Raw genomic sequence first — 72,089 nt, 5'->3', positions numbered from 1 at the left:
TTCTAGGCAAATGGATGGAACTGGAAACTATTATCCTGAGTGAGGTAACCCAGTCACAAGAGAACACACATGGTATACACTCACTGAGAAGTGAATAATAGCCCCAGAAAGCTCTGAATACCCAAGAAACAATTCACAGATCTTATGAAACTCAAAAAGAAGGAAGGCCAGAATGTGGATGCCTCAGTCCTGCTTAGAAGAGATAACTAAACACTTATGATGGGAAATACAAAGTCAAATAGAGGATCAGGGATTGAAGAAAAGACCATTCAGAGGCTGCCTCACTTGAAATCCACCTCATACAGCCGCCAAACTCAAGCACTATTGTTGATGCCAAGGAGTGCTTCCTGGCAGGAACCAGGTAGAGATGCCTCCTCAGTGGCTTTGCCAGAGTCATACAGATACAGCTGAGCATACTTGCTGTATGCATTAGAGTGAACATGGGAACCCAAATGAAATTGCCAAAGGAAGAACTGAAGGAGCTGGAAGGGTTTGCAACCTCATGGGAAGAACAACATTATCAACCAACCAAACTGTCTATAACTCCCATGGACTAAAACACAAACCACTGAACACACATGGAGAGACCCAAAACTCCAGTTGCATATGTAGCAGAAGATGGCGGTGTCTGGCATAAATGTGAGAAGAGTTCTTTAGTCCAGTGAGGGCGAATTTTCCCAGTATAAGGGAATGCCAAAGGACTGAGGTTGTGAGTGTGATTGGAATTGGGTATACCTTTGTGGAGAGAAGTGGAGGGAGTAGGGGGTTTGTTGCAGGGTCTGGGAAGGTGATAACATTTGAAATGTAAATACAGAGAGTATTTAGTAAAAGAAAAGAAAAAACAAAAATTTTATAACATAAAAAGAAGATGCCCTTCAAGGTATAAGAAACATACAAAGAAACTATTAAACTTGACCAAAAAACTTTTCCTTTACACATAATAACCAAACCATTAAATTTACAGAGCAAAGTAAGATTATAAAAATCTGCAAGAGAAAAAAAATCAAGTAACAAATAAAGAAAACCTGTGTTAATAACACCTTATTTCTCATTGGAGACTCTAAACCCTGAAAGGCCCGCTCAGATGTTCTGTTTCACAGACTCTAAGACAACAAAGGAGGTAACCTAGACTATGAAACTCAGAAGAATATTTAATCATGATAGATGGAGGAAATAAAACTTTACATGATAAAACCCAATTAAAGTAATATCTGTCTTCAAATCTAGCCCTACAGAAGATAGGTCAAGAAATTTAAAAACTAAAACACAGGGAATAAATGATCCCTGAGCAAAAAAAAAAAAAAAAAAAAAAAAAAAAAAAAAAAATTCAAGAGAGGAAACACATACACAGATGCACACACACACAACATTGCTCATTGATAATATTTCAACATCAATAGTCTCAATTCGATAGTGAAAAGATCGATACTAACAGAATGAATGTAAAAACAGCGTCAAACATTTTTCATCCAAGGAACAGATCTTAATGCCAAGGATACAAATCACCACAGAATAAAGTGATTGAAAAACATATTGCAGGCAAATAGACCTAAAAACCAAGCTACAGTAGCCATTGTAATAACTGACAGGCTTCAAAGCAATACTAATCAAGGGTCAGGGAAGGTTATTACATACACATCCAAAAAAAATTCACCAAGATGACATTTCAATTATTAATACCTATGAACCAAACACTGTGGTGCTCAAGCTTTAAAAAAAAAAAAACAAACAAAAACAAACAAAAAAAAAACCCAAACAATTAGTACAAGTAAATTACATATTGACCCTCCCACACTGTAACTGGGAAACTTCAGAACTACAATCTCACCAAAAGTCAGGTCATCCAGACAAAAACAAAACAGAGAATGTTTTAGCTAATTGACATTATAATTCAAATGAATATAACACGTTTACAGAACATTTCATCCAAACATAAAATTATCTACCTGCTTTTCGGTAGTTAACAGAACCTACTCCAATATTGATTACACACTGAGACACAAAGCAAGTCTCAACAGATACAACAAAATTGAAATAATGTTCTGCCTTCTATCTGATTACTTTGCATTAAAGCTAACAGCAGAAAGCTTGCATTTCATAGAAACTGAACAACTTTCTACTGAATGGAGAAAAAATTCTCAGGACTGAAATTTAAAAAAAAAAAAAATAAGACTTTCTAGAACTGGATCAATATGATATACAACATACCCAAACTTGTGGGACAAAATAAAGGTGGTTCTGCATAAGCAAGCCCATAGTATTAACTGCCTACATAAAATAGAAAGAAAGGAAGGAAGAAAGGAAAGAGGGAGAGAGGGAGGCAGAAAGGGAGGGAGGGCAGAGGGAGGGAGGGAAGGAAGAAAAGAAAGAGTCATTTACTGCTCACTTAACAAGGTAAATAAAAGAATTGGTACAGAAAGAAGAAATTTCACCCCTAAATGAGTAAGTAGCAAAAAATAATGAAACTAGGGCTAAATAAATAAAATAGAACAACAACAACAACAACAACAACAACAACAACAACAAAACAGATTTGATAAGAGACCAGCTCCAGAGCTAAGGCTGTGTGCTTTCTTCTCCATCCTGTGAGGTTTGCCCTCTGATTACCTAGCACCTGGTCTTTTTTTTTTTCTTTATGTCTTCTGCCCTCACACTGCATAAATGCTCAAAACCACGGTGTAGGATGCATCACCACATGTATTCAGTCATGTTCCGTAGATCTTTACCATGTTGTGATCATTTATTAGAATTTAAATGAACAACATCCCGTCTTTTTGACATTTTTGTATAACACTAGAGTTACAAAAATCCTGTTTTCTTTCCTGTGAACAATATTTTGGAAAATTTTAATCCAACTATATTGTAGAATATCTAAAATCTTATATATTGGTGCTCCCAAAAACTGTATTATTAGAAAGTATTCAGTTGAAACTGGATAATAATATATATGGGGCTTGCCCTTGCATTGGATTATTGGAAACAGGATCAGCAAGTCAGTTTCTCTCTCTCTCTCTCTCTCTCTGTCTCTCTCTGTCTCTGTCTCTCTCTCTGTCTCTCTCTCTGTCTCTCTCTCTCTCTCTCTCTCTCTCTCTCTCTCTGTGTGTGTGTGTGTGTGTGTGTGTGTGTGTGTGTGTGTGATGCAGTAATTTGACCATGTGTATCTTTGACATTCATATTGTAATGGTCCTCATTATATTCTCTCCTCATGTAAGCTTGAACAAAGAGAATATAATGGATCTAAATATCATGTCTGTTGTCTTTTAATAAAATAATCAGAGTGGAGGTGTCTTCTTCCTGGGGAGCAGAGACTTAGTGAGCAAATATTCAGATCCGTGTGTCAGGGTCACCTTTGCTGGAGATACACAGATAAAATGTTTGGCTAATAGTCATTAGTTACAGATTTGTTCATTACACTTGCACCAATCCTCTCATTTTTATTTAATTACATAGTAAATTCCTGTTAGCAATCATAGAATACTTCCAGCTGCTCAGAGATGCCATGACAATTAGAGTCACATTTACCTGACAGTTCTTCATATTCTCTTAGTCTGGTATAGCAGATCAGTTAACACAGAAAAAAAAATATCTCTATCCATCTCTCCCTCTCTCTAGTCATCCATCCATCTCTCCATCTCTCCAACTATCCATTCATTTCTCCATCTATTTTTTGACCCTCTGTACCACTATCTTGTCCCCTCCAGTATGAATGGGAGATAGAACCTGTAGAGACCAGCTCCAGTAAATAGACACAGCCTCCAGTCAAGAGATGGGGACACACACCCATCTCAAAGTTTTTAACCCAGAAATGTTACTGTCCAAAGGAAGAATGGGGACAAAAAAATAGAGCAAAGACTGAAGAAAGGGCCATCCAGGAACTGCCCCACCAGGGATCCAACTTGTCTGTAGACACCAAACCTGACACTGCTGCTGTTTCGAAGAGGTACTTGCTGACAGGGACCTGGTATGGCTACTCCTTGGGAGGTTCATCCAGCAACTGACCAATGCAGATGTGGATGCTTGGAGCCAACCATCAGACTGACCTCAGAGACCCTTGTGGAGGAGCTGGAGGAAGAACTAGAGGAGCTGAGCAGGATTGCAACCCCACAGGAAGAACATCAGCTGGCCAGATCACACAGTGCTACCTGGGACTAGACCATCAACCAAGGAGTGAACAGGGGGTTATCCATGGCTCCAGATATGTAAGTAGCAAAGAATGGCCTAGTCTGACATCAGTGTGAGGGGAAGCCCTTGGTCCTGTGAAGGTTTGATGCCCCAGAGTAAAGGGGATGCTGAAGGGGTAGGGCAAGAGAGCATGTGTGTGTGTGTGTGTGTGTGTGTGTGTGTGTGTGTGTGTGTGTGTGTGTGGTGAGGGTTGTTGGGGAGCAGGCTTACGGAGGCAAAGGGAAGAGAGGACAGATGTGGGATCGGGGGCTTGTAAAGGGTAAACCTGGAAGTGGGATATCATTTGAGATGCAAACAAATGGAATGATTAATTTAAAAAACAAAAACCAACAACAACAAAACACAGAGTCAAGTAGGTATGCTCTTTCTTAGATTACAGTATGCAATTACCCATTTAGGCTGAAAAAGATAGCTTTTTTTTCCATCAAAAATTTTGGAACTTCTATTCTTAGACGTTTTCAAACATGGGGTTTTATTTATAGTTATTTTATTGTAATGCAATATCCTTTTCTTTTCCCTTTTAACACCCTGCATAAAACTAATGAAGATAATTTTAATGTCACTTATTATTCCCAAACTGAAGATGTATCACATAATATTGCATTGTAACAATACTTTTTAAATATTTTCCCCTTCTTACTTATCTCTTAAATTTCCAAATGTGGTTCTTCATATCTTTCAGATATTTTTTAAATGTAGGGAAATTTTATTCCAGAAACATGGATGCTCTGGCAAGAGATAGCATCCAAATGTATGATCTATCCCAAATGCAAGCATGTCCTAGTTTATAGTCTTATCTGGCTGAAATACAGACATGCCCTTAGTACATATCTTTAGTCCCAAACAATTAAGGTAAAGTTATGTTGTAGAAGGAATCTGTCAAGCTTGAAGGTGCTGTCTAATTGAGGGGCAGACAAAATAATAAATCAGAGAAAGATTAGACAGAATGAATCACAGATAGAATATGCATAACTCTCAAGAGAACAGAGAGGGGAAAAGGCTATGGAAGTACAGTATGGGGAGAGAGGAGGGCAAGCAATTTTACTAGAACAGTTTTACAGAGACGGGTTGAAGAGAGAACAAGCTAGACACAGGTGAAGGCCAACTAGTCAAAGGTGAGAAGGAGCCAGGAGATTAGAATGGATTGCCAGACTTAGTTTAAGGCCAAGCAGACCAATGCAGTCAGAAGCCCAGGGAAGTCAGTTTGAATCAGTCAGATTGGAGAGGAGTCTTGAACTGGGACAGCTGAGTTGAAACAGCCAGTCAGAAATCATCAAAAACAAAGCAAAACAACAAAAACAACAACAAAAAAAGAAAGAAAGAAAGAAAGAAGGGAGAGCGTGTTTTGCAGTAAACTTCCTAGACAACAATTCCATCTGGATAATAAGAGATCTTTTACATTCAGGAAATAAAGACATGGAACAGCTATTTTATTTAGAAAGTAACAGATTCCAGAAAATAACATATTTTTTTACCCTTTTAGGGCAAATGATTTGCTTCTATTCACTTTTATAGTTATGTGTCTCAACAGGACCACGAACACAAATACACAAATTAAATTCTGGAAGTAAATGACACTGTAATATCCAATTCACCCCTCAACTTGTAGACCCAATTGTGGTTGAAATAATGATCAGTCTGCATTGTGCTTTTTTTGAAACACAATTGCTGAACTGAACAGTAACCACAGTCATGGCTCAGCATTCCTTGTGTTAAATTATAGTTGCTGTCTCTTTTACATGTTCTATCTAGTTTGTGAGATGTACAGAGAGCCTTAAAACCTCTCATGAGGAACAAAGAACAAATATAAACCAACTGCAGAAACTGTATGTGTGTGTGTGTGTGTGTGTGTGTGTGTGTGTGTGTGGTTTGTATCAACATAATGCATCGATATCAAAGCTTTATCAGTTTTTATTTGTTGTATGTATGCTCATTAGACATCTTAGTCTATTCTTATATAAAAAGAACACTTACATATATATAAATTATAAAAATGGAAAAAATATATATGTAATAAGCCAATAAATTACATACATGTATATAACTGTCTTATGCTATTATAGTACATGACAAGTCCCAAGACCTGCAATATGAGCTAGAATCAAAAACATTCTTCAGTCAGATACGTCTTCTACTTAGAAGGACCATCATTAAAGAGACCAAAGAGAATTCATCCAGCAACTGATAGAAGCAGATTATAGTCCTAAAGCCAAACATTAGGGGGCCAGGAACATGTCAGAACATGGTCCACAAAATTAACTGAACTGGACTCATGGGGGTTCTCTCAGAGAACAGGATCCTGTAGAGATATGACCTATGTCCACTGCATATATGTTATGGCTAAGTATCTTGGTGTTCTTTGGAACTCTAAAGAGTAGGAGGTGGGCTGTCTCTGACTGTTTTTGTGCCCTTGTGGAACCCTTTTATTCCTACTGGGCTGCCTCATTCTGCTTGAATTAGAGTACGTGCCTGGTCTTATTGTGGCTTGTCATGTCATATATGGTCAACGTCTCTGGCAGGCCTATTCTTTTGTGAAAAATAGAAGAGGGGAGTGGGTCTTTAGGAGAGGTTAGGTGAAGGAGAAAGACTGGGAGAGGCGAGTGAGGGAAAACTGCAGTCAAGGTGTAATATATAAGAGAATATTATATATATATGTATATATATATTATTTGTCCCGTATTTGTCACCTTGCAGAAAGCTCAAGTCCAAGTGAATCAAGAACCTGAACATAAAATTAGATACATTCAATCTTATAGTAAATGGGAAGGAGCCTTAAACTCATTGGCACAGGATGAAATTTCCCAAACAGAACTCCAACGATTCATGCTTGAAGATCAAGAATTGCTAAATGGGATCTCATGAAACTAGAAAGCTTCTGTAAGGAAACAGACATAATCAATAAGACAAACTGTCATCCTACAGACTGGGGAAAATATCTTTACCAACACCACATCAGATGAGTGCTAATATCCAAAATATAAAGAACTCAAGAAGCTAACCACAAAATACAAACAACCTAATAAAAAATGGGGTATAGAACTAAACAGAGAATTCAAAACAGAGGAATCTCGAATGGCTGAGAAGCACTTACAAAAGTGTGCAGTTCTTGCTGGGTGGGGGATAACAACTGAACTGCAAAAAGGGAAGATTAAAGATAATTTTAAAAAGAAAGAAAATACAAAGTAAAATAAAAAATAAATAAATAGTTAAATAACCAAGAGTTAATCTTTTTTTTTTTCAGACATGGGCCTTAACTTTGTTACCTTAGCCAAACCTTTCATAACTTCATAGCTGAGGAAGGTGTGAATTGAGGGATAAAAACCCTGTGAGTGCAAATCAGCATCAGCTGGCAGTGGTGGGGAACACCTGGAGTTCCAGAAAGTGAGCATAAAGACAGAAAGGTCTCTTAGCAAAGGTCATCCTCAGCTGTATCCCTAAGCTACGCAGTGACTCAATACCAGCTCGAGATATGCAGGATCCTGAAAAAAGAATTTCCTGGGATTTGCAGATTTTTGATTTCCAATGTTTCCTTCTATGTGGTAGCATACAACAATAAGTACATTTCAGACAACCAAAACTTAAAAGTCCTTTGAAAAATCCTTAAACATGTCTTCCTTTCCATTATTTCCCTCTAAATCATAATGGGAAAACAGCAGTAAACTAAGCCACTTTTCTGATAAACATTGGTGGAGTAGATAATAGTCCGAGGACTGTCTGTACAACTATGCCTTTCATAGAATGCAGTAATGATGTTTACTATAGAATATTCTAAAAAGTATTTCATTACTATCTCTAAAAAATAATGGTAAAATATTTTCTAAAGAGTATAGGTGAACACCCCAAATAATACCAACGACCCTGAATGCCTACTGACATAGAACCTATACGACCAGAATAGAAAATATCATAGCAATTTTAAAATTCACACTGGAAAATTCATGAGAAATACATTTTATTTTAAAATTTAAAACTAAACAAACGGGGTTGGAAAACTGGCTTAGCCATTAAGAGCACTGGTTGTTCTTCCGGAGGACCTGGGTTCAATTCCCAGCACCCACATGACAGCGGATAACTGCCTGAAACACCAATACCAAGCTCTGACACGCTCACACAGACATACGTTCAGGCAAAACACCAATACACATAAAGTCAAAATAAATAAAATTTAAAAACACTCAACAGATAGGAGATAATATAGTGAAAAAGGGTACTTTAAACTTTAAACTTAATTTACTATTTTTCATATCCAAACTTACTCAATAGAAGCCAGGGCTAGAAAGATGATATAGATTGTCTGTCTTCTCAGGGAGAAGGAAGCTGCATGAAGCATTTCTAACATTCAAATTTACGCCATTCTTCTATAAGGAATCAAAGTGTGCTCAGTGGAAGTGGCAGCTTTTCTACCTGCTGTATCCGAGCACAGGGTCACTTTTTTATGCCTGGCAAATGCTGACTTCTGGGCTGACAGAATCAGGTGTGTTTGGAAAAGAGGTCTAAAATCACAGACAGAATATTCACACCATCCAGAAGTGAGGAGAACTACAATGAATGAATGAATCTCACCATTGCTGTTCTCAGATGTGTCACAATTTGGGGCAGGTCATCCTCACAAGACCTTCATTTCTGACAAAAACACCCATGTGGCAAGAGCATCCTGATACAGTGCTAGTAAACTACCCTACTCTTTAGCTGTCTGCACTGCTTTAAAAGAAGAGTTTTATAAGCAAATTTTGGAAGTGATGTTGATGTTTTAAGAGTGCTCTTATACTGGTGAAACTTTCTCTGAGAATGAAGCCCCAGTTCAACTCCACTTTAGAGTGACTTGGAACGAATCCATATGTCTTGCTATTTATACACTGTTGTAGAAAAGAATTGAGACAGACTTTTGAAGACATAAATTTGACAAGTTCATTAAGCTATTACAAAGCCTAAGATTTGACATATATTGACTTAAATTTATAAAATTATTCTCCTATTCCATGTACTGTTTGGAGTCTATAGGAGGATTTGTCCAGTTGGAATATGAAGCTTTCAATTCTCTATAACAAGGTCAAAATAAGACTAGTAATAGTGGGATGTTATATTTTGAAGAAAACAAATTTGTATTTCTCTGTATTCTTGAGTGTACTGTTTCATACAAAATTTTATTTGACGCATTACATCAGTTGCAACTATTTAAGACAGAAAAATATACAAATTCTTTAAACTTATAGGAAATCAGTATTTTTTATGTTTATGGATCAACTGAGGAATGTATAGTTGTGCCACAGGTAAATGTGAGCCAACATAATGTTGTTTTCTTAAAATATGTTCACTCTTTTTATGAATTCGTCATCTGAAATGAGAAGAGACTAAGTTGACTCCTTCTGGCATGGGTCCTGTCTGAGGGGAGAGGCAAGCCCTCAGATATTATTCATAAATTTCCAGGGCTGATCTGAGGGCATGACAAAAATGGTGGATAGAAAACTGGAGAAATGGGACACTTGAACAGATATAATAGGGACAACTAACAGAGCAACCCTAAGACTGAAACATAAAGAAAACATCATCTTCAGCCTTACCTTTGTCACAGTTAAAGAAATTCGCCTATTCTCTGTCTGTTATGAATTGCCAAATGTATGTCTGTAGATATGCCTGAGGTTTTTTCTATTTTGATGCTAATTCACTTCCCCAAGAAGGGCTGCCTACTCACTGTATTCATGAGGTGACTTTGTCTGAACCTTCCCATTTTAATTAGTAAAATAGAGGTGAGAGCCAGTGAATGGGAGGAAAGGGAGGTGGGGAGAGAGGGTCAGAGATCATAGGACAGAGGAGGACAGAGGTGGAAGTTCCAAGATGGACCTCAAGAAAAATGAATTAGATCCAAGAGGGCTTTATTGGTGTTAAGTAGCTATAGACATTTAAGGATTTTATAGATCTAATGTCTCATAAAGAACGGCAGTTTGTATCTTTGACTATTTGATGTAATCTATTGTGTAGAGAGTTAGAGGATTGAAAGTTTGATGTATAAACTTTTATGAAAAGCTATTGGGCTTTAGAGTTGTGTTTGTATTGGGATTTGGAGTAAAGAAACACCCATCGACAAAGGCAGTAGGGCAGGGGGAGTAAACCGCCAAGGAAGGGAATTGTGTGGGCAGAGTGAGATCATGGAGGCGGCTCAGACCAAGTGACAAAGATGTGTGCTGCTCTATACTAGAAACAGGCCCACAGAGTGAAATTATGGGACCAATAAAGAGATAATTAAAAAAAAATATTTATTGCAACATATGTCTCCAAAAGAAAACCCAAATGTTCTTATTGTCACAGAAACAAAATGGCAACAATAAAATTGGTATCACAGGTATTTCAAGCTTTGCAAAATGCATGTATATTTGTCAAACTCAAGCCATCAATCCACACCAAAAATCTCGTTCATCCTCATAGGACAAAACTGCCTGCTACCATCACTCCCGAACCCTCACATCTATGGGCATGCAACGGCAGTAGAGTGGTTTTTGATCTGTCATTGCTTTGCTGGTGAAATGAATCAATTCAATCCACACCACAACATATTAAAGGCAGGTTTATTGCGGAGCTGCTCTTAAGTAAATTCACTGGCCCTAAGGATTGAGGCCAGGGCAGTTGACATGGTGAGGGTATAGGGATGAGAATACATGCAAAGAGAAAGAAAAAAGGAGGATGAGAGATGAAAATGTCCTGATTATATAATAGAAAAGAACCTCTGGTAGAGGGGCAGCCCATCCCCTAGGCTAGAATGTTCAAGGTTGTGGACAGAGTATGCCAGGACAGGGTATGAACAAGTTGTGTGTGTGTGTGTGTGTGTGTGTGTGTGTGTGTGAGAGAGAGAGAGAAAGAGAGAGAGAGAGAGAGAGAGAGAGAGAGATTGTATAAGAGAGAGAGAGAGGCAGGGAGGGAGCAAGAGAGGGAAGGAAGGAAGGAGAGAGGGAGGGAGGGAGGGAAGGAGAGCAAATGCGTACATGGGAAGGAATCATTTCTCTTCATCTACCATGTAGTTCTTGCATTGTGACAAAAAGTAACTATAACATGGAAACACACAAGTTCAGGTGCAGTACTTGGGAAACTGATGCCAGAGTGCTTAAAGATATCTGTCACTCTGTACTATAAAGAGAAACTACAAATAAAAATAAATCCATCAATAAAACAACAGATAAATTCAGCTAAGCATTCAAAGAAATGCCTAAAGCTCTCTAGTCTCTCTGTGCTCACCTTCCAGTCCTGTCAAGCTGTTGTAGCTGATATACAGAGCCCATCCTGGAGTATTAGCTCTTTGCTTTACTGTTTTTCCAGTCAAAGTATTTTAATGACTGTTGTTACAATATCATCATTTTAAAACTCCACTACTAAAATGTCATCTCTCTCATAAGGACATTCACATTTTTGAATCTTTTAATTTAGTAGAAGTCCATTTTTCCTTGTAACCCCAATTTAAGTCTCCTTTCATCGTGAGGGTGGCTGAACCGGGAGACCAAGTGAAGGGGGTTTAGGAAAACATTACAAAGTTGAGGAACTTCTTTCTCAAAGATTTACTGACATTTAAATTTCATTTGATTTTCCTTCAAAGTCACTTGATCACTCTTCAGTTTGATAAGTGCTTATCCTGAGTCAAGTATCAGACTGTAACCTGAGAATAATATCTACACCATAAACTTTAGTACATAATAGAAAAGAAGAATTGGATCATATTTATGATAGATAATAATTTCTAAAAAGAAGACTATGGCATATAAGATGACATTTTTATAAGTTCTTAAATATATAGTTTATTCAAGACGTAGGTGGTTGAGGTCAGATAATGATACTTCCCAATGTTATCTTAGCCATCACAAAGGTACCTGTTAGACAGCCACCAAAAGCAACCAAACAAATACCATAAAACTATAGAAACTATACAAATAGCTTTCTGGGATAGTTAAATCTTTGTTGCCAACTTCACTGCACTTATTTTAGAATCACAGAAAAGCTATGCCTCTGAGTATATCTACGAGGGCATTTCCAGAACAGTGTAACTGAAGTGGAAAGATCAATCTTAAATGTGGGAATCACTGTCATGGAGAAGGAGCCTGCAGCTCCACAAAGTCTGGAGGTTCCTCAGAAAACTGGACATAGCACTACCTGAGGACCCAGCCATACCACTTTTGGGCATATACCCAAAAGAAGCTCCAACATTTAACAAGGACACATGCTCGACAAAGTTCCTAGCAGCCTTGTGAAGGCTATAGAAGCTGGAAAGAACCCATATCTCCATCAACAGAGGAATGGATACAGAAAATGTGGTACCTTTACACAATGGAGTACTACTCAGCTATTAAGAACAATGACTTCATTAAATTCTTAGGCAAATGGATGGAATTAGAAGCTACTATTCTGAATGAGGTAACCCAGTAACAAAAGAATAACCATGGTATGCACTCACTGATAAGCAGATACTGACACAAAAATCTTGGAATATGCAATATACAATTCACAGACCTTATGAAGCTCAAAAAGAAGGAAGGCCAGATATGGATGCCTCAGTCCTTCTTAGAAAAGAGAACAAAATACTCAAGGGAGGAAATACAAGAACAAATAGAAGATCAGGAACTGAAGAAAAGATCATCCAAAGACTACCTCACCTGGGAATCCACCCCATATGCCACTACCAAACCCAAGCACTATTGCTGATGCCAAAAACTGCTTACTGGCAGGAGCCTGATATGAATGCCTCCTCAGAATCTCTGCCAGATCCTTACTGATAAAGAGGATGGTTGCAGCTAACCACTGGACTAAACACAGGGATCCCAATGGAGAAGCTAGAGAAAGAAGTGAAGGAACTGAAAGGGTTTGCAACCCCATGGGAAGAACAATATCAATTAACCAAACCCTCCAGAACTCCCAGGGACTAAAACACCAACCAATAAGCACACATGGAGAGACCCATGACTCCAGTTGCATATGCAGCAGAGAATAGCATTGTCTACCATCAGTGGGAGGACAGACCTTTGATCCAGTGAAGGCTCCTTTTCCTAGTGAAGGAGAATGCAGCATTGCTGAAGTGGGAGGGTGTGGTTAGGAGTAGAAGCCTTTTCATGGAAGCAAGGGGAGAGAGAGGTGATGGGAGTGGGGGAGGAATAACATTTGAAATATAATTACAGTGAATACCTAATAAAAATGATAAAAAGAAGATAGCAAAGCACTGGAATTCTTCTCACTCTCCCTCCCTCTATGCCCTTCTCTCTCTCTCCGTCTCTCTCCCCCTCTCTCTCTCTCTCTCTCTCTCTCTCTCTCTCTCTCTCTCTCTCTCTCTCTCTCTCTCTCTCTCCTTTCCCTCTCTCTTTCCCCTGCCGACTCTACCCTTCTTTTCTTAAGTCAATTGTTTGAGATGTTTTATGACATCAAAGAGAAAAGTTATTAATGGAGAAAATTGCTATCAAGGATTTTTGGTGTTCTGTGATAAACCTAACACCCTAGCTCGTAGGACTTTGAAGCCAGGATAGCTGAAGAATTTAAGAGCAGTTTGATGGAGAACACCAAGAATGGTCTAGGCAGAATTCAGTGAGGCTTTCTGTGGGTTCTTTGGGAGGCTAGAACTCAAATGGAAATGTAGACATTGGAAATCTGGCTCATAAGGTATCAGCTTGGAACCAGGAGTCACAGGCCACGCATGTTACACACAATTTAAAAATTTGCCTGAAGTTTGTGTCCTGAGGACTTGGGTGAAACTGAATACAGCAGTTTTGACAGACCTGCAGAGAAGAGAATGTAGTCTAATCTTTGGCTAGGTTGTTGCTCACTGCTCTTATTTAGATCTAAAATGAGGAAGAAACATATGTACTGGTTGTGTGATTTTCCAAGTCTAGGAATGTGAATACATTTGAAATTGTGGACATGGTAGAAAAAGGCAAAGCACATGCAATCATTGAAGACATCATTAAAAACTAAATGATGGCGACATGCAGGGACAAACGTGAAAGTTCTCTGAGGACAAGGCATACTCTACACACAGAAGGCTCCAACTTCAGAAAATACAATATTTTTATAGAGGATATTAAAACAAAAGGATGTCTCTTTCCAAATAGTCACACTGGGAAAAGTTTTCACCCACAGGGTAAGTCTCAAGTCCCTACAAAGGCCACAAAAATTGTATTTTAAGGTGACTATGGGGCAGAATGTTTTATTTTTCTTACAAATGCTGTCACAGCAATAAAAAAAAAAAAAAAAAAAAAAAAAAAAAAAAAAAAAAAAAAAACCCAGGACCGAGCCTTCAGCATGTGTTGTTTGCTCCTAAGTTTCATGCAAGTGAGAATTTCACATTTCATGCTACAGTTACCCACAGTGAATCATACGAAATTAAAAATAAACTTCTATTGCAATCTGACCATTTGCACAGATGTTTTAAGTGACTGGAATATGCAGCTATAGTTCTTACCATAGGAAAGTCTCATGATAGTGTATACATACCATAAATCATTTGCTTTCTAAATCAATGTTGGAGCAGAATATTGTACTGCACATAGTACTTAAGTGAGTAATTAGAGCTCAAAATGCTTGTCTAGGTTAAAGTTTAATAGGTTTTCAAAAAAAATCTCTTGAAAATCTACATAAAATGGTCATTTCAAAAACAACTAAAACATGCAAAAACTTAAAAGTGGAATTACTGTAGAAATTATTAAGTCTTAACTCTATGGAACTGGAATATGGCAAGCATTTTTTAAAAATATTGATCAACTAGCTGACCTTGAGTGAAACAATTAATGTCTCTGTGCTATCAGCCAGTCATCTTCAAGAATGGCTACTTATGTTTTTTATTAAACAGCAGTCATTGTATATTATGTCCTGGGAAAGGTAAATGTTCTGGCAAATTTAACAAATATTAACACAGTTTTGAAGTGTTGATAGTTTTATTAAAAAAAGATAAGACAAAAATATAATTGCTAGAAGTGGTGACATTCATTCAAATGTGCATTAAAAAGCCTTTCCCTTTGACAAATTATTACAAATCAAAGAGCATTACAAATAATAACATGCAATGAATTCTTTCATGCAAAGTCTCCACATGGATACAAGCTATTTATAAATGGCCCTGGCACAGCAGCTGACATGGAGACAGCGCTAGTGTGCCTGACTTTCAACGTGCTTCTATGACAACCTTCTCCAAGCATCATAGATTGTACCTTACCCCCAACAAAGATCCTTTAGTAAAACAATAAAGACTTTTCATTAATTCATTACTCCATTAATGCTACACAAATGCCCTGCAACCTGGTGATTAGGAAGTTTATGGCAATGGCTTTGAAACAGTCATTGTGCACAGATACTGCAGTGTACAAAAAAATATTTTCTATGGGATAAGGGAGTAACAGATCTACAGAAAAGTACAGTGTTTTCTTTCAGGGGGAAAAAACTTTCTTTGAGGCTTCTGATTTGCTTGTCTAGAATCGTTGCTGTTCTTTTCAGCATCAGCATATGTTTAATGAGGAATGAGGCAAGGAGACTGCCTGAAAATCAACACATCTTAAGGATTTTAAAAGCCAAAGATAGACACACACACACACACACACACAAACACACACACACACACACACACACACACACACACACACGGTGGGGGGGAGAGAACGATTAGAGACTGATGAATATACAGTTCTCGGTATTTCTGTCATACACTGCAACTCTGCGCCTTGCACCTGGTGAGATGCTTCTGTGAGTTGAGTAAAGGCACTCGCTAATCGCTGATAATGTTGATGCCCTGAGTTGAACCCAAAAGCCCAGATGATGCACAGAAAGAACTCACTTCTGATAGCGTGCTGTCACACTTGCACTTACACACACCTATGAACAAATAAATATAAAACCAAATTAGAAAATGAGAGTGGAGGCAATAGCTTCATAACATAATTTATAGTATATGACATTGGTATATTATGTAAGAAAAGGGGATGACTGCTCTAAGTGTTACCTTAGACTAGTAAAATCATGGAAGCACTTTCAATTACTACAGTCTTGGTAGTCAAGCAAAGAAATTTTTGGGTTTTGTTTGTTCGTTTGTTTGTTTGTTTGTTTGTTTTATCTTAGCCATTCTGACTGGAGTGAGGTGGAATCTTAGGAATGTTTTGATTTGAATTTCTCTGATGACTAGGGATGTTGAGCATTTCATTAAGTTTTTGTCAGCCATTCCATATTCCTCACTTGAGAATTCTTTTTTAGCTCTGTACCCCATTTTTATTAGGATTATTTGATTCTCTAGAGTCTAACTTCTTGAGTTCTTTCTATATATTGAATACTAGCCCTCTATCAGATGTGGGTTTGGTAAAACATTTTTCCCTATCTGTTGGTTGCTGTTTTGTCTTTTTGACAGTGTCCTTTGTCTTACAGAAGCTTTGCGATTTCATGAGGTCTCATTTGTTGATTCTTAATCATAGAGCATACGCCATTGGTCTTTTGTTCAGGAAAATTTCCCCTGTACCTATATATTCTAAGATCTCCAATTTCTGTTCTATTAGTTTCAGTGTACCTGGTTTTATGTGGAGGTCTTTGATCCACTTTGACTTGTACTTTGTACAAAGAGTTAAGAATGAATCAATTTGCATTCTTCTGCATGCTGACTGCCAGTTGAACCAGCACCATTTGTTGAAGAGGCTGTCCTTTTTCCATTGAATGTTTTTAACTCCTTTGTCAAAGATCAAGAGAACATAAGAGTGTGGGTTCATTTCTGGGTCTTCAATTCTGTTCTATTCATCTACCTTCTTGGCTCTTAACCAAAACTATGCAGTTTTTACCATGATTGATCTGTAATACAGCTTGAGGTCAGGAATGGAATGGTGATTCCTCTGGATTTTTTTTTTTTTTTTTTTTTTTTTTTTTTTTTTGGTTAGGAATAGTTTTTGCTATCCTGTTTTTATTATTCCTAATTATTTTTGAAATTGTTCTTTCTAATTCTATGAAGAATTGAGTTGGAATTTTGATTGGGATTGCATTGAATCTGTAGATTGTTTTAGGGAAGATGGCCATTTTTCAATGCTGATCCTTCCAATTCATGAGCACAGGAGATCATTCAATTTTCTGAGATCTTCAATTTCCTTCTTCAGGGATTTGAAGTTCTTGTCATACAGGTCCTTCATTTGATTTGTTAGTGTCAGACCAAGTTATTTTATATGCTTTGTGACAATTGTGAAGGGTGTCGAGTCTCTAATTTCTATCTCAGCCTGTTTAACCTTAGAATAGAGCAAGGCAACTAATTTCTTTGAGTTATTTTTATATCCAGCCACACTTCTAAAGTTGTTTATCAGCTCTAGGAGTTCTCTGGTGAAATTTTTGGGGTTATTTAAGCATACTATCATATCATCTGAAATAGTAACATTTTTACTTCTTCCTTTCCAATTTCTCTTTCTTTGACTTCTTTTCTGTCCAATTGCTCTGGTTAGTATTTCTAATAGTATATTGAATAAGTAGGGGGAGAGCTAGCATCTTTGTCTATTCCCTGATTTTAGCTTGATTGTTTCAAGTTTCACCATTTAGTTTGATGTTGGCTACTGGTTTGCTGTAGGTTGCTTTTACTTTTTTTAACTATGGGCCTTGAATTCCTGATCTTTCCTAGACATTTAAAATGAAGGAGTGTTGAATTTAGTCAAATGCTTTTTCAGTAACTAATGAGATGATCATGTGGTTTATTTCTTTGAATTTCTTTATATAGTGGATTACCATGATGGATTTTAACACACTGAACCATCCCAGCCTCCCTGGAATGAAGCTTACTTCATCATGGTGACTGATAGGTTTGAGGTATTCTTAGATTCAGTTTACAAGAATTTTATTGAGTATTTTTGCATCGATGTTCATGACTGAAATTGGTCTGAAGTTCTCTTTCTTTGTAGGGTCTTTGATGGTTTAGGAATGAGTGTAATTTTGTCTTCACAGAATGAGTTTGGTAGTGTTGCCTCTGCTTCTATTTTGTGGAATAGTTTGGGGAATCTTGGTATTAGGTCTTTTATGAAGGTCTGATAGATTTCTGCACTAAACCTATCTGGTCCTGTGCTTTTTGGATTGAGAGGCTTTTTGATGATTTCTTCTATTTCTTTAGGGGTTGTGGGACTGTTCCCATGGTTTATCTGATCCTGATTTAACTTTGGTACCTGGGATTTGTCTATATAAGTGTACATTTGCTCTAGATTTTCCAGTTTTGTTGAATATACACTTGTGTAGTAGGATCTGATGACTATTTTTTAACGTCCTCAGTTTCTGTTGTTCTGTCTCCTCTCTCATTTTTGATTCTGTTATTTTGAATACTCTCTCTGTGACCTCTCATTAGTCTAAAGGTTTATCAATCTTGTTGATATTTTCAACGAACCAACTCTTGGTGTTGTGGATTGTTTGTATATATTTTTGTTTGTTTCTATTTGGTTGATTTTAGATTTGAGTTTGATTATTTCCTGACTTCTACTCTTCTTGGGTGTATCTGCTTCTTTTTGTTCTAGAGCTTTTAGGAGTGCTGTCAAGCTGTTAGTGTATGCTCTCTCCAGTTTCTTTTTGGAGGTGCTTAGCATTATATGTTTTCCTCTTTGCACTGCTTTCATTGTAACCCATAAGTTTGGGTATGCTTTACCTTCATTATTGTTTAATTCTAAAAACTCTTTATTTTCTTTGTATATTTCTTTCTTGACCAAGCTATGGTCGAATAGAGCATTGTTCAATTCCATGTATATATAGGTTTTTTTGTTGTTATTAAATTCAGCCTTAGTCCATGATGATCTGATAAGATGAATTGGATTATTTTGATGTTATTTTATCTGTGGAGGCCTGTTTTGTGACTGACTATATGGTCAGTTTTGCAGAAGGTGCTATGAGGTGCCAAGACAGAGGGATATTCTTTTGTTATAGGATAAAATATTCTATAGATGCCTATTAAATATGCTTGATTCATAACTTCTGTTAGTTTTACTGTGTCTCTGTTCTGTTTCTGCTTCTATGATATGCCCATTGATGAGAGTGTGGTGTTGGAGTCTCCCATTATTATTTTGACTGCTACAATACATGCTTTGAGCTTTAGTAGGGTTTCTTTTATGAGTGTGGGTGCCTTCGCATTTGGAGCATAGATGTTCAGGATTGAGAGTTAATCTTGATAGATTTTTCCTTTAATGAGTAAAAAGTGTCCTTCTTTAACTTTTTTGATGACTTTTGGTTGAAAATCTATGTTATTTGATATTAGGATGGCTATACCTGCTTGTTTCTTGCAAACATTTTCTTGAAAAGTTTTTTCCCTACCTTTCACTCTGAGGTAGTGCCTGTCTCTGTTGCTGAGGTAAGTTTCCTGTATGCTGCAAAATTCCAGGGCCTGTTTTAATATTTATTCTGATAGTCTGTCTTTTTATTGGGGAATTGAGTCCATTGATGTAAAAGATATTAAAGAATAATGATTGTTGTTTCTTGTTATTTTTGTTATTAAAGGTAGAATTATGTTTGTGTGCCTTTCTTCTTTAGGGTTTGTTTTAAGAGGATATTTTTCTTGCTTTTCTAAGGTGTGGTTTCCCTCCTTTTGTTGAAGTTTTCCATCTATTATCTTTTGTAGGGCAGGATTTTTTGACAGGTATTGTGTAATTTGGTCTTGTCCTGGAATATATTGGTTTTTTCATCTATAGTAACTAAGAGTTTTGCTGAATATAGTAACCTGGGCCAGCATTTGTGTTCTCTTAGTGTCTTACGATGTCCTTCCGGGATCTTCTAGCATTCATAGTTTCTGTTGAAAAGTCTTAAAAAATTGTGATCAGTCTGCCTTTTTATGTTACTTCTTTTTCTCTTACCATTCTTAGTATACTTTCTTTCTTTTGAACATTTGGTGTTTTAACTATTATGTGTCAGGAAGAATTGCTTTTCTGGTCCTATTTATTTGGAGTTCTGTAAGCTTCTTGTATGTTCATGGTTATCTATTTCTTTAGGTTATGGAAGTTTCCTTCTATAATTTTCTTAAAGATATTTACTGGGCCTTTTATTTGGGATTCTTTTGCTCTCTTCACATATTATCCTTAGCTTTGGTCTCTTCATTATTTCCAGGATTTCATGGATGTTTTGGGTTGGGTGCTTTTTAATTTTTACATATTCTCTGACTGTTGTGTCAATGTTTTCTATAGTATCTTCTGTCTCTGAGATTCTCTCTTCCATCTTTTGTATTCTGTTGGAGATCCTTGTGTTGATAACTCTTGATCTCTTTCCTTGGTTTTCTATCTCCAGGGTTGTCCTGCTTTGTGTTTTCTTTATTGTTTCCATTTTAATTTTTAGATCCTGGCTGGTTTTGTTCAATTCCTTCATCTGCTTGTGTTTTCCTGTGTTTCTCTACAGGCTTGTACTTGTTTATCTTTGTTCTTTTGTATCTCTTTAAGGGAGTTATACATGTGCATCTGGAGGCTCTCTACCATCATCATGAGGCACAATTTTAAGTCCAAATCTTTTCTTTCTGCTGTGTGGGGATATACATTATTTGCTGTCATGGGAGAGCTGCTTTCTATTGTTGCCAGATTGTGTTGGTTTCTATTGCTTAGATTCTCGTGCTTGCCCCTTGCTCTCTTCTTACCTTTGATGTTAGTTTATCTTGTCTCTGAATGGAGCTTGCTTCTCCTGTGTGTCTGTGGCCCTGGGCTCTAGAAGGAGATAAGTCCTGGGTGTGCACCTCTCTATGGGCAGGCTGTGAGTTCTGATGGCGATGTGCCAGCTCTAGCTCTGAGTGCAGATGGAGGCCTGAAAGGTCCAGACCCAAGTGGTACCGTGATAGCTGCGCCGTGAGAGTTTTTGAGGTCTCTCCCCAGATACTCAGTGAAGAGAGAGTGTGGGCTCAGGAGGGAGAGGACTCCTGTGTCTCCTTGGGATGCTCAGCTCTCTGCTGGCAGGCAGTACATCCTGATGGCTGTATGTTGGCTCTGCCTGTGGCTCTGGACCAGGTTTTGAAGAAATTAAAGATATTTCTCTGTGATGAATGTTTACAACTTTCTGACATGGCTGCCTCCCTTTTTCCCTTAATTATGTTTTAGTATTTCACAGATACTGTGTGTCCTTATACCTCTCTGTAGATCCCATGTGCAATTCTAATATGTAAATTTTTCTTTAACTGGCTAAGTAGTCAAAAGCATGTTTTTACAGTTATGAACACACGGCTATCCACCCGGAGCTGTCAGTGTCCCATGGCACACATGGCACCCGTCATTCCATTGCTGCCATTTCGGATTATGTATCACTTCATTCAAGCAAGGAATTGTCATGTGCCCAAGATAGCTTCAATGTTCTACGGTTAGATTTCCAACCTATTAAAGAGCTTAATAAACATTAACTATATTTTTTCATTCAAATTACAACTATAAAACACTAGAAAGAATTGATGGTAACGTATACGATGTTTATATATAAAGATACTACATGCCAAATGACAGGTGAGTTGTACACATATGCCAATTACACAGAATTGACACTTAATAATTTTCCTAGTAATTGCACTTCAAGATTTTACATAGTTTTGTCTATGAAATGGCCACTGTACTGAGGTTTCCAAAAGACTTTGAAAACCTATTAAATTTTAACCTAGATATACATTTTGAGCACTTCTTGCACACTCTAATATAGTATGTTCAGTACAAAGCTGTATTTTAAAATTGACTGACATGGAAAACAATAAAAACTTGAACAGTGACAACAGGGGCAACCTTTACCGGCAGAATACACTGGATTGAAGAGAAAATGTCAGCCAATGAAGGTTAAGATAGAGGAAATAGATGTATAAGTCAGAGAAAATGTTACATCTATGAAGCTCCTGACATAAAATATCTAGAAAACCCAGGACACCCTGAAAAGAAAAACTGAAGGATAAAAGTTATAGATGATGGAGAGAAATCTTACCTCAAAATCTCAGAAAATATTTTTAACAATAATAGAAGAAAAAATTTCTAACCTAAAGAAGGAAATGCCTAAAACAATATAATAAACACACAGAATCCTAAATAGATTGGACCAAAAGATATAGTGTCTTTACCATACAATAACCAAGCACTAAATATAGAGAACAAAGAAAGGATATTAAAAGCTGCAAGATAAAAATCAAGTAAGATATAAAAATAGATGTAATAAGATTAAACTAGACTTCTCAATGTAGACTCTCAAAATGAGAAGGGCCTGGACAGACGTGCTGTAAACTCTAAGAGACCACAGTTGGCAACCCAGACTATGATACCCAGCAAAACTTTCAATTACACTACATAAATTATAAAATAAAATATTCCATGATAAAGTCAAATTTAAACAATATGTATCTACAAATTCAACTGTACAAAGGAGCTAGAAGGAAAAGGTACAAAACAAAAAATAACCTGACCAGCAAAATCAAAAGAAGGAAACACACACACACCACCACCACCACCACCACCAAGAACAACCAAAAATTAACAGTAATAATTTATCATTGGTTACTAATTTCAGTTCCCCAATAAAAAGATGCCTACCAACAGAATAGATGAGAAAAAAGTCCCATCGTTTTGCTGTCTCCAAGACACCTCAACATCAAAGATCGAAATTACCACAGGGTAAATGGATGAAACACATATTTCAAGAAAATAGACATGAGAAACAAGCTGGTGTGGTCTATTTCCATATCTGAAAAAGTGACTTGAAGCAAAAACTAAAATAAGAGATAGAGAAGGACACCACATGCTCATCAAAAGAAAAATCTACCGAGGTGACGTTTTAGTTCTCAGCATCTATGCCCAACATATAAGGGCACTCAAGTTTGTAAAAGAAACAGTACTAAAATTAAATCAGACATTGAGCCTAATACACTGTTAGTGGGAGACTTCAATATGTCACACTTACCAAGGACTGGTCATCCAGACTAACACTAAACAGATAAATACTGGAGCTAACAAATGTTACAAACCAAATGGACCTAACAGATTTTAACAAAATATTTTACCCAGCCATAAAAGAATATACCTTCTATTCTACACCTCATGAAACTTTGTCAAAAATTAGCCACAGGCTCAGATAAAATGTCTCAACAGATAAAAGAATATTGAAATAACTCCCTGAATTCTATCAGACTAGCATAGACTAAAGTTGGATATCAACAAAACAGAAACAACAGAAAACTTAGAAACTCATGGAAACTGAACACCCCCTACTGAATAAAAACTGGGTCAAGATAGAAATAAAGAGAGGAAATTAAAGACTTTTTAGAACTCTATGAAGACACATCATACACATATTGATGGAGCTGGTTCTCAAAGAAAATTGTACACATATGTGGAAGTGATGCTCAAAGAAAAATTAATAGCACAAACTGCCTACTTTTAAAAATAGGTATTTCATGTTAGCAACTTAACAGAACACCTAAAAATTGTAAAACAAAAAGAAGTAATAATATCTAAGAGAAATAAGAGTGTAATAAGATTCATGTTCATCACCCTTCACAAAATTCAGGATCAAATGTTTCAAAACCTCAACATAAAACCAGACACAATGGCCTGATAGATGAGAAAGCAAGGAATAGCCTTGAAGGCCAAGACCAAGGAGACAACTTTGTGAACAGAATGCTTATAACTCAGCCTCTATGATCAACTATTAATGAAACCACATGAAACTGAAAACCTTCTGTAAGGCTAAGGGCACCATCAGTTGGATAAAGTGACAGCCTACAGTATAGAAAAATATATTTTTTACCAACTCCAAATCAGATAGAGAACTAATATCCAAAGATATGTAAAAAAATCTCAAGGTCTCAAAAAGCAAAATACTGCAATTTCAAAACTGGAGTACAGATCTACTCAGAATTCATAATAAAAAACTCAAATGGTTAAGAAACACTAAAGGAAATGTTCAGCATCTTTACCCATCAGAAAATTCAAGTAAAAATTACTTTAAGATTTCATACTCTACCTGTCCAGATGGGTATGATCAGTAACATAAGTGGCAGCTTATGTTGTCAAGAATGTGAATCAAAGGGAACACTTCTCCATCAGTGTCTGGGTGCAACCTTGTACATCCACTATAGAAATCAACATGGTTGTTCCTCAGAAAAAATGGAAATTGTTCACCTCAAGACCAAGATATATTACTCTTGAGCATATATCCAAAGGACACTCTATCCTACTGCAAGGATGCCTATTCAGCCATGTTTACTGTGACTTTATTTATAATAGCCATAAACTAAAATACCATAGATAACTCTCCAAAGAAGAATGGACAAAAGAAATTGCTACATTGATACAATAAAGTGTTGCTTAGCTGTTAAAACATTACATCATGAAGTTTGCAGGTGAATTAATTCCTAAAAATCATTCTGAGTAAGATAATATAAACACAGAAAGATAAATATACTATGTATTCATTTATAAGGAGATATTAGCCATTAATTAAATGATAACTAACTATAATTTGTAGGCCCAGAAGTTAGCTAAAGAGGAGCGTTCTAGGGGGTACTGAGAGGATCTCTCTAGAAGAAGAAAAAAACAGATTTTACAGGTATACTGTGGAGAGTGAGAAAGTAAGTGTGGAAATTAGGTAGGGGAGAGATGGGATTGAGGAAGAGACTGCGGGGAAGAACAGCTGAAACTGAGGAACGGTGTTAGGGGATTGTCTGGAAGCACAGGGCAATGGAATCTTTCTAGAATCTATAAAAGTATTTCTAATGAAGACTCATAGTAATGAGGGATATAATTTCTCAACTGGTTATATCTTGTGGCTAGGCAAAACTTCAAGAGGTTAAATTAGGTTGCATGCAATTGAACAGTTGGCCAAAGCGATCTGATGAAAATCCCCAAGCAATCCAGGCTGGTGCTAAGACAAATGGTTGCTATTCACAAACTGAGAACACAATATAAATATAATTGAATATGGTGAAGTGAAACTGGCGCCTACATGGAGCCTTCAACTCTAAGTTCTAGTCTCCTTGCTGTGAGAAGATACTCTGCAGGCTGTCAAATAAGAAGCACGGACACCAACCCAACCGCTAAAACTTTTACCTCCAATCTGACATGCCTCCAAAATATTATGCTAGGGCAATGGTGTCACAGAACTCGTGGGCGTAGCTAATCTATGTTTGATTGGACTCCACAATAGAGAACTAACACTCCATGCTGCTTTGGTAACATAGAAACAAAGATTAGATAGCCTAGAGACTTGGGGTAAATACCAAACACTACTCGTTTAAATCAATTAAATGATTCCTAATGGTCATCTGCTATACACATAGATCAATGCCTTTTCCAGTAATCATGAGAAAGTCTTTCTCCTCTTGCAGAAGATGGAAACAGATGTGGCGACACACAGCCAGACATCTGTGACAAGTCTGTTTGAAGGTCTTTGTCAATTCTTTCTCTCTGAACTCATGGATTTTCAGAAAAGAGGCAGTAGCTTTACATTCTCATAAATCTAAAGGAAATAGAGGTCACCAAGAAAATAAGTCCCTCTGAATCAACTGAGAAAAGTGCATATAGGTTCAGAGATGGAAGTTACAAACCCAGATCCTGTAGGAGCCTGAACTAGGTCCCCTGTGTATGTATCAAAGCTATTAGCTCAGTATTTTTATGGGACTCTTGACTGTAACTACAAGTGAGTCTCTGATCTTGTACCTTTTTGGTTGCCATGTCTAACTCTTTACGTGATAGTTTTTGCGCATCATATCATATTTTATTTTCTCCTGTTTGATTGTTGTTTTTTAAAAGCCTGTATATTTTAAATGAGAGACAGAAAGGAAGGAATCTGGAGGGGAGTGAAAATGGAAAAACTAGAAGAAGAGGAGAGTAACTATAATTAGGATATAGTGTATAAAAATAATTCTTTTTGCAAATAAAATATTATATATATATATAATTTATTATGTTTAATAACATTGGAGTGTTGCAATTTTATGCCTATTTACACCGGTCCCTTCTTTCAGGTGATCAATTACTCCCCACTGCAAACATCGTGAAAGAGACCACTATTGCACCCTATTCAAAGATTCTACATATTCTTTGAACATTCCCATGCAGTTTACTCTTTCTCTTTTAGTTTAAAGCTTAATATTGCAAGACAAGTGGCTTTGTAAAACTAGCACATCGAAGTTTCTTCCCCGTCAGTAACTTTCCAGTCATATCCACTCAGTTGCTAAGTTCCTCTTTTTAAAGATAATATAATCAGAAGTTCAAGTTTAACAGCTTAGTCAGAAAATCAAGTTGTGTGCCTTCCACGTCCTGCATCATCCTAAGCAAAGAGAATTCTGAGATCAGAGTCCTGCTTGAAGCATTTTGACGCTGCATTAGAGAGAATAACATTCAACATGCTTCTGGGAACTTTACAGAGATACTCGGATGGTAATGACTCACTTTTTTTTCCCTTCTGTGCAGTGAGCAGATCTCATTTTTAGGATACACCAAGGATGTACAAATGTGTACTAAATCATTGTAACAGATCCAAAAAGAAACTTTTCTCTTTTTTTACAGTTTCAGAGGCTTATTTTTTTATTGGATATTCATTGTATTTACATTTCAAATGTTACCCCCTTCCTAATCACAGTTGTTGGGGATGGTATTCGGTGTAGTTTACACCACACAGATACTACAGATCACCAGGCTATTAATTACATCTGTTCCTAGTCTTCTGAGTGGAAAATTGCTTATATATATATCCCTTTGAAGACACAACCCTGTATGATTAACAATGATGGTTGCTTTAGTGCTTTTGTGTAAACACAAGGCTTCCTATGCCTTCTACACTTAAGTAACTAGAGTCTCACTGTAAGAGGATCACTAGGAGAGACGCCTTACATATTTGTGGTCTGGCCTGTGTTCCTTTCATCTCTTTGCTCTCATTATCCCAGACATCAGCAAGCAACCCCATCCTCCTTCAGCTGTAGCTAGAATTGCTCCTGCTACCCGTGCCTCCCCCTTTATGACAGATTGCATCTTCAAGTGATGAACTGAAATATAAACTTCATTTCTTAAATCAGTGTTTGACTCCAGCCATAAAATTATATGTGTTGCTATAAATGTAATTTTGATACCATTATTAGCCATGATGATCTGTGTTTTCTGATAATCCTAGGCAACCCTGTGTAAAGATCACTCAACACTGAGAGGGTCATGACCCACAGGTTGAGAACTACTGTCTTAAAGAAAACTATAATCATTTTTATGAATCAAATAACATTAAGTATTATGGTATGGTTATATCATGATATATTATCATTTTCATATTGATGAGTAAACATAGTAAAGCTCTGAAGTTAGGAAAATGATCTCTTTGTAATATCCTATAAAGCCCTTTAACATCAGCAACCTATAGTTATATATGTTCTGTACGCAGAAAAGATAGTCATTTGAAGAAAGTGGGGAGGGGTTGAAATGTACCTTCACTATTATGTCATAATCTGAGTTCTTCAAAAACGTGTATATTTTTAGGATAGTCTTTGTGTTTCAAAGGTTAACACCTTCAAATCCTAAGTTTTAGTTATCTAAGCTTTTTCACCACTGGGGAAACCTCAAATATAATTGTCCTAGAATGAGTTAGAATAATGACGATGGACCTCAGAGGCCTTGAGAACTGATACCAGTGGAGAAGGAAAGTGAGCAAAAGATTGGTCCGTGGGTATTAATCACAATTAAGAGAAGCAAGAGAATACGATACACTAGCGTTACAGGTAAGAACAATGAACCAACTATTACATCTCAAAAAGCTGAAAGGATTTTGACTATTTTCACTATGAGAAAAATGAAATATCTGGGGAGATACGTGTATTTATCCACACTAAATAACACAATGTATACATTTATTAAAGCGACAGTTCACCATTGCTGTGTGTCTGTTATCCTACATTGAGGTATGCTGCTGAGGCGGTTTTGAGAATTTAAGTATAAGTCAGAAGGCAAGGCTCCTTTAAAGTTATGTAAAATTTTCCTCATATTAAAAGTCTATTTTAAACTGAATAGATGTTTATTTAATATAGAGGCTTGTAAATATTTTTTTTATTTATGAACAAATTAGCACCTGTATGTGTATTGGTCACAGTATATAGTTAAACCGTGTGCAGAAAGAGTAACAATTAGCTGGTAATTTTGAATAAAACTCATAAAAGTATATTTTTGAATGAATAATAAAAGAAAATTGAGTTATCCACATTCCTGTGTCCTTTTTACATATCTTGTAATTTGACATAACTTAAAAAGGTTAAAATAAAGAAATGCAAACCACATAGTATGTTTAGCGAACGGATTTTAAGTGGGTGATTATGTCTGTGTCTTTTAACACAGAAGATCTTTGTTATTTTCTTAGTCTCATATCTTAACTTTCTCACTACTTCTCCCATGGAGTTGGGCACTTCTGCTTTTCTTTCCCCATTAGTCATCTCAAAGAAAAATTCATGTTACCAGTACTGCCCAAAGTATTAAGTAATTTTCTTGGTTTTATGAAGATAAAATTGAAAAACATATTGTACATATTTAAAATGCTGTATGTGGTATTTTTATATACAAAGTAATATGCTCACCCTCCTGACATTGTGACACAACATTGTCATCAGCAAACACACAAGAATTAAACAACCGAGTAACAAAAAAAAAAAAATTACACACACACATCACATTTATAATTTTATGTTAGGCCACATTCATAGCTAGTGTTTATTGTATATATTCCTGGGCTCCAGAATGCACACGCTTGTCAAGACTCAGCTAAGAGCTTATCAGTTACAAAACAACTGACATACAATCTCCCATATTTAACTTTGTGCATTTATGTAGGTTATCAGAAAATATGAGATCTACTATTTTATAACGTTCCATATTATTGTGTAATATGATTATCAGCAGTCCCCATGGAATTCATTACATCTTCACACCACCTTCATCCTCCCTCGGCTTGTATTTTTTTGGTCAAGATTTCAGTCTCACCAAGGCCCTCATAGATAATAATTTACTCCCTCCATGATTCTGACTTAAAATAACACATTAAGAGCAATAGGTCAATTTTTCTATGTGGGTACCACAGGACAAGTGCAGAGGTCAGAAGACAACTTTTGAGAGTTTGTTCTGTGCTTCCTCTATGTGAGGTCCAGAGATTGAATTCAGGCAACCATACTTGGCTGCAGGTCCCTTTATCTCTTCTGCCATGTTGCAGATGTTTTTTGACTTTTAAACTGATCTTAAATGAATAACTGTATGAACTTCCATACCCAGCTTACCTCAGTTAGTATACAGTCTTCTAGATCAGTGGCTCCCAACCTGTGGCTTGTGACCCATTTAGGGGTTGAATGACCCATTTAGGGCTTGTGACCCATTTAGGGGTTGAATGACCCTTTCATAGGGGTTGACTAAGACCATTGGGAAACACAGCTACTTACATTACAATTTGTTGCAGTAAATATTAAAAAAAATAAAACAGGTTTATCTCTTTCCAGACCCTAAGGTCTAACTCCTCAAGCCCGGTTTATTTCAGAGCCGTGCTCCTCTGGCACCAGGTCTGAGCTGCCTCCAAGGCTCAATTCATCAGCGAAACTCTCTTCCTTTGGCAGTTTTCTACCGCCTGTTCTCCATCTCTGTCCCAGGGTACTTCTGTACCCCAAAATCCCACACAAACACAGCTCTACATCCCGATAGCTTTTCGTACAGGTTAATATATTCAACTCTCAATCCACAAATCCTCTACACAACAATATTGCATCAAATAGACAAAGATACAAACTGCCCTTTTATATGAGATACTAGGCCTGTAAAATTCTTAATGTCAATAGCTTTTTAACACTAATAAATCCCACCTGGGTCCAGCTGGTCCTTAGGAAGCTCCATATAGCCTCAGCGTCTCACCTCCTTTCCTCCGACATCTCCTCCTCTGATCTCTTAGACCTCCTAATTCCCTTGCCCAGCCTAGTCAACGGCTTTCCTTTATTTTACTAATTAAAATGGGAAGGTTCAGTTGAAGTCAGCTGACTAGCCAGTCCTTCTTGGGGAAGTGGAATTAACATTAAAATACAAACAGCTTCAGGACAGTCTACAACAATTGGTAACAGCAGCTGAAAATACTCTCACAAAGTAACAATAAAAATAATTTTATGGCTGGGATTGACCACAACATGAAGAACTGAATTAAAGCACACAGTATTAAAAAGGTTGGGAGCCATATGGTAGAGATCTTATTATTTACATAGTAATAACATACCATATGCCTGACACACAACTACTGCATATATTCGTATGTATCAACATTTTTACTGATTATCACTAAATTGGCATTAAAGTTTTTTTACATATCATTTATATAGCTATTTTTAATAATCCAATAATGAATAGAAATGTAGGTAGATTTAGAAAATAATTGCTTTACCTTTAGAAAAATTACCCCAAAGAAGATTATCATTTTTTAAAATGACTGGAGGGCACTACATATTGCTTCCCAAATGACTGTGTCCTTTCTACTGACAATGTTCAATGGCACTTTTGCCTCCCAGTTGACATTTTGTTTGTTTGTTTGTTTGTTTTTGAGGCAAGTTTCTCTGTGTAACCTTGGCTGTCCTGGAACTCACTCTGTTGACCAGGCTGGACTCAAACCTATATTCCACCTGCCTCATCTCTGGAGTGCTGGGATAAAAGATGTGGACCTCCACCTTCAAGCCAACATTTCTTGTTCATTTAGTTAAAGTCCTTCCTGAGTGTTGGGAGGTGAAAGCTCCAGTTTTTATTTACATATTCAATATTTAAAAAAAAAAAAAACTACCAGCTGTTCACTGTTATACTTCCTTTGGAAAATAAGCTACTTGTAACTTTTGCGCACTTCAATAATTAGGTTGTTCCTAGCTGTTAACTTATTTAGATGCTTTTTTTTGAATATCAATCATGCAATTACTACATGGTTTGCAAATAATTTTTGCAATTCCCTCCCACCACTCCCCCCCTTTCTTAGTGGAAGCTTTCTAATTGTGCTTCAATTCCATTTTTTTTTTCCTGATGACTGTGTCTTGGACAGTTACTTTTCAGCTTGAGTCTTGGAAATGATTTTTAAAAGCATAGGCTTCTCATAACTTTGAAGAGGTCTCATGGAGATTGACAGCATCACCTTTGGCAGATAGATTCTGACTATGGTGTGATTTCTGTTGGTCACACTTTCAGGTGCCTTTGAGTTTCTGAAAGTGTCCCATAGTGTCATGTCTCTGCAGCTCCCCAATTCTTACCAATGAAAAGAAACATGGAACAATTGCTGCTGTTGCTACCCTTACTTTAATTGCTACAATTAAATCCTTGCAGAAAAAAATTATTTTACAAACCAATTGAAAATAAGTGGACAAGTCTAAAGAACTCTCTTTTAATGACGGAAACAAGCATTAGATTTGTTGTTAAAATTGTACATCACTATGAATCTAATAATACTCTCCCTTCTGTTCTGAGTTGGGAAAAAAGTAAATTATGAAATGTCACCAGTTTGTTTCCTCATTATATAGTACTTGAATGACCACAAAAACATGTTGATTTATATCCAATGTACTCAATGAATTTTTCAAAAGCATCTACTCATTCTTGTGGTTGGGCTAAGCATGACAATAAAATGCCACACATTTTGTTAAAAAGTCGGAAAGGAATACAATTGTATGTTATAGTACTGATAGGAAAATATAAAAGGATAAATTGTGGTATTATGTACCTATTGTGAAGGGAACACACACATCAGGTATAATGTCAAATGTTTTCTTCTGTTCAAAATAGAAGCTGTGGGGAATGCTAATGGAGTCGATTGTACTCTTAACAAGGGTATACTATCAGCAGAAGTAGTATAATGCAGATCACAAAAAAAAAATGTTAGCAAAGGAAGAATGTATGAGTGTGTGTTCTTTATAGCTTCGATCTCTTTTCATAAAGCCAGCACGTTCTACATTTCTTAGGAGCTACATAAAATAAACTAAGACACCTGCAGACAAGGGATGACACAGGCAAGAAAAAAGGTGAGAAAAATAAACATTAATAAACCCTCAAAAGCATTTGTCCCTTAGCTCTCATTTTCATACTCATCATGAGGAGCCCTTCACCAGAACCACAGTCTTGATGAAGCAAGCTATTAGTGACTGCACAGAGAGATAGACATAGTGTGCTCTGAAGTGTCAGCCAGGCTGGCTGCTCTCCACCAGAGCTAGATTGGGTGGTGATTTCCTATTTTGTTGCTTACTGAAAAAAAAAAAAAATGCAGACTGCCAAAGTCATCCCATGTTCTAACATTGAAGCAGGAGGAAGAAACACAGAGAATGCTCAAAAGCAATTGTCAGACTGTTCAAACTTGTGATAATGCTCAAAACATATTGACAGTGTTTTCCCTTCCTTTGCATTTTTATTAGGATTTGTTCTCAGTTTCTCTGTTTCACAATCTTAGCATTTCTGATGGCCTTTGAAGCAACTGAACATATTTGATATGTAACTATATAGAAGAAGCTATCTACCTGAGTGAGGTAACCCAGTCAGAAAAGAACACTCATGGTACACACTCACTGATAAGCAAATACTAGCCCAAAAAGCTTGGAATACCCAAGAAACAATTCACAGACCCTATGAAGCTCAAAGAGAAGGAAGACCAGAATGTGAATGCCTCAGTCCTTCTTAGAAAGAAGAACAAAATACTCACAGGAGGAAATACAGGGATAAATATAGGACCAGGAATTGAAGAAAAGATTACTTAGAGACTGCCTCATCTGGGGAATCCATCCCTTTTGTAGCCACCAAACCCAAGCACTATTGATGATGTCAAGAATTGCTTACTGACAGGAGCCAGATATAGATGCCCCCCACAGAGGCCCTTCCAGAGTCATACAGATACAGTTGAGGATTATTGCAGCTAACCTTTGGACCGAACATGGGGACCTCAATGAAGGAGCTAGAGAAAGGACTGAAGGAGCTGAAAGGGTTTGCAAATCCATGGGAAAAACAACATTATCAACCAACCAAACCCTCCAGAGCTTCTAGGAACTAAACCACCAACCAATGAGTACACATGGAGAGACCCATGGCTCCAGCTGCATATGTAGCAAAGAATAGCATTGTCCAGCATCAATAGGAGAAGTGGCCCTTGGTCCAGTGAAGGCATATTTTCCCAGTATAGGTGAATGCCAAGGAACTGAACTGGAGAGGGTTGTTGGGACAGGGAGCACCTTCATGGAAACAAGTGGGAGAGGGGATGGGAGTGGGGGTAAAGGGGATAACATTTAAAATGTAAATACAGAGAATATCCAATTAAAAAAATTTTAAAAGAATGTTTGATGTGTCAAATGGCACAATGAAATAAATCTGGTTGAGGAACAATTATAAAAATTATCAGTGAATTATTTTAACGTATACCCTTTAACCGCATTCAAAAGTAATAAAACTTAATGAATAAAATTAGAGAAACAATTTTAAAGGTTATTATAAATGAGCTATCTGATTTTTTGAGACATTCTCATATTATAATAATAATTATAAATAGTCATGACATAATTTTAAATTAAATATGCATTTCTTAAAAGATTAAATATTTCTGTAAGTGATATGTTGTTAGACTGGTTTGAATTATGATATGTTTAATATAAAAATTAACATCTAATTGAAGATGCAATAGATGTATTTTCCTGACATTTTTAGTAATGTGTTGATATTCTTGTAACTTCCATATATGTATTTGTTTTATCTGTTTCTCAGTCACCTAAGCAAACATTTTCTGGTCATTTATGAGACTCGAATGTTTGGATTGCAATTATCACCAGAAGATTAGATTTCATAGGAAAAATAAATCAAACAATGTTTCTGTAGGTTCCTTTATTAATGAAACTACAGGGCATGTCTATTTTGTAAAGTTTCCAGTGATTTTTGTCAGTTATATTAGATGTGTAAAGGAAGAACAGTTTGACTTTAAAGTGAATATTGAACTCCACACTGTTGGAGGAAAAATCTTGTTTTGGCTTGTACAAGAAACACACTTACTATGTAAAACACAGCTAAAAAGAAATCACACAGCATCATCGGAGAAGCCCTTGTTAGACCAAGACTTCATAGCAATCCTGTTAGAGCAAAATTCTCTAATTAAAATTTTGTTTAATCTTGGTAGGGAAAAGCATTGTATATCCCAAAAATTGATTTTCTTTCTTTATTCTGAGTTTATTTTATTTCTATTATAATGAGACCAACTCTACAGAGATCTAGAGCTGAAGTCTTCGTCTTGGGATAGTCACTTATATGTAGTGAGCACAATTGATAGGCCCCACAAGCACCTGAGCCATGTGTGGTTAGAGTCCTCCAGAACTAAGGTAGTGAGTGTTTCCTCTTTTATGAATACAGTAAATCAGCCCTCAATTTCTGTTATAAAATTTTAAGCAGGAATCAAAAACATATTTCACAATAACTACTGTGGCAAATGAGTGAACTAAGAACAGAGTCCTCACAGTTCCACACTCAGTAGTTGTTAAAAGATCATCCAGGAACAAAACTCAGCTCTCATGCCGTTCTACATTTCTAGGATCATGGCTTCCTTCACCTTCGAGACTAGTAGTCATATAGTCTCCTCAATGTATGTGCACTCTCTTTCTCTCCTCCCCTCCCTCCTTCTCATATATGGGTATCAACATATCTTCTTTAACTCTAACTCTTATCTGTCTTAAGGACTTTCAATCAAAATGTCTGTATATGCAACTCTAGAATTATAATAATGAACAATAAATTTTACACAATTTTCCTTCACCAATTTAAGATATTTTTCTCACATAGTCAACTAGTAATATGAATGTCATCTCCTATGAGGTGTCTTTTGATATCATTGACTCATTTTCTTAAGTATGTCTTTGATAATTACTTGAGAAGCTTGGACACTCAGATTTATAGTTTTATTCATTAATTAAAGGTGTGACAATATTTGTCTAAATCTGTAAACAGTACTTTGATATCATCTTTGGAACTATTCTTGATAAATGTTTTATAGACTTGCTATTTATTCTTATAAATTAATTTTAAATTGTTCTCAAATGTAGCAAGAAATGGAAGAACCTGAAGAAGAAACATTGCGATGGTGTGACTGAAGGTCGTGAGGTAGGTAGAAAAGCATTTTACAACCTTTTCATCTAATAATAACCTCCAGCACCAGACAAAAGCCTTCCATTTTTGTAGCTTAATAAATGGAGACTTGGAGTTTAAATAATGTCACTGGGATTTAAAAACAATATTGGAATGGCTTAAAAGGTTCTTTCATTACATTATGCTGCCAAATGTGGCAATGTTGCTGAAAAAACGTGTGGTGTTATCCCTTTAGCCGTTTATCCTACAAAATCCAATTTAGTTGACCTGTCATGTTTTATGAATAGTGAATGAGTTAGCCTAAGAGAAGATATATTACAAAGTAAGCAATCTTTATTTTAGATAAAGTACACTCCCTAACATACACTTAGACACATTTTCTGACCATTTTAGCTTAAAAAAAAAAAAAAAATCAACTAAAATCCTACAAAATGATAACGATATATTGGCTATTTCAGAAAATATCTTAAAATTTACATAAAGTAAATCCATTGAACAGGCACACATTATTGATGGAAATTAATTGTCAATACAAAATAAAATACCTTGAAAGCAAGTTTAAAAGAATTTTTCACAAGATGGACAAATCAAGGGGCAAATTCTTACATTGGTAAATTATACTTCCTGCCATTAAAAGGACACTTCAGTGTGATGTCAGTGAAACTCACTGATTATGAATGAATGTCTTTTAAGCATATTAATTACTATTTTAACAGGGCTTCACATCTGATTTATGTGGAGAATTGTGGGTTTAATACAGATAAGTATGTAACAGGGCAGTACCATTCCAGGATACTTGTGGATTTCTAGGGCTCTAGCTCTCTGACTTAAGGGCTATCACTCTAACTTACAGATTAGAGAGACACTTAAATTTAAGTTCATTATTTGGAAATTTCAAACACATATTTAATTAATTCTGAACTTATTCATGACTTCCATTTTCTTCCCACCATTGCCAGACATCTACCTTTCCTCAATTTCCACCCTCACACTTCTGTCTTCTGTTTTGAAACCTAGTGAATTTAACAATGATCATCCATGTAAGCATCTACATTCTGACTAAAACTTGACAGGGGCATTTGGGATCGGAAAGTAAAATCCAATTAAGAAAATGCCCTCATCAAATTGACCTATAGTGTATTTTTTTTTCTGATTGATGGTTGATAAAAGAGAACCCAGCTCACTGCCCTAGGCTCTATAAGAAAGCAGGTTCAGTAAACCTTGGAAATCAAACCAGTAAATAGTGGTTTATTCCCATGTGGCTTCTGTATCGGCTCCTACTTCCAGGTTTTGGCTCCAGTAGAATTCCTGCTCTGACTTCCTTTACTGATGAACCTGGAAGTGTAAGCAAAACAATTATTTTCCTTCTAGGTTGCTTTTAGTCATGTTATACTTTAATTAATCATTTTTTATTCTTTGTTTTTTGAGATTATACTATTTTCCCTTTTCCATTTCTTCCATCAAACTTTTCAACAAAGCTCTTATTGCTCTTTGTTTGAATCCATTTTTGTTTTCCTTTTTCTTTCTTTTTTCCTCATTAATTGTATAGCTACAAAAGAAACTAAAATAATAGGTATAAAGTTTCTCAAACGGAGTACAGAGGACATAACAGAAACTACTCTGATGACAATGACATTCCAACATCCCAACAGCTAGCAATAATACCTTTGTGCCTCTTCCCCACTGGAGACTGGACTTTAACAAACACATTCTTCTAATGTTCCAAACAGCCAGCATCTGCTTCTATGAGTCTATGATTGTAAAGTTCGCCTCTTTGCCAGAAGCCAGCATTCTCAAGCCCTCCAAATCCCATCATCTGGTTTCTACAGTTTTTTCTGCCCTCACTTTATGAAGTTCCAGAAGACTACGGAGATGACGTAGATGGTGAGCATTTAGAGGTGAGCAGTATGAAACACTTGTCCTCAGAACTGTGAGCAGCCGGGAGTCGGTACAGCCATACTCGTTCTATACAAAGAAAGAAGGGGAGAAGGAAGGAAGGAAGGAAAGAAGGAAGGAAGGAAGGAAGGAAGGAAGGAAGGAAGGAAGGAAAGAAGAAAGGGGAAGAAAGGAAGGGGAAGGAAGGAAAATAAGAAAGGAGAAAAGGAAGACTGTGAGGAAGGAGAGAAAATAGGAAGGAGAGAAAGAAGAAGGGAAGGAAGAAAAGCTCTTGATGAAAGAGAACATTGACCCCTGTGTATGCCTACATTTGAAAATCCAGATTGACAACATGACCTCTCAGCTTTGGGCTTTTGACATGTTCAAACTCCCCAAATCACATATTTTTGCTTCTATTTTTCCCCAGAAGAATGAATTATCTCATAAATTATTAAGAAAAAGCCTTTATTCTCCAGGAATATGGGTTATAGGTGATAATACCTATTTACCCCCAAAGAACTGAGGACAACAATAAAGGGTAACTTTGACCCAGAAAGCAGAAGGATGAGACATTCTCTGAAAAAGAGTTTTAGCCATGTTAGCTTTAGGAACAGATGCCATCTTCATCTTCTACGTGACTAACACAGAGTTTCTTAACAGTGTGATTACCAGAATTAGTAATTAAAAATCAGTTAAAAACAAGTGAAACTAAACTATTTGCTTACGTTTTTTAGTAACAATTTTATTTATTCAGTGGTAGGCTAACTATAGAAGATGCTTCAACAATACAAGACATGGTCAATTGTTTAGTCAGTTCTCACTATTAAAGAAGGTACTCTCTGAACCACAGCATAACACTTAGTACTGTGCTTTTGACTAAGTCAGCAGGGCTCAATCAAGGAAAACAAACAAACAAACAAACAAACACAAACAACAACATCAACAACAAAAATAAGATTGAGATGAGATTAAGAGGAAAAAATATCTTATTTCTAAATGCTAAAGCTCTAAATCTTAACTGCACCATTATCTTTATCATTAAGTCAGGAAGGGATAGAACAGGCCTTGGTCACTTATGCCTTTGATCCTATCACTCAGGAAGCAGATGCAGGCAGATCTATTCAGTTTCAGAGCAGTACAGTCTTCAGAGTGAGCTCGAGGACAGCTAATGCTACTCAGAAAATCCTGGGTTTATAAAACAAATAAACTAAAGCTGTTTCACAGCCCTCTGGACCCAAAACCTGACCAGAGAGAGCTGGTCTCCCAGGACCACTCTCAGTCCTAAGCCCACAGGTGAGTCTACACTTTCACTCAACTCACTGTTTAAAGAGAGACCTGTTAGAATCGCACAGGAACAAGAACCACAGAGCAGCCTGGGACAGGTCTCTTCCACCTCTCCATCTGCACACAGCCCTCCGAACCCAAACCGTACTGAGAGAGAGCTGATCTCCCAGGAGTGCTCACACTCCTAAGATCACAGGCTCACAGGGTCACAGGCCCAAAGGACGGACAAGCACCAGAGACAGCAAGACCAACTAACAGATATAACTAGATTGTTAGAGCAAGAATAAGAACCTAAGCAATAAATCCAGTACTACTTGGCATCATCAGAACCCAGTTCTCCCACCAGAGAAAGATCTCCCAACAAACCACAACAGCAAGACTTGGATTTAAAATCACATTTCATGATTATGATGATAGAGACTTTAAGCAGAAAAAACTAATGTCCTTAAAGAAATATAGGAGAACACGGCTTAAAAAGTAGAAGTTTTAAAGAGGAAACACAATTTTTTAATAGAAGAACTTTATTTAAAAAAAAAAACAAAGATAAATGTACAATTTTAAGTATTTTTTAGGGTTTGATATTCTGCATTAAGATCTTACTAGTTACAATGAACTAAAAGAACATGCAAAAAAAGATGTAACCGGGAATTAGTCAACATTTTCTTAGTGTGTAAGGATTGAGCTTAATATTTTTTGTTTGTTTGTTTGTTTGTTTTTTGGTTTTGTTTTTTTGTTTTTTTTTTTATTGAACTTCAGTTTGTTAGTTGTTTCTTGAGCACAATTTTTTTTTAAGCATTACAGGAAAATACAACAACACAGATGGAGGAATTGAACAGAAACACACAGGATCTAAAAATGGAAATAGAAAAACATAAAGAAATCACAAAGAAAGAAAACACTGAAGATAAACACACACACACACACACACACACACACACACACACACACACACACAGGAAAGAGACCATGAGTAATAGATGCAAGCATATCCAACAGATTATAAGAAATGAAAGAGAGAATCTCGGGGGTAGAAGATACCATAAAAACATTGAAAAAACAGTTAAACAAAATGCAAAAAGCTCCTAACCCAAAACTTCCAAGGAAAGCAGAATACAATAAGAAGACCCTACCTAACAATAATAATACAATAGAAGAGAGTGAAGATTCCCAACTAAAAGGTCCAGTTAATATTAGAAAAATTAGGAAAAAAAACTTACCTAGCATAAAAAGATATGCCCACGAACATTCAAAAAGCCTTCAGAACTCCAAATATATTGGAGCAAAAAAGAAATTTCTTCCATCACATAATAGTCAAAACACCACAAGCACAAAATAAAAAAATAATACTAAAAGCAGTAAAAAAAAAAAAAAGGTCAAGTAACATATAAAGGCAGACCTATCAGAATTACACCAGACTTCTAAACAGATTATGAAAGCTAGAAGTTTCTGAACAGATATTATAAAGACCCTAAGAGAACACAAATTCCATCCCAGACTATTATACCCAGAAAAACTCTCAATTACTAAGATGTTTCATGACAGAAACAAATTTATACCATACCTGTCCACAAACCCAGCCCTACATAGAATAATAGATTAAAAATCTCCAACACAAAGAGAGAAGCTACAACCTAGGAAAAGAAAAAAAGTATTCTTCTTTCAACAAACTCCAAAGAAGATAGCCATAAAAACATAATTTCACTTCTAAAAATAAAAATATCAGGGAAAAACCACCACTATTCCTTAATATCTCTTAACATCAGTGGATTTAAATCCCCAATACAAAGACACAGACTAACAGACTGGCTACTTAAACAGGACCCAGGAATTTCCTGCATACACAAAATGTACCTCAGTGCAAAGACAGACACTACATAGGAATAACTACTTGAAAACAATTTTTCAAGCAAATGGTCAAAAGAAACAAGGTAGAACAGCCATTCTAATATTGAATAAAATTGACTTTCAACAAAAACTTGTCAAAAGAGAAAATGAAGGACACTTCATACTCATGAAAAGAAAATCTACCAAGATGAACTCTCCATTCGAACATCTAAACTCCAAATGCAAGGGCATCTGCATTCATAAAAGAAACTTTACTAAAGCTCAAAGCATATATTGTACTACATAAAATAATAGTGGGAGATTTCAATACCAAACTCTTATCTATGGACAGATAATTAAAACAAAAACTAAACAGAGACATAGTAAAACTACCAGAAGTTATGAAACAAATGGATTTAACATATATCTATAGAACATTTCATCCTAAAACAAAAGAATATACCTTCTTCTCAGCACCTCATGTTCTTTCTCTGAAAGTGACCATATAATCAGTTACAAAACAGGCCTCAACTGATACAAGAAGACTTAAATAATCCCATTCATCCATGAACCAAGGCTGGTCTTCAATAACAACAGAAACAACAGAAAGGACACATACACATGGAAGCTGAACAATGTTCTACTCAATGACAACTTGGTCAAGGAAAAAATAAAGAATAAAATTAAAGATGTTTTAGAATTTAATTAAGGCACAACATATCCAAACATGTGGGATATGAGAAAAACTATTCTAGGAAGAAAACTCATAGCTCTTAGTGCCTCCACAAAGAAACTGAAAAGAGCATACATTACCAGCCTGACAGCACACCTGAAAGCTCTAAAACAAAAAGAAGCAAATACACCTTATAGGAATAGATGGCAGTAAATAGTTAAACTCAAAGCTGAAATCAACCAAGTAGAAACAAGAAGAACTATGCAAAGATTCAACAAAAGCAGTAGCTGTTTTGTTTTGTTTTGTTTTGTTTTGTTTGAGAAAATTAACAAAGTAGATAAACCCTTAGCCAGAATAACCAGAGGGCACAGAAACAATTTCCAAATAAACAAAATCAGAAATGAAGAGAAATACATAACAACAGAAATTGAGGAAATTAAAATAAAAATATCAGATCCTATAACAAAATCCTATAGTCAACAAATCTGGAAAATCTGGATGAAATGGACCATTTCTTAGCCTGACAACAGGTACCAATGTTAAATCAGGATCACATAAGCTATGTAAACAGTCCCATGAGCACTGAAGATATAGAAGTGATAATAAAATATCTGCCAACCAAAAAAAAAAAAAAAAAAAAAATCCAAGATCAGATGGTTTTAGTGCAAAATTCTAGCAAACCTTCAAAGAAGACCTAATACCAATACTCTTCAAACTTTTCTGTAAAATAGAAACAAAAGGAACACTACCTAATTCAGTCTTAGAAGTCACAGTTACGAATATACCTAATCCACATAAAGACTCAAGAAAGAGAAGTTCAGACCAATTTTCATTATGAACATTGATGCAAAGCATTAAATAAAATTCTCATGAACCAAATCCAAGAACACATCAAAACCGTCATTCACCATGATTAAGTAGGGGTCACCCCAGGGATGCAAGGATGGTTTAATATACTGAAATTAAGCAAGGTGTTCTTTCATATAAACAAACTCAAAAAAAAAAGATCATCTCATTATGCTGAGAAAACAATTGACAAAATCCAACACCCCTTCATGATAAAAGTCTTGGAAAGATCAGGAATTCAAGGCTCATACCTAAACATAGTGAAAGCAATATATAATGAACCAGTAGTCAACATCAAACAAAATGGAGAAACACTGGAAGTAATCCCACTAAAATCAGGAACCAGACAAGGCTGTACTCTCTCTCTCTCTCTAACTATTCAACATAGTACTGTAAGTTCTCACGGGAGCAATTAGACAACAAAAATAGATCAAAAGAATACAAATTGAAAAAGAAGAAGTCAAAATATCACTATTTTCAGATGATATGATACTGTACTTAAGCCACCCCAAAGTTCCACCAGAGAACTCTTAGAGCTGATAAACAACTTCAGCAAAATGGCTGGGTATAAAATTAATACAAACGAATCAGTAGCCTTTTTTCTACTCAAAGGTTAAACAGACTGAGAAAGAAATGAAAGAATTGGCACCATTCACAACAGTCACAAATAATATAACATACCTTGGTTTGACTCTAACTAAAGAATGGAAAGATTTGTTGGACAAGAACTTTAAGTCTCTGAAGAAAAAAACTAAAGAAGATCTCAGAAGATGGAATGATCTTCCATGCTCAAAGATTGGCAGAATTAATATAGCAAAAACCACAAATTTACTGAAAGCAATCCACAGATTCATTGCAATCCCCATCAAAATTCCAACTCAATTCCTCATATAGTTAGAAAGAACAATTTGCAAAGTTCATTTGGAATAACAAAAAAAAAAAAAGCAGGATAGTGAAAACTATTCTCAACACTAAAAGAAATTCTGGAGGAATCAACATCCCTGACCTCAAGCTGTATTACAGAGCAATTGCGATAAAAACTACATGGTATTGATACAGAGACAGGCAGTTAGATCAATGAAATAAAATTGAAGACCCAGAAATAAACCCACATACCTACTGTCACTATATCTTTGACAAAGAAACTAAAATTACCCATTGGAAAAAGGACAGTATTTTCAACAAATGGTGCTGGTTCAACTGGAGTTCAGCATATAGAAAAATGGGAATTGAACTATTCTTAGCTTTGTGCACAAAGCTTAAGTCCAAGTGGATCAAAGATCTCCACATAAAGCTAGATATTCTGAAACTAATAGAAGAGAAGGTGGAGAAGAACATGTAGGCACAGGGGGAAAGTTCCTGAACAGAACACAAGTGCCTTATGCTATAAGATCAAGAATCAACAAATGGGACCTCATAAAATTATAAGGTAAAAGAACACTGTCAATAAAACAAAACAGCAACCAAATAACTGGGAAAAGATTTTCACCAATCTTATATCAGATAGAGGGATAATATTTAAAATATACAAAGAATTCAAGAAGTTAGAAAATCAATAATCCTATTAAAAATGGACTACAGTGTTAAATAAAGAATTGTCAACTGAAAAGGATCAAATGGCTAAGAAGCACCTAAAGAAATTTTCAACATCCTTAATCATCAGGGAAATGCAAATCAAAACAATCCTGGGATTCCACCTCACACCAGTCAGAATGGCTAAGATCAAAATCTCATGTGACACCACATGCTGGCAAGGATGTGAAGAAAAAGGAACTTTACTTCATTGTTGGTAGGATAGCAAACTGCTACATCCACTCTTGAAATCGGTCTGTTGGTTTCTTACATATTTGAACATAGTACTACTCGAGAAGCCAGCTAAATTACTCCTAGGCATATACCCATAAGATGCTCCAACTTCAAACAAGGACATATGCTACACCATGTTCATAACAGCCTTATTTATAATAGCCAGGAACTGGAAAAAAAAAGAAAGCCCAGATGTCCTTTAACAGAGGAATGAATACAGAAATTGTGGTAAATTTATGTAATGTAGTACTACTCAGCTATTAAAAACAATAACTTCATGAAATTCTTAGACAAATGGATGGAACTAGAGACTTTCATCCTGAGGGAGGTAACTCAGTCAGAAAGAACTCACTATTCTCATAGTATGCACTCACTGATTAGTTGCTCAGAAAACCCAAGACATAATTCACAGACCACATGCAGATCAAGAAGAAGGAAGACCAAAGTGTGGATGCATAAGTCCTTCTTAGAATGAGGTAACAAAATACGGGAGAAAATGCAGGGACAAAGAGTGGAGCAGGGACTGAAAGAAAGGTCATTGAGAAACTTTTCCACCTGTTGATCCATCCCATACGCAGCCACCATACCCAGTCACTATTGCTGATGTCAAGAAGTGCTCATGACAGGAGCCTGATATGGATGTCTCCTGTGAGGCTCTTCCAGAGTCTTACTGGTACAGATTAAAATGCTTGCAGCTAACCATCGGACTGAGCAAGGGGACCCCAATGGAGGAGTTAGAGAAAGGACTGAAGGAGCTGAAAGGGTTTGCAACCTCATAGAAAGAACAACAATGTCAACCAACCAGAACCTCTAGAGCTACCATGAACTAAACCACCAACCAATGGAGTACACACGGAGGGACCCTTGGCTTCAGCCTTATATGTAGCAGAGAATGACACTGTCTGGTATCAGTAAGAAGAAAAGCCCTTGATCCTGTGAAGGCTCATTTTCCCAGTGTAGGGGAGTGTCAGGGCATTGAGGTTGGAGTTGTTGAGTGTGCGTGGGATCATCTTCATAGAAGCAGGGTATGGTTGGAGTGGGCGTGGGAGAGGGGGAAAAGGGAATAGCATTTGAAATGTAATGCTATTTACATTTAATATCCAATAAAAAAAGAAGAAAATGGAAAAAAGAAAAACAAAGAGTAAAGTTTAAAAATTAAAAAATAAATAAAATAATAATAAAATTAATAAAAATAAATAGAAAGTCATGATAGACAGCACAAATAAACATTTGTACATCAAGAGCCAAAACACAGATGATTGAAAAGTAATTATAAAGCTTGAATAAAATGTTAGGCAAGACGAAAATGCAAATTCATATTCTGAACCTATTGTACACTCTCACCGAAGAATAAAAACACAAACACATGTTAAGCTTTGCTTGATATTTTCCAAGAAGAGAGGAGGGCCAGATGTGGAGTGGGACAAAAGAACATAGTGGATTAGTGGAGATTTAACCTAAATTCAACTGAACATAAAATACTACCACCATGGCAAGAAAATGAGCGCACTGCTTTTGAGCACAATTCTGAATATCTTTAGTGGAAAATTGTGTGAGAATCCAGCGATGTAATTCAGACCCAAAAGCATATGCAGTGTATATACTCACTAATAATTGGATATTAAAAAAAATAAACAGTACAGAAAAATCAAGATACTGTCCATAGATCTCAAAAAGTTCAACAAGCTGAAAGGACCAACTGATGATGGCCTCAGTTCCTCTTGGGATGAAAAAGAAAGCAACAACAAGGGGGAAGGAAGAAACCTAGAGGAAGGGAGGGAGGTAGGGAGGGAGTTAGGGACTTAGAGGGAAAGGTGTGGGATGGGGGAAGAGAGGGGAACATTATCTAGTAATTGGGAGGGAGGGGGACAACTGAAGTCCTGAGGCCCAGCAGAAAAAAAAAATGGTAACAGGCAACCTCAGGGTGTAGGAGGTTGGGAAGTCCCTCCAGAATGTACCAGAGACCTGGAAGTTGAGAGGCACTCGGGACTCAAAGGGAGGAACCCTAGATGAAAAGCCCTACAGTGGTGAGAGGAAACCTGTAGTTGTACCTGCAGCAGAAAGACGGGACAGCAAGTGAGGGATGGGTTGCTATCCCACAGTCAAAACTGACCCATAACTGTTCATGTATGAAAGAACTGAAGGCATGGAAATGAAGTTATGCCTGAGGAAAAGACGTTCTAGTGACCGGCCCAAAGTGGGATCTAGCTCAAGGGAGTCCCCAAGGCCTGACACTGAGGCTATAGAGTGTTCACACATGCATGCACATGCGCACTCGAACACACACACACACACACACACACAAACACACACACACACACACACACACACACACACACACACACACACACACACAAGGGACCTATCATGACTGCCCTCCAAAAGACCAAACAAGCAGCTGAGTCAGATGCAGATATTTGCACCCAACCAATGAACAGAAGCTGCTGACCTGTGGTTGAATTAGGGAAAAGCTGAAAGAAGCTGAGGAGTTTGGCCACCCTATAAGAGGACAAACAGTCTCAATTAACCTGTATCCCCCGATATATCTCAGATACTGGATCACCAAACAGGCAGCATACACCAGCTGATATGAGGCTACCAACACATAGACAGCAGAGGACTGCTGGGTCTTGTTTCAGTCAGAGAAGATGCACCTAACCCTCAAGAGACTGGTGGCACCAAGGATTTTCAAGGTCTGGTGGGGTGGGTGGGGTGGGGACATCCTCGTGAAGACAAGGTGGGGGAAGAGGAATGGGATGTGGAACAGTTGAAAGGTAGACCAGGAGCGGAATAAAATCTGGAGTTTTTTAAAAAAGCAAACAAACAAATAATAATAATAATAATAATAATAATAATAATAATAATAATAATGGTAAAAAAATAAATTTCTCTCTACAGCTTTTTTGCTAGTCAAAGTGTAGGTTTATTTAAAAATGCTGTTACAGATTCATAATCATTTTGTCCACATTATAAAATAAGAAAAATAGTAAGCTATATTTTAGGCCACCTAATAGTGACCAAGAGAATTCATTTTAACAAATGGAAGTGAGATTATAAAACCAAATACTAAAAAAAAGTCTTATTAATTAGACATGTCAAAATAAACCTTTTTGCAGGTCTAAAAAAGATCCAGTTCCTCTATGAGCAATGAGAAACCCAGTTATGGCATCCATGATGTACTTGGCTAAGTGAACCAGGGAAAGTGGGCACATGCCAAGATTAAAGCAGAGAAAGCAAAACATGGGAATTGAACATTCACTGTTAGAGAAAATAAAATTCACTTTAATAGGAAGTACTATACAAAGGACAAAAATCAATGGGAGAGAACTCAACTGCCCCAGAAGAGAAGAATTAGAGTCTTGAGTGGCCGGACTTAAGATGTCAAAATAGTAAATGACAATCCACACTTTATAGTGGCAATAGAGGCAGAAACAAAGTTATGTTGTTCACAGGCAGAACACAGAGCTGAACCGTGACATAAACGGTGCAGAGCCTCGATACAGAAGCTAATGCATGCCTGTGACACATCCGGCAGTTCCTTGAGACATACAGAGCTCCACTTATCACATTGTTTTTACTTTCCCCAAAAAATTAAAGTGTAAAGACCTATCTAAGTTATAAAATGTTTACAAATGACATTTGAAATCAGTTATGTTTTGAACTGAAGCAAATGCTGAACTCTGAAATCTTATTACTAGAAAGAAACATGATTTAAAAGTCTATGACTTCATGAAATATTTTCAATGAGGATTACAAACTTGTTTAATGACAATGAAAACTAATAGAACATTTCCAGGGCAGTGATCCAAACGCTAAAAGACAAATATTTCTGTCATACTCTAAAATATTTAATGAGCCAAAATATATTAGTTCAGAAAATATTGCTAAAAGATATTTTAAAATGTTTGCATTCGACTGAATTTACTTATTCCTGTTAAATAATACAATCATATTGTTTAGTGTTCAGGCAAATTAAAAATCTCTTTTCCTTCTAGAATGAAGAGATTATAAATCCAGGGCACCGGAATGGTGAGAACCCATGAGTTCAGGGAGTTTATTTAGCTGTAAAAGTCAAGATCATGTTGTTTAAATAACTGATGAATCTGTGTAGTTGTTGAGAAAGCTCCAAATATCCTGTTTACTATTGTTCCTAAGAAACTGCAGTTTCTCTGAGAAAATCTTGATATGCTCTGAGAATTGTCTTTCTGTAATAAGTTGGTGTGTCCTAATTATACATTGATAAAACTGTCATCTGTATAAAGTCTGATACCTCTATATACTTATATCTGTAATTTCATGAAATCTCACTATTCAAAATCAGTGTTGCCTTTCCCAGGTTTACATGTCCTAGATTAGAAAAATGCCAAAGAGATAATAGAAGGGATCCTATATTAGACTTACACTTCCATGTTTGTATGCATATGCACATGCATGCTTGTGTGCATAGGTGCATGTGTGCATGTGTGTGGGGGGGGTGGGCATGTGCATATGTGCATGTGTTCACATTTATGTATGGAGAAGCCACCTTTGTCAATGGGGATTTTTCTGAGAGGGGGATTCCTTCTCTGGAATACTGGTTCTTTCTGTGTTGATAATACATGCCTTTGTCTGATGCTTATCATACGTGGGCCAATAATATAAATGTCTATAATCAAACAGAATAAAGACCACTGTTATAAAAGTCACCCTTTCTGTTTTCTTGTTTTAAGATATGGACTTATGTATACCAGACTGGCATCAAAGAAACTAGCAGCCAAGCCAATCTCCTTGCCTCTACAGCCTCAATGTTTGTATTCACAAGGTCATCTTGGCACCTACCTTAAAATAACAGGTCGAAAACCATAAAGCTACTCCTGAGGAATGGTTTTTAAGTCACATATTTAACATTCTTTTATAAATATATGAATTAATTTAATTAGATATCTAAGTGTTATGGAAAGTTTTTGGTTCAATGTATTTGTTTGTTTCATTTGAGAAATTAACTCTTTGAGTTTTTAGTTATATCCTGACCCATTTCTAAAATCCAGTTGCCTTATTAGTATGAAAGAGTGATGAAAATCTGACTACTTGAAGCATATTTTTCTGAGCTGGTAAAATGGGAGAAGATATCAATTAACTAAATAAGTGATTAAAGGCCTAAATTAGCCGAAGGCTGAGATTAAGCATGGGAAGTGATGAGGAGTGTTTGTGATGGGTCATTTTTACAAATGCATAGGAAAAGCTTGGAGAAATGATGTTCAAATAGAACTGAAGTGACAGCTGGGTCTGACTGCCTGAAAGAAGCAGATGTGTTTCATTGACATAGTTAACTTGTTCAGGATCTCTTGTCAGGGCAGACTGAGCTTCCTGCAGTACTCTTGAGCACAGACTGTTCCTATGGAAACCATCACATCCTGCTAAAGCTTCAGGTTTTCTTCTCTTTACCCCTGACCTTTCACCCACTGAGGTTTCAGTGTTCCAAGATGTTTGACACTCTTCTATGGCGACCTTCTCTACACAGTTACCTTTGAAAATTATCTTGGTCTCTTGGCTTAAGTACAAGATGTTGTTTCCTGACACCACAATTTATCTTTTCAGTCATGACCTCCTAGTCCTCTTTGTCCTTACAGTACTGATTGCTCAAAGTACAGCCAAGTCGTTCTTACTATGTTATGGAATGAAATACTGGCAACGCACAGAACCAATGGCATCTTCACTAAATAAAATCTCTACTAAAAACAACTTGGTTGAGTCCTATTTTTCTCTTGTTAATAATCTTAAATTCATAAGTATACCTTGTTAGCTATACTTGCATAACATCTCCAAAGTGTGATACTTCAAAATCAGGAAATTTATTAGAAAATACAGCTTGCAGTTTTAGTTCTGTGTGTTTTTCGATTTAATATACCATTGTTTTCTAGTTCAATAACTGTTGCTGGGTTTGTTTGTTTGTTGGCTTTTTTTTTTTTTACTTGCCATTTCTATGTTTTTAAAATTTGCCCATAAAGCTCCATTAGTTGACAAATGTATGCTTTCTCTATCCAACACTGTTTCAGGGTTGCCTGACTGATGGGGCAGTGATGGAGGAGATACCCGGAGAGCTGGGATCAATAGACTGGGTCTCCAATGGCAAAACCACACCCATGTCAGCAACATACATTTACTTTGGACTTCACTGATTCCACACACTTGTTTATATTTGTGACTTTTAAGATTTTATGAAGTCTCCTAAGCCATTTAAATGATCTAAATATCACAATTGGCAGTTACTGATTATTATTTATATTTCACGGACCACTATGTTTTGCCTGTTTTGGTTATAATCTGATGCTTTGCTTTATTGTGTGAGTAGACCTTGGGCTCAAGATAAAATGCATTTACTGAAGAAGGAAACTAGTTTCTCGGGTGACCCAAAAATATAACTCTGAAGCGGCTTATCTTTAATCATTGTGTTGGAATAGTATCATCCAAAGGGCCTGACCTCAATTGGCCTATATGGCAGTGCTCAAACTTTATCATCTTAACCATTCTTGCCGTTCTATCATAGACTCTTGTGTCTTCTGGCTCTACATTTTTATATCTAGTTGATGTTTTACTATTTTACTCCTTGTTTGGAAGCATTTGTCCTAGTTGCCCTCGGGTGATATCAGTCATGCCACAGGGAGCAGGCCACATCTAGCCTTTGGTCATTTGTATTTATAGGATTTTCTATCCTAGTAATCTGCTGTAATAGGCAACAAACAGCAAGTATATGATCTTGTATTACTATAAATTAACATAAAATGTATTTTTCTTGGATAGAGTTGGCTTTCCCCTGATATTTAATAGCTTCATTAAAAATGTAACAAGTTGCGTTTTATCTTTCACTCTGCTTGCTCTGATTTATTGCTTATTTATTGCCCTTAGTTTTCCACTCAAAAGTTTCACATGTTGTAATTGTAATCACCTTTCCTCAATCAGGTAGTTCAAGTCTAAGTGGATCAAGGACCTACACATAAGACCAGATAGGCTGAATCTAATAGAAGAAAAAGTGGAGAAGAGCCTCAAACTCATCAGCACAGGGGAAAATTTTCTGAACAGAACACCAGTGGCACAGGCTGTAAGATCAACAATTGACAAATGAGCCATTTCAAAAATGAAAAGCTTCTGTACGGCAAAAGATACTATCAATTGAACAAATCAGCAACATACAGTTTGAAAAAAGATTTTTACCAACTCTACATCTAATAGAGGCTTAATATCCAGTATATACAAAGAACCCAAGAAGGTAGACTCTAGAAAACCAGCTAACTCAATGAAAATATGAGATATGGAGCTAAACAAATAATTCTCAACTGAGGAATATCAAGATGAGAGGCACCTAAATAAATATTCAACAACCATATTGACCAGGTAAATACAAGTCAAATTGACCCTGAGATTTTACTGTACACCAATCAGAATGGCTAAGGTAGATCAAAAACTCATGTGACAACATTTGCTGCCTATGGTGTGCAGAAAGAATAAAACTCCCCCTCCATTGTTGGTGGAATTGTAAACTGGAAAACTCTGGAAATCAATCTGGAGGTTCCTCAGAAAATTGGAAATAGTTCTACCTAAAGACCCAGCTCTGCCATTCATGGGCATATATCCAATAGATGCTGCAATATATAACAAGGATACATGCTCCACAATGTTCATAGTAGTCTTATTTATATAGCCAAAAGCTGGAAACAGTCCACATGTTCCTCAACCAAAGAATGCATACAGAATATGTGGAATACAACTCAGCTTTTTAAAATGACTTCATAAATTTGGAAGGCAAATAGATGGAGCTAGAAAATATCCTGAGTGAGTTAGGTCAGACCCAAAAGGATATACAAAGTATGTCCTCTCTGATAATTGGATATTAGCCCCTAAAGATCAAGATACCCAAGATAAAACTCAAAGACCATATAAAGCTTAACAAGAAGGAAGGCCAAAGTGTGAATGCTTCAATCACATTTAAAGAGCAGAATAAATGAGAGGCAAAAGGAAGGAAGGATATGGACGAGAAAAAGTGGGGAGGAAAAAATGGGAGAGGGGACATGATCAGGTATGGGTCGAGACAGGAGAGAAGTAAGGAAAGTCAGAAGAATACATGGAAATATGTCACCCTAGGGGTGGGGAATGGTGGGACAGGGGGTGGTGGTGAGAGGGAAACCACTAGAAAGCCCTAGATTCCAGGTATGCGAGAGGTTTCCAGAACTCAATGATAATGACATTTGCCAAAATACTCAACAGGTGGGAGATAGAACTTGAAGAGACCACTTGCAGTAGATAATTAGGGCACCAGTTGAAGGATGGGACACCTATACATCTCATAAACTTTAACCCTGAATTATACCTGACTAAAGGAAATGTCGGGGTTGGGTGGGAGGGGCAAGGGAGGAGCACAGATGGAAGGAAATGACATCTAGAGACTGCTCCACCTTGGATCCATCTCATTAGCAGACACCAAATGCTGACACTATTACTGATGCCAAGAAGTGCTTGCAGACAGGAGCCTGGTATACCTGTCTTCTGAGAACCTCAGCCTGCACTGAAGACAGTTATCCATTTGACTGAGCCAGGGGCCTTCAATGGAAGAGTTAGAGGAAGGACTGAAAGAGCTGAAGGGGATTGCAACTCCATAGGAAGAACAAAAATACCAACTAGCTGGACATCTCAATTCTCCCAGAAAATAAGCCACCAACCAAAGAGTGCAATGGAGGGGACCCATGGCTCCAAATACATCTGTAGCAGAGGATGACCTTATCTAGCATCAATGGGAAGGTATCAGCTTGTTGCCCCAGAAAAGGCAGATACTAAAGAGTTTAACAAGGAATGGGTGGGTGGTTGGGTAGGGGAGCAAAGAGGCAAAGAGGAAGGCGAATGGTGTGGGAGGGTTGTGGTGGACATACGGGGACAGGGAACAACATTTGAAATATAAATAAAATAACTAATAAAAGAAAAATGTAATTACCCAGTATTTACTTTACCTCTGTCTTACCACTTTTAAATTCTGGGTGATTTAATGTCTTCTATATAAATATACAAATTTTATTTAGATATCTGGGATGTGATAAGCTGTTTCTATTAAAATTACTGTTATTATTATATATTAATTGTAATTTATTATGATTAATTTATTTTACTTTGTATGAATAATTTTCTTATCATTTAATAATTCATTTACATTATTGATGCTTAGATAGTCATGAAGAGGCTCTTTTAGTTTATAGGAAATATATAGGAATAAAGAAATGACTCAGGAAAAGAGAGTGCATTTTGCTATTGGAGAGAACTTCATTCTAACTCTCAGCACTAAATTTGGACAACTTACAAGTTTCAGAGAATCTCAGGCCTTCTGCCTTTCTGGGGCATCCACCTTCATGTGTACCTATGCTCATATAAACACATATGCATAGTTAATTGAAATTGAAAATAAATTATAGAAGATGTATCTCTTTCATGTGCATCTATGCTCATAAAAACACATATGCATAGTCAATTGAAATTAAAAATAAATTATAGAAGATGTATCTCTTTCATGTGCACCTATGCTCATAAAAACACATATGCATAGTCATAATTGAAATTAAAAATAAATCATAGAAGATGTATCTCTTGTCCACATGGCCCACAAATTTCATATCTGTATGTTCACATTATTTCTTCTATATTCCAGTAATCTTCTAGGTGGATTAATACAATTTTTTAAACTGAACTATTAAAGATGGAAGAATGATCAAATACATAGAACTTTGGATTTTAGTGTCAAAATGTCAAAAAGTGGTCAACACTTTCCTACTATCTGAAAATGAAACAAAAGTCTTTCCTTTAATTTGGTAAATCTTAGCTTGAAATGTACCAGGTACTGCAATGTTCACCTTTTTCTCTGCTTCCCTGTGCTGTGAGTTATTTTTGCTCAGAAATTCATAGCACAAAATAGGTCATTGGAAAATGTGTAAAACATGAGATGAGAATGAATGTGTCACCAGGATATGGCTTTGACAGAAGTCCAGTTACACTACTTTCTTCTTTTGCTTCTCTCTACCACTACTACTGCATATGAGCACACATACACATACAATTGCACATGTACAGGCATGCACACACAAGTATACACACACACACACTCATACTCATGTGTCCACACTCACAACACACATATATACACTGTCATGTGCACACACACACACACACACACACACACACACACACACACATGTTTCTTCTAAAAATAAAAAGTCTACTAATTATTCATGTTGCTCCTCCAGCTATGCCGACACAAGCTGAAGCAACACTAAACCTCTGTCCACATGCTGAGATACAATTTGCTGTCAAATCTTGCCTTTAATTCCAGAATCAATTTTCCTTGTTGAGACAGTCTAGATATTGTTTCTTTATGTATTTTTAGAACGGTCATATTGCTTTATTGTGTCATAAATTAGTTCTCTCTATCTGTAAAAGAACAAAGATCCTTGTAAATGTGAAACAGTCTAATAAATTCTAACAATCTATGTAGAATGATATGTAAAATAACATTTGTTTTAGCACCTCTTATAAAAGTGTGAAATAAAAAATTCAACACATCATTAAAAAAACGTTTGGCTAAAAAACAATGTCATTCTACAGAAAACACTATATGTTGAGTTAAAAAAGAGAATATACTAAGATTCATTGATAACCAGAAAGATTAAATTAGTTTTTAAAGGAATTATTTATTATGTACATCTACAAAAACTTGTGCATGTTAGCCTCAGGGAATTTTTGAGAAGTGAAAAGTGAAGACAGAAAGATTGTGTGGTTCAGACAATCTGGGAGATTGCTATGAGACCATATTTTCTAGTAACCTCAGAAATGGTTAATGACTATGAACACCAAGAAGAATATATTTCATAATGTAAATATGGAATTGTAAAATCAATAATAAATGAGCACAATAATGGAGAGAATTATGAAGAAAAAGTAAGTTTTGGTTCATGTTTAGGTAGATTCTTGACTGTGTATTTCAACAAAGGGATGCAGAAATTCCTCTTCCATGTATGTCCTAAGTTCTCTTTGAAGCAAGATGTGGAAAGCTTACATGGCTAATGGATACATGGGCCTTCCTTTACATCACTCCATGTCATCTATAACTGTGTCAGCATTTCTCACCAACATGGATGCCCAAGCCTCAGCTGAACAGGGATGATGCAAATGGCCATGCCAAACCAGACACAGAGCAAAACATAACTCCCACAAGGCCTTAACCTGACATCAAAGATCACAGGCAACTGAGGAAAGGCAGGAGCAGAATAGGTTGTCATCACTGGGAAAGTGAACAGCCATTAGTTGTCCAGTACAAGTAACAGTGCACGGACTAAGGAGATTACATTTCAGAATATGTATACATGTATAAATACATATACAAACATATACATAGGTATTATAGAAATACACATCATATGTACAGACATAGACATGAACATCATATACATGCTCTAACACATACATGTGCATGAAATAATAGTGCAAAAAAGATACAATAAATTTGAAGAGGCAAGAAATAGACATATGGAAGGATTTAGAGGAAAGAAAAGGAAGGGAGAAATGTAATTATGTTATGATCCAAAAGCTAATTTAAAAAAATCTATGGCTTAGAAAACGTAAAACACTCAGTCCTCTACCCTGAGCCTTCTCTGTGCTGAGATCATAGGCACGTGCTGCCATACATGACGAAGACACATATTAAAACATACAATACCCCACCATATTCATATGAAAATTGATATGACCATTTCTAAGGGTTTTAATGATTTTTCTTAGTAATACAATATAACATAAGCATAGAATGCCCATTGTTTTTTTTTAAATTTATGTTATCTACTTTGGAGTGGCAAAAAGTTTTGACAACTATCCTTATACATGTCAAAAATATGATAAAAAATAAAATACTAAAGGCCATCAGACTTTCAGATAGAACTATTTGGTGAATAGCCCAACCAGAAAAGAATAGTTTTTAATTATAGACTTTTATAGAATTGTAAAATAAATTATTAAATGAGGGCAATAGGGGGAAGAATTGTGAAGAAAAATAAGTTTTGGATCATTGTTAGTTCTTGACCATCTACTCAGAAAAAAATAAATACAGAAATTCCACTTGTGATATATGCCCTAAATTCTCTTTGAAACAATATGTACAAAGTTTACATAAATAAATAGAATAGACTGGGTTCTTTCTAAATTACTCTATATAATCTATGTTTGAAAGTGTCTGGATTAATATGGAGTTAAAAAAAAACCGACAAACATTTACAGTCCAATTCTTCTGCCTAGAGGTTTCCATGTTATAAGGGATCATGAGCTCATTATTAAATTCAGGACACTGATACAAAGTGACAAACATTAATTACATCAGTAACAATGACACAATTAAGTTCAGAAAATGGAGCTGTGTTTGAGACTCTTTCACTATGTCTTTAGTACCCTTTGAAATTTCTGGCAAGTTAGAAGACTATGCTTGTATTTTTTCTCATGCCCCTGGCTTATTCATTTCCAGGTTCTGGCTAAAATCAACAGGAACAGAAATAGATCTTATTTTCCTAGGGATATAGTTTTTTTAAGTAAATAAAAAATTAATGTACTTTGGCCCACAGGTTAACTGAAGACCCCATGATCCGACCCACTCTGATTCCGACTTATCCTAAACTTGGAAGAAAATAATAGCTTTAAGTTTTTAGGCAAAATCAGAGAAAGGGGCAAAAAAAAAAAAAAAAAAAAAAAAAAAAAAAAAAAAATAAGGAAAGCAGGTATCCTAGGAGGGGGTAGGTATAGTTATAATCCTGGTGTTTGGCTAATAGATATGTCTACATAAAACAAGTCCTGATGACCATGGGTGCATAAACCTAAATCATAGGAGTCCTTCCATGTGGATGGTAGGGCACAGCTGCAAGGCAGAGTCAGACTGCAACAGCCTTGGCAGTTCTCCATGGTGCTTCAGTGAATATGATTATATCAGCTCTGCATGGGAATGGCAAAGGACCCAGGGTTGTGGCAAGGGTAAAAAGACAAAAGGAACAAGCAAAGTAGGAAACTCAAATTCAGAGTCCAGTAAGAAATATTCTGTCACGATAGCTGCAGCATCAAATGTTATCCATAATGATTTCCAATTCTCCTTTAGCTAATAACAAATTTTGGGTGATAATATTCATTTTTATAAAGGTAGTTTTTAGTGATAACCTTCAGCAAAGGTCAGTAACTGACACAGGAAAAATTTTACATGCATTTGTTTACACTCTAATAAATTAAACATCTTGCAAGCAGCCTCCTGAGATATTGGGCATGTTGTATAATTTTTTATTGTTTCCCCATGATATACCTCTATTTTTATTTTCTACATAGTCTCAGTGAACTTCATTTAAACACTTATTTCAAATGAAACCTGTCATTAAAATGTTCTTTTGAAATCTACAGAAAAATAAACTCGGATGCCCTGTCAACCAATTTTAAAAGTTTTGATTTGAATATATGCTAAGATAAACACTAGGAAAATAACTACAACTGATACAAGAAAGTCTAACATCCTCACAACACCACTGTTTATTCTGCCTCAATTCATTGGATGATGTTAAGAGCATGTGGAATGAGACCTAGAATTTAATAGGATACATACAACACCAAGTATGATCATCTATGTGTACTGTTCTTCAACGGGTCTCTAGAATATCTTCATTGTTTTATGTGAAGTTTTATATCCATCGAATATTAACTCTCACTTTTTCTCAATCCCTTTGCATTTACAACCTTGAATCTTAGAAATCTGTCAGGTGAGAATTGTATAGCATTTATTTTTCTGTGGTTATAATATTTCACTTTATTACAATAGCCTCCAAAAATTTTTATGTCATTAATTTGCAGTTTCCATTCATAAGGATGAATGACATTTCATTTGTGTCAATTTATTTAGCCTTTTTCCAAGTCCTACCTATATGGAACCCTGCTAATGTTTTACATAGTAGGGCTAATATCTAGTTTTAGATGAATGCCCAGCAAGATATTATAAAAAGCTGATAACCCAACTGAACATTAAGCAAAAAACTAGAGTAGATATTTGTTTAAAGAAGACCTATAAAAAGTCAGGAAAAACACACTCAAATTCATTACGATAGAAATACAAACAAACCAGTCTTTTCTTCACTAACATGTTATGATTGCTCTCACACCCTCAATTTTAAATATCTCACAACTTCAAACAGTTTCCACCAGAAAGTTTACTTCAGTAACAAACCCATGACTTACACAGAGATGTGATTCCTCGGAGACTCCCAGTTTCCTTGGTCTTTTCCTAAAGGTTCACAATGGCTCAAGGATTTGCACTGCCTTATTACCCATCATGCATTGCATTATATTTTTTTAATCACCATTTGTAATCAATTCAAAATTAACGTCATTTGTTCCTTCTCTGATATTCTGTGAAGTGTTTAGTTTCACCCAACAGTCAATGAATTATTTTGGTCAATATATCAATTACTGCTCATTGTTCTTAAACAAAAGTTAATTAATTAACCTTATTTTCATATCTATTAGTACTTTAACAAGAAATAGGCTGTAGTTTAAAAAAAGACTGGTGCAGGTGTATGGGAAGATATAGAGGGAGGAAAAAGGGAAAATTATGTAATTACATCATAATCTCAAAAAGTAAACAAAAAGAACAATATAGGAATCTTTTTAAAATGCCTTAAGTAATACATGCGTATTTTTTTTCGCCAATCACCTGGCTAGAAAACATGAGAGTTTTGGTCAATGAAAGGAAACTTATTTACTTTTAATATGTTATTTTTATTGAAGAATAATTACATTGCTTTATTCCTTCTGTTTTCTCCCTTCAGCCTGCCCAAGGTACCTTCCCTCAAAACCCTCTCAGATCCCCATTTCAAATTAATAGACTGTTTTGCCTTGGTTATGTTTCTTACATGTATGTGTGTGTGCATGTGTGTTTATCTGTGACTATATGTTTTAGTTTGCTTGTACATGCTGTTGTCAAGTCTAGTCAGTGTGCAAGAGACAACCAACAAGGGGACCTTCAATAGAGAGGCTGATTCTTTTCCCAGTGCTCATTAATTCCCTGTAGTTCTGCGGAGTTTTCATTGCATCAGGTTGCTTACTTGCCCCTGAAATGACCCTCTAGTTCCAGGCTTTTCCCCCTTCAACCCCAACACATGTTTTCTCCTGTTTCCATCCCATTCCACACCAAGTCCACTCATGAACTATCCTGTTTCTTCTTACCAGGGATATCCATGCATCCACTCTGAGCTCTCCTTCTTATATGGCCTCCACAGGTCTGTGGATTATGACATAATATTCCTTTACATTACTGTTAATTTTCACTTTTAAGTGAGTATATATCATATTTGTATTTCTGGGTTTGGGTTACTTCACTCAGGCTGTTTTTTTTTTTTGTTTGTTTGTTTGTTTGTTTGTTTTTTTTTTTGTTTTTTTTTTAAAGTTCCATCTATTTGCCTGCATAGTAATAATAATAAAAGATGACTGATAATCAATTGTGTAAACATGCCACATTTTCTTTATGCATCCTTCAGTTGAATAGCACCTACATTATTTCATTTTTCTGGTTATTATCAATGACTCTAATATGAACATAGATGAGCAAGTGTCCTTGCGGTAGGATAGAGCATCCTTTAGGAGTGGCATATGCCCAGGAATACTATATGTTTGTCTTGAGCTCAATTTCCTTTAAATTTTCTGAAACATAGGGTCATGAACCAGATGCTGAATATCCAAGTGACCTATGCTAAAGCCAAACATGACTGGCAAAAATAAAGTTAATAAACCATATAATAATAATAGTAAATGCTATTAAAATGATTCCTAATAATATTCTACTATATTTGTACACTAAACCCTACCATAATAATCATTAGAGAGGCTTCACCAGCAATTGATGGGAGTAGATTCAGAGACCCACACTCAGATTAAGCAGATCTTGGGGTATTGGAAGCCATTTGTGCCGCACCCAAAGATGGCGACGGCTTCCCGCCGATGACTCAGCAAACAGAGCCGTTGTCCAGCCCAAGGGACGCAGTGCACATGTGCCACCCACGTCACAGCCTGCTCTCGGGGCATGCTAATGAGATGCTGGAGGGTGCACCAATCAGGTAGTGACATGAGTCTCCTGGGCATATTTAAGCAGTGCATTTTTCTTCCAAGTAGTCCCCTGCTCAAGAGTACAGTACAATAAAGGTTGTTCCCAGAAGAATCCTGTTGTCACGCATCTTTCTTGCTGGCGAGATGTAGGGTGTGCAACAAATGGTGCCGGAAATCCCAGGAAGCCTTAAACATTGCTGGCGCCAAGGGGAACCCCTGAGAGAGCCCCAGGAAAGACTGCTGGGAGAGGAAACAATTGTGCCCCGGAAACGAAGTACAAGTTTCCCAGAGAGGATACTTTGTATCTGCTAAATGAGCAAAAAGCTTTAGAGCTGGCAGAAGAGGAGTTAGAGGATGAATTGAGTCTGAGGAGGAAGATTTAGAGGAGGAGGCAGCGGAATTTGAGGCGGAGCTATATCAGCCGGGGAGGAGGACTCCTGTAGCAAAACAGAAAGCTCTTAAAGCAGCAGCCTCTGTTCTTCCACTTTATCCAGAGAGGAAGTGCAAGTTCTTTTTTTCTTCACTGAAGACACGCCAGGCCCTCAGACAAATGTTTCCCATGGTCGAGGAGGATAACGGTGTTCGTAGCTATCACCCCCTCGAGCATAAGCAAGTTAAAGAGATGGCAGAGTCAGTCCAAACTTATGGAGTCACTGCTAATTATACGAAAAACCTGGGGAGGCTAATGCCACCTGGATTGCCAGTCGATGGCCTATTTTCCAGCCAAAGGGCAATTTGTCTATTCCAGCCCAACCTAAGTGGTTACCCTTCTGTACAGGAAGAAGAGATTCAGCCCTGCCTCCTTACACTGGCTGTCAATCTCGGGGAGTATGTTGGACAGTTAAGGGACTCTTTACCTTTTCTCCTAATATAAGAATTGTTTATAATACCTTAGAAAATTGATCTGGTTCAAAAACAGATAGATATATTGTGGCAGGTTGCCCAGCTGGGCTGCCAATGGAAGTTCTCAGAATTATGTGTGACCAATATTCAGTATGAAAATTTTACTAAAGCTGCAAATTATTCTAAACAATTATCTCAGTATCTTTTACATGTGTCCATTGATACCTGTTCAAGAGTCAGTATTGCTTCTCCTTTATCAGGAGAAAAGGCTTCACATGTTATTACTCATTGTCTTGAAGCATGGAGTGCATGGGGCATACCTAATGTGTTAAAAACAGATAATGGTCCTGCCTTATACTTCAGCAAAATTCAAGCAAATTTGCCATCACATGGGAGTATCACTCCTGACAGGATTGCCTTATAATCCTCAGGGTCAAGGCATCATTGAACGTGCTCATCGCACCCTAAAGGTTTATTTAAACAAACAAAAAGGGGGAATTGAAGAGGTGCCCCCTACACCCAAAATGGTCATTTCTACTATGCTTCTTACCTTAAATTTTTTAAATTTGAATGCTCATGGCCATTCAGCTGCCAAGCGCCATGGACAATGGCCCATTCCACCTAAAGAGTTTGTAAAATGGAAAGATGTCCTCACTGGTGAAGGGAAAGGCCCGGATCCTATTTTAATAGGATCCAGGGGAGCTATTTGTGTGTTTCCACAGGGAGAAGAAAGCCCGATTTGGATCCCAGAATGTCTAACAAGTTGAGTGCTATCAGAACAAGATGCTGTTCCACCTGCTTCTGATGAGCCTGTCCTGCATGACGATTCAAGCATAACTGTGATGGGGGATTCTGTCGGTGTTTCCAAAACCGATGTCCATTCGCCTTAATGCAAAACTATTTCCTCATTTGTTTGGCACCAATAAAACCTTTGATGTACTGTACTTGCCCTTAGACACTGAGATAGCAGGGTTAGGGGAAAATAGAACTTTTGCCTTATCAGGCAGTTTTTGACATTCTTTTGTGCGGAGGGACAGTGTTTCTGCTCTGGATGGTGTGCAAACTCTGTACTCAACAACAACGTGACAAAGTGGTCATAGCACAAGCTCTTGCTGCACTCGAAATGGGCACCTCTCCCTCTGTTTGGCTTAGTATGCTTAAGGAAAAGTGTTGGGTCTGTGTCTGGATAGCCCCTGCACCCTGAGCCTTTGAGGCATTGCATCAGGAATGGGTGTCCTACATATAGGCAGCCTTTGCACACTGCAGGGCTTGTTCCCATTGCACACAGGAAGGTGCCTTACCCAAAATTATTGCTGATCATGATCTTGAACCCTAAAGGTCCAACAAGAGCCTGATGGTTGATTGGCCATGTTTTATTTAAGAAAAAAGGGGGAGATGTTGGAAGCTGTTTGTGCCTCACCCAAAGATGGCGCCGTCTTCCCACCGATGACTCAGCAAACAGAGCTGTTGTCCAGCCCAAGGGACGCAGTGCACATGTACCACACACGTCACAGCCCGCTATCGGGGCATGCTAATGAGTTACAGGAGGGTGCACCAATCAGGTAGTGACACAAGTCTCCTGAGCATTTATAAGCAGTGCATTTTTTTCCCACGTGGTCCCCTGCTCAAGAGTACAGTGCAATAAAGGTTGTTCAGAGAGGAATCCTGTTGTCGTTCTTGCTGGCGAGATGTAGGGCACACGACATTGGGGAATCCTATAGGACAAAGAAAGGATGTAGGAGCCAAAGGGATCAAAGGCACAATGAGGAAATGACTTATGCAATCAACTATCCAGGTCTCATGGGGGCTCATGGAGACTGACCTGACAACCAGGAAGCCTGTATGGATCTGACTGAGGCTCTCTGCATATATGCTGTTGTTGTGAGGTTCTCTGAATATATGCCGCTGTTGTGAGGTTCTCTGCATATATGCTGTTGTTGTGAGGTTCTCTGAATATATGCTGTTGTTATGTAGCTTGGTGTCCTTCTGGGACACCCAATAGTGGGAACAGGGCAGGGGCTGTCTCTGATTCTTCTGTGTGCTTTTGGGAACCATTTGTTCTACTGGGCTGCCTCATCCAGCTTTGATATGAGGGAACATGTCTAGTCTTATTGTAACTTGTTATGCTGTGCTTGGTTGGTATCCCAGGGAGACCTGTTTTTGGTTTGGTTTGGTTTTTTCTAAAAAGAAAGAAGAAGTAGATCTGGGGGAAAGGAGAAATGGGGAGGAGGGACTGGTGTAACAGCAAGGAGGCAAAACTTCAGTTGAGATGTAATATATGAAATAAAATCATACAAACAAACAAATAAAAATGAATAAATAGAATATTTATTGTTTAGAACAAAAAATATAGGTTGCTGTGGACTACAAAATTAAGCAGCTTTAGGATAATGCATGTGAATATATATATATATATATATATATATATATATATATATATATATATATATATAATACATTGTTATTCATTTTATTCAGTTACATTTCAAATGATATCCACCTTCTCAGTTACCCCTCCACAACCCCTCCATCCCACTCCCTTACCCTTTCCTTCGTGTTTATGAAGGAACTCCAATATGCTTTATTATGTTGCTTTGATATTTTGTCTTATCCACCATGAAACTGAAGCTATCTAACAGTATGTGATGGCATGCCCTGTTTTTTTTAAATAGAGAAGATTAGATACTGTATACACCACAATCTCACAGGACACACTGTTTTGTGACAGGCACATTCTGCAGTTACTGCATTTCCTTACCTTCTATTATTTCATATACATGAAATTACTGACCACCTCACAGTACATCAGGATTTCTTACTATTCCATCATTAATATTCTATCATAAAGGTTGATGCCATGTTCTGTTGCTTTTCCCCTCGTGACACTCTAAGAATCTACACTCCTCTACAATACAAACTGCTTCACTTGCATTTTTGTTTCCAACGTATTTCTGATTCCTCCCTGAATCCCATCTTTTCGTTTGCATTCATAAAATTTTTTCTATGTAGTATTTACTTTATATCATATTTTTCTTTTATCTTGCTTAAATTTTCATGACTAAATTGATTCAAGCAAGCAGGAAGTGTTCTATTTCTGAATTGAATCTGTACTGTTTAGTCATATTGTTAAAGTTCAAAGCACCTCCTGATAGAGCTGAGCACTGTATTTTTTCTCAAGCACTTCTCCTCCTCAGTGTGGATTATATCAGAACTCCTGGATATAATATTTTGGATCTCATCATGCGTGTCTAAACTTACATGCTTTGCCCTGATTTACAAGAGACCAAATAATCTTACATTCCATTTAAAATTTCATTTTGGTCACAAATATGTACACACTTACTTTTTACCAGTCTTTAACAAGTGAATTAAACATAACCTACTCACAATTCAAATTCAGTGAAATCTTCCAGACAGGGATCTTATAATTTCTCTTCTGAAATGTGAGCAATCTCGGTAAATGTATTTTTCCCCAAAGTATTAACTTTATGTTGATATTGGATTTGGTATGATTATGAAGCATATTTCAAATCTCTCTAGCAAAGTGCTACACTTCTGATGAATGTTAACCACTAGTTTAATTGCTTCTCTGAGCTGGTAATAATTAAATGAACATTCCGTGTGAAATAAATGGCTCAGTGTTTAAGAGGTTATTCTCTTACAGGGGACCTGGGTTAAATTCCCAGCACCAACATAGTGGCTCACAACTGTCTATAATTCTATCTCTAGGAGATCCAATGCCCTTCTGACATCCACACACACCTGGCACAAATGTGCTACACATGAATACATGCAAGCAGAACACTTATACATATGATAAATAAAAAGATAGATTAGATAGACCAATGATAAATGAATGTAGATAGATGATAGTTAGACAGATAAATAGATAGACAGACAGACAGACAGATAGATAGATAGATAGATAGATAGATAGATAGATAGATAGATAGATAGGTAGACAGATGGCAGATTTAAATGACCATTTAATACTTTTGAGTTCTTGACCTATAATGAATGTTTCACTCCACCATCACTTCAAGATATTAAATTTCGCCTGAGCAAAAGACAGGCTTTAAATTCTAAGAATTGTATCCGATATGTTTTATAAAACTCAGTATGGTGATAATTGAGAATATTGTGACTGATTCAGTCACTGAAACAATATATATGGCAGCCTTTGCTCCTACCCTGCCAGCCTCCCTTATCCAGTAATTGGCTCTGTTACCTGCCTGTGTCAAACTGTATCAGGTTTCACCACTTGACCCATGATACTTGCCATATTTCTGTGTTGTACTATGCCCATTTCTATAGATAGCCCCATAACCACTTTGCTCATGCTGCAATATTAATATAACAGCAAATAGGGCCTTTAAATTAATGCAAAGAGACCGAGTCACCGACCACCTAAACATTTCCCACAGGTCCCCATTCATGTCAGTTACAATGCAACCGATATTCTTGCCATTTCTTACTTGTTATGTACAGCCCAGTCCATGATGCTACCCTAGCTTTGTACCAGTTTGTCTTAAACACGTAGTATAGCGTAAGACACCATGACACCGTTGAGCTCAAAGTTTCTATGGCAGTTCAAAATGGCTCACATCTGAGGAACACTGAGATAGCAATTCCCAGAGGATGCCTCCCCACTGATTTTTCAAATAGCTAACTCTTTCTCTACATATCTCATTTTATATACATGGTTTGAGACGCCTGTCTTGAATACTGTATTGTATTATGCCGTTTGCTTTATTCGTGGCAGAGATTTTCGAACAGGAAAACTTGGTATTTCACAGTGTTTGTCACACTGGCAATCCTCTTGCTGAACTTGTATTTCTGCTTGTCTGTTCTGTGGCTGGAATAGGCTCTCCATGTGGCTGCATCTCCTTTCATTCCTGTTGGCTTTATATGCACTGCAGGGTTTCTACAAAACTGCTGTGGCACCGATGTCTCAGTGTTGAAACTAAGTGAGGTTATTTATCATCCAAGGACACATGTGAAGTCGGATTGTTTCTGCAGAAGATCTTTAGTGGTCTTGCAAATGTACTCCACTGCTGCTTAACACCCCAAGGAGGTATTCTTCCAGAATTTAAATTTTTATGCAACCTTTTTAATATTCTAGCACAGATTTACTTACATTTATGCAAATGATACCTCATTCTAGAAAGAATTATCAAGATTCTGAATAACTATTTATGATAATATAGAGAATATTTTAAGTTGAGAAAAGCTGAACTTTTTTTTTTACAAGTTAAAAAAAAAAAGATATAAAGATCATCACTTGGTGGGAATTTACTTCAGTTTTCAAAATAGGTATTTACCTCAGATATCAAAAATAGATTAAAAAAACTATTTTTGTTATCTTGTATGGTCATCCCATTCAAAAATATGCCACAGTTATTATCCTCCAAGGTTTTCTGAGTCCTGATACTGAGGCTTTAACAGTTTATTAACAAGGATCCCACAACGAGGGAGGAATGGACGTCCTCAGTGTCTACCATGTGGACTTTCTTATGTTGCAGTTCTCACGTGTTGTATTGCTTTTCAGCAGGGATGGGAGCCCAAGAAATTCAGATACAGAAGCCCTTACTTTAGCATCCATCATGCGCACGTGTGTGTGTGTATGTGTGTGTGTGTGTGTGTGTGTGTGTGCAAACTAAACTCTTGTACAATGTTAAAAAGCCCTTGGATATCTTTCCAATGTCAAGAGCACATTGCTGTAGAAAAGAAAAAAATGAAGCAGCCTTTAGGTATGGCGATGAGAACTTCCAGCATATATGGCCCCAGATATCTGCTTTCTGGGCAGCTTGTTGCAGATTCTGCTTTTCTATTTCCAATGGCTGCAGAGTAAAGTGAGAAGCTTGGGAGCAGGATGTCCTTTTGAATATGTTTTTATTTCTGTTTGTTCTGGAGAGTTTATGAGTTTTTTGCAATTTAACTTAACTGAAATGTGTTGTTATTTGGACCTCATTGCCTTGACTGGTTTAGAAATTGCTATGAGAAGTTGTTATAAATAATGAATAACAAATTGTGGGTCTGTCTTAATGGAGACTGTAGAGAGATGGAATGGGAAGTTGAGATACCATCGAGTAGAATGATAATGACTTTTGATGTACAATTGAAGACAGAAGTAACATTTCACCTGCGGTACCATGTGAAGCACCTGGTCTGCCTAGTGAATGCAGCATTAGAACTCACAGAATGTTGGGTGGAGCCAGCCAGGCACTGTTAGAAAACTCTGGAAGTGAGAAGGACCCTACAGACACAGATGGCAGAAATGCCACTTTAGTAAGAGAAGTAGTTTCTATCCACAGCTTGACATCTGTTTTTACAGATAATCCTACAGTTCAAATCCCTAGAAGATTAACTGAGAAAAGCTCAGCCAGTACTCTAAATAGAAACCACCATGAGCACAGCAAACTCCAGCCTTCAGAAAGAAGTAAACAGGGAAGAGGCCAAGCAAATCCAGGTAGTATCAAGGAAAATATGAGAGTAAGTGTTTGGCCAATGGCCAGTGCCCTGAGAGAGGAGAAGTGGGCAGTGTAAATGTCTGTCAGTGGAAAGAAAACCTAGTGTGAAGATGTCCAGGCTGAACTGGAGAGCAGGGAGATGTCAGTGCTTCACCAAAAGGTATCAAACAGATCCTGAGGTTCCTGATCACTACTACAGCAGCTTTGCAAATGGACAAGAGTCTGAGACATTAGGTTGGTACCCATCTCAGAGGATAAAGGAATACCGAAGCTAAGAAGGAGAAAAGATTGCCTGAGTCAAGAGCACAGTGCTCAGAAGAAGCCTTTCCATGTGTGTATGTGTGTGTGTGTATGTGTGTGTGTGGTTGTGTGTGTGTGTGTCTGTGTGTGTGTGTGGTTGTGTGTGTGTATGTGTGTGTGTATGTGTGTGTGTATGTGTGTGTGTGTGTCTATGTGTGTATGTGTATGTGTGTGTGTGTGTGTCTATGTGTGGTTGTGTATGTGTCTATGTGTGTGTGTATGTGTGTGTGTGTCTATGTGTGTGTGTGTATGTGTGTGTGTGTGTATGTGTGTCTATGTGTGGTTGTGTGTGTGTGTGTGTGTGTGTGTGTGTGTATAATAGATACAGATATATAGATACTGGGCTGTAGAAGGATAATTGCTTTTGATGTACAATAGGAAACAGATATGTAGCCCCCGGGAGTGGGGAGGCCTGGCAAGGAGCATGGAGACACCCCTTGGAGGAAGCAGGAAGGAGGAATGGGATGAGGATCTGTGGGAGTGCAGTCCCGGAAAGGAACAATGACTTTACTGTAAAAAAGTTAAAAACAATAAAAATAATTCCATATACTTTATACGTGTATGCACGTATCCATACCTTTAAATGATATATTTTGTAAAACATGCCTTCAAATATTTACAAAAGTTAAACATCCTTGTAGGATAAAGCTCAAAATATACTCCTTTGTATTAATTTTGGGGAAAATATATATTATATCAGGTTTCAGATTTTAAATGTGTAATTTACATATATATATACACATACATATTATATTTATACACATACATGTGTATCTATATAGGTATTATGTATGGTATAATATATGAATTATATATAAAGTTTCATAGTACTCTTATCTTGAATGGATGTTTTCATAGTGATCTTTGTATTTCTTCTCTCAATTGTACTTGCCTTGGGGACATTTGATCTGTCTTTTGAGTTGCAAGTAAGTAAAGTGGGGACAGGCACCCATATTGGTAACATGAGACACTGCTGTGAATACAACTTAAACTGTCTAAATAGGACAAGACACTATTGTGAGAGAAAAATGTGAGATTGTAAGAATCCAAACACTGCTGAAGGAAAACCCTAGACTGGGATGTGTGAAAAGAGTAGGCCTTCTTAGAGAGGATTAGGAGAATTTTCCAGAAAGATTAGGTAATCTAAAATTTTGCTGATGGATGCTAGGGTGTCACAGAGGGAATTTTCTGAAGCAGAAACTTAAGGGTTCTTTCAAAAGTCGATTGGATGGTTTGTTCCGGGGCAAACATGTGAAGAGATGTTTAGCTGAAGTGGACACAGGTGAAGTTCGTTTGCATTTGTCAGGACTCTATGGAGAGAAACGCACCAACAAAACTTCTGCTGGTATGCTGCAGTTTCTCACTTCTGTGGATGCGGGCTGATTGGCAGAGCGATGTCAGCTGAGACAGATGCACTAGCTAAGGCTAGATACATGCTGAGACAAGACCTGTGGCAGACACAGGATGTTTAGAGGGTAGAAAAAGGACTCACAGGACGCTGACAGAGGATGAGCTTGGCTTGCCTATAAAGTTGGCTGTACAACTCTGGTGGGCCTTGCCTCTCTGCTGATCTTCACTTCCCTGAGAGAGGCACAGCTGAAAATTTTTCCTGGTGTCCCTCCATGTTCTTCTTGCTGACTTGTACCAAGGATGAGACCTGCTAGGTAATGCCATCACTGCTGGTTCATGTTTGCTACCCTGACTCTAAAAATCTGGGCTGCTGGTGTATCAAGTGAACTGTTTACAAGTCGACCAACCTGTGATGTGACTGTGGCTTTCCAGACAACTCACACAGGAGGTGCTCTAAAGAACCTTTCTGAACAGGTCCACTTCCCTCATATCCTTTCTTTCCCACTACCTCTGGTGGGTGGTGGGCTCCAAAGGAGGTTAAAGCATTTACAAACCATAACTTAAAATAGCTTTTGGGAAAATAAAGTTATAGGCTTCTAATTGGCTGTGGCAGGTAGTCAGTGGTCTGCATTCGTATGTCATGAACATTTAACCACAGGATGAGACAGGGCTCTCCAGGACAGATGCTCATCCTGAGATAAGATCTCTTCTTGTGGCTATCCCAGGCTGTTCTTTGGAAGGGGTTTTATGATCTTTTTCCTGGATTTTATGGTCTGTTCCTGGAGCTGGTGCCTTATGGCCTTCTTCTTGAAATGAGGCCTTTTCCTTAAAAGAAGACAGATGGGGTGGTTTCATTCTTTTATTATTTGTCTATTGAAATGCTCCCATAATTGCATATGTAGAAGCCATCAAAGAATGGGCTATAGCTAAATAATTTTGTTGCGATTCTAGTCAAATACCCATTTCTTTACTGATTTGTTGTTGTTCTTATTGTTTGTTTTTGATTTTTAGTTGAAAGAGAAGTCAAACATAAATATGTATTTTCCCCTTGTGTGCAGCCCCTTTTTTGAATGAGACACTTCTGACATTGATAAAGTACAAAAGTGCTAAGAATTTCTGCGCAATCTGATTTTTCTTTGGTTCTGTGTACAATTCCCAAAGACAGACACAACAAAAATTTTATTTGTTATATATAAATCCCTCCCTCTCTTAAGACTTGGGATTCAGTTACTCTCTTTTTAAATTAAGAAATGATTTAATGGCTAATTTGAATAATAAAATATAGCAAAAATCATATCTGAGAACTGAGATTTCATGTAAAACTTTTCAATGGCAAAAAAATAAATAAATAAATTATATGCTAGTAACCTGCTCCCACAAGGCAGAAAACACAAAGGTTAGAGCTAAATATCTTAGTACCTGAAGATTGAGACAGAAAGACTTCCATTAATCTCAAACCCTTGGGCTTTACAGTGATTTCTAGGCTATCCTGGGCTTATGTGAGACCATGTTTAAAAACCCACACACACAAAATCAGAAACATAGAAAATAAAAAAAAAAAAAACAGTTCTAATAATTTATATACCACAGAAAAGCATAAAAGTGCAAACTATTGTCTATTGGATTCATAGTTTAATGTAAAGACAGAATTAAAAGGGACAATATTCAAAATTCTAAATTTCTTAAAGGAGAATTTAGAGGACAAAGAGTATAAATCACAAAACTGGTCATTTTATCTGGTCTTTACTAGTAGCAGAACTTCTCCAAAACTAAGAAATGCAGCAGAGCAAAATTAAGTCTTGGGTTGTTTTCAGTATGTGCAACATTATATAACCTTAAGGCAGGGCTCTGATCAATACTGCACTTAGAAAATCTATCAAGCTCTGGGGAAGAGAAACACAAACAAGTAAAGCAAATTTCCATGGGTATCAATTTCTGCTAGATGAAAGGCAGGACAGCATCAAGACTGTAAGGCCCCTAACAGAGATCACCTCCATGGAAAACAGAAACTATAGCAATATCATTTCCTAATGGCATAAACCCCAATGAGAATAAAGGAGGATGCCCAAATTTCCATCAACATAATGCAAACTCAGCTATTCAGAATCAAATATAGGCCTTAGAGCTCAGTGTTAACATCCTAGATGACAGAACAGGTGGCAAAGATACAATCTCTCGGAGCTCAAACTAGAACCCAACCAAATAGGTGACATGGGCTGAGGAATAAATGTGACAGAGATAAATGGCTGAGGGCTGATTCACATTACCAGGAGAACAAATACCAGATGTTTGCATGACAAAGTACTAAGTATTAGAGGTGAGACATTCAATTTAACCATTAAACATTTTATTAAACCAAAATGCCACTTAGTATTTCATACAAAGCATAACTTTTTAATGGTGCCTCCAGTCAAAATCATTCTTTTATAATAATTTGAATTTTTAATGAACTTCAAATCTGTGTATCTCCTATGGACTGTTGACTGTTGAAGAGAAAAGTTCATTTGTCTCTTTTGTTTATATTGTATTGTTAAAGAGAAATCATGTTTGAGGAATTGCATTAAGTTTCATAACTGTATTCAAGCCCATCACCTTCCCTTTTAGTTTAAATATATAAATCCTAGCATTTGATCCAAGGCCTAAATGAAATATAACTTGCGAAAAGCTGGCAAAAATTTTGCAAATAAGAAATTTATAAACCCTGCTAGACAGACATTTTACATTCATGGTCTTCAAAAATGGACACACTGGATTCCTTCTCTGTGTGTTTGTTTCTCCCATGATGAGCAAGTGTAGGCTTAGATACTTTTCAAAACCTACTTTATTTAGGTTTCTTAAATGCTTCAATCTCCCTTCTAACCCCCGGAGCAGATGGAGAGTAAGAAGGTTAATAGGAAAAAGATGAGCAGACTTTCAGTAGTAGTTCCTTGGGGTGATTGCATTTCTTCTTGTCAGACACCAGCAGTCCAGTTCAACAGCAAGCAGCAAACACAGAGCAGTAGCTGAGGTACAATCCAGCAGAAACAGCAAGGCTCCATGAATCAGCAGGAGTCAGCAGAAGCGGCTGGAATCAACTGGAATACCACAAGAAATTCTTTGGTACATTTCTCTCTATGAAGTGAAGACCAAGAAAAGCCAGCAAAGAACAGCAAAGACCAGCAAAGATCAGCAAAGCCTTACACAATGTAACAATGCGAGAGTATTCTCTCATTGTTTGTGGGGTTCTATTTATATTCTCTCTAAACATCACAAGCACTCTCAAGGGTCTGTTTTCAGCAAAACATCACATGTTCTCTCACAAGATACCTTCCAGAAAAACATCACATGATACAACTGAATTGTTAAGGAAACCAGAATTTTCTACTTCCTATCCCTCTTTCTGTTAGAAACAAAACTAAACATCAACAACAGAAACAAGCTTTGTCTTTTTCTCTAAATGTATCAGTCTATACAAAATAAAAATAAATTATGGGAACCATAATACTCAAGATAAAA

The sequence above is a fragment of the Micromys minutus genome (assembly GCF_963924665.1).
Source record: "Micromys minutus genome assembly, chromosome: 19".
Classification (NCBI taxonomy): domain Eukaryota; kingdom Metazoa; phylum Chordata; class Mammalia; order Rodentia; family Muridae; genus Micromys; species Micromys minutus.
Note: the sequence above shows the minus strand (reverse complement) of the source record.